This window comes from Ruditapes philippinarum, unplaced genomic scaffold, assembly GCF_026571515.1.
Source record: "Ruditapes philippinarum isolate M1 unplaced genomic scaffold, ASM2657151v2 ctg4353_1_1_1_1, whole genome shotgun sequence".
NCBI lineage: Eukaryota > Metazoa > Mollusca > Bivalvia > Venerida > Veneridae > Ruditapes > Ruditapes philippinarum.
In genome coordinates, this window is record NW_026858726.1 from 1 (window position 1) to 68,740 (window position 68,740).

Below are 68,740 nucleotides of genomic sequence, written 5' to 3' on the forward strand. Positions count from 1 at the left end.
AACCTTATTTAATATAAATTGCTTATATCTTTATGACTCAAGAAAGAAAAAAAGCTTGTATTTTTTTCCATAAACTAAATATTGTTATTTATTATATACTTCTAAATGAAATATTGAGAAATATTGATGAAATAAAATGCGTATTTTCATTTTCCGTACTTTCACTGTAAAAATTTATTTTTCACTGCAGTGAAACATATTTTCCGTATTTTCACTGGTGTCTTGCCGGACTACTTTCTTTTAAATTCTGCCAGTACACAAAATTTAAGGGAAAGTCTTTTAAATGTTATCGCAAAAAAGAGAAAAATGTATATAATAAACAGAAAATTCAAGTTTTTTCTATAAATACATGATTTATTTTCATCTTGTGGCATGAAAATTACCATATTTCACTCGTGGCTACCGCCACTCATGAAATATTTATTTTCATACCACTTGATGAAAATAAATCATGTATTTATAGAAAAAACTTGAATATCCTCTATATATTTTTTTAAAACAAAATTTATTGTCGAATGCCTAGTTAGGCCTTGAGCTGTCAATAAATTTTGAAAATTTGGTAAATATAGAAAACAGCAAATTAGTGTTAAAACACAAGTTAAATTGAAAACCACATTCCGTCTAAAAAGTTCTTATAAATAAAACCACAGATTGGTCAACATTTTTTAAAAGATAGTGAAGAAATATTTAATTCCAACCATTACCTTTGACGTGCGTTCATATACATCAACACCCTCGACATCACGTGCGAGACCAAAATCACAAATTTTGCACGTGAAATCAGTGTCTAACAAAACGTTACGAGCTGCCAAATCACGATGTATTATCTGTAATGTAAAGATACAGGGGATATTTATTTTGTTACTGTGTTTATATGAAATATATCTCACTAAGAACATAAAGATTTTTTTTGTAACAGTAAGATAAGTTTAGCATGGCGCAAAGTGACGCTTATTTCATACGATATTTTTCTTTGCCTTCTACTTCGTTATTTCGTTCGACAGATAGGCCGGGAACAAAAAACAACAACAACAAAAGAACCTATATTTCACTCAGTGTCAAAGTGTGTGGTATGATTTATATCTCATTGGCATGTAGAATAATATATCAGTTTTAAAGTAGAGAATAGGGAACCAAAAATCAATACCTAATATTTCTCTTCTTTTTAAATTGTATGATATGATAAATATATCACTGATGTAAGTGATATAAGGGTCTTTCAAATATTTTGAAATAAATTCTATTTGAAAGACCCTGGTGATATCTAATTATTTCATTGGAAAGCATGTGATAAAATAATGCAGTGAATTCAATCTATTTATAGCGACAAAAATGCATGCATTGTTCTAAAATAACTAACAGATGAAAGCATCACGATAATAGCATTTATTAACAATAATATGAGTGAATCATTTTATACTGGGGACTTTGAGAAAAAACACTTGTAAAAATACATATATTTTGCCACCGTGAAATACATGTAAATGGAAACACAATTAAATTTCAGATAAAACTTTCATAGTTATCAAATCCCAACAGACTCATTGTCACATTAGTTTTACATTAACTTTCAATTTATCTGTCTCCATTAGATAAAGAATCGTTACTATGTTTAAAACATATTTCAAAGGTTCCTTAAATAACTCAGTGGTTACACTTGTGGGATTAACGTAATCATTAAAATAAAATGTAATGATTTTACTCACGCCACATGAAGCCACGTGGGCCATGCCACGTGCAATCTGTAAAGCAAATATTGACAAATCTTTTGCACGTGGTTGCATAAAACTGGAATTAGCAGACGATGCGGTCATGGAGCTGCGAGAGATCAAACTAGCTGAGGTGGACACTGTATTTACAGAACTTCGGGATATAACACTGCTAGGACGACATTTTCGTAAGTAATTTAGTAAACTTCCCCGGTGCACATATTCCAAAATTATCAACAACGGATCTGAAGAAGAAATAAAGGGAAAATTAAAAGACAATTTTACATGGAAGCAATTTATATATCCCAAAATTATAATGAGGAATAAAGTACAAAAAAAATGAGATAATTACATCGGTACGTGAAATGATTTCAGACTGTTGAACGATTTATATGTTATACTGTGAAATGAAAAATATGTAAGAATTAAAACATACACAGACGTAGATAAAAACTTATCTCTTATATATTAACATATGATCTAGAATGATTAATCATTTGATAGTAACTTTTATGAAACTCGTTCAGGAAAATGATATTAGGATCAATAGTAAAGAACAGAAAAGTAATCTACGATAAAATATTACAAAAAAATTAAAGCACTTAAGCGACTACATCAAAATCTTTCTTTAATAGCTAACTCAAATGGTTCGTAGTGTCACAAACGTGGACGGGATGGACGGAATTTATCACCTGTTTTAGAGCAACAGCCCAACAATGCCACCAGATTCGGATGGCTTGGTAATTTTCTCATAATCTCAAGTTCTGAGTATAAATCTTGTTTCTCCGAGTCTGTAGCTGTCCCTACAAATACACGATATTTTACAGATATGAAATGACTTATGTACTCCATATTTAAGAATTGTTATTTAAAATCGAGCCATGAAGTTTATGATATGTTAAATTATCACTTAAGCTTACCGTTTATCGTTAATTTCTATCATATAAACAAAGAAACCCTTTTTTATTCGTTTAATATTTTACCCTTGTGTTCTAAAGTTATATAATGTCTGATTTTGATTTCATTGGCTTTTTAATTTACTTAATTCAAAACCAGAGTTGGTCCTTACCTATAAAAACGAGTTTTGGGACATGAAGAAACATGATCGAGTACACAGCATGGCTAACAGTTTAAAAAAGCAACAAAACTAGCAAAATGTCATCACCATAATTACTTACTTACTTAATATATAATAAGGAATACAACATTGCTATCACACTGTACTGGAGTATTAATTTCGTGAGGAAATCCTGTTTAAACTAATAAAGAATATAAAAGCTTTTTTTTTATTTACACATATGTATTTGTGTTCGATTATGTTACAAGTTCTTGCAACTTGTATTTATCACATTCGAGTTCGCTTCCTTGAACTACCCAATACTGGTATCAAATGATGAGACATAATAGTGGCCCGTATAATGCTCGAACCCTTCCACACTCCCTTGGTTGAGGGGCAGTTACTTTAACCACCAGGCAACCGTTACACTGAACCTATTAAAATTATAAACATTTACCTCTGCATGTCTTTACAGCTACTTTTTCCCAGTTACCGGTGCCGGAAATGTTCATTGCACGTGCTTGGATAACTTTACCGAATCTACCTTCCCCTAGATCTACACCTAATTGTAGCTTTTCTCTAGGGAACTCAAGGCGTTCTTTGAAAGACACATACGTATTCTGAAGAAAAACAAATGTCAGTGAATCTAAACATATCGATAATGTTGTAAACCAGAAAATATTTTTGGTTGCCCATATATATATTATACGCCTTTCGCAGTCTACAAAATCACCCTTGTGGAGACAAAACAAAAAGTTGGATCGTTGCTGGGCAGTTTCATTCTAGGCAGGTTAAATAAATGAAGTCATACGTTAAGGAGAATTGATACTGTTGTTGTAAAGAGGAATTTGGTCTCAAGAGGGGCTCTCTGAAGAGATTGTGCTGTACTTCTAGAAATATACATGTGGAAAATTATTATTATCTGAAAGATGACAATTAAGGTTACACCTTCAATGTTGAAATTCATTTTTTAATGTTAATTATCAATTATGCACGGCATCAATTTGATCCAATAACATGGATAATACATTGGCTATGCATTATTGTTTGTTTTCTTTTTCAAAAATAAATAAATAAATAAATAAATAAATAAATAAATAAATAAATAAATAAATAAATAAATAAATAAATAAATAAATTAAATGAATGAATAAATAAATGAATAAATGAGATCATGATGTCTGTTACCTCTTTCCTGAGAGACACTTTAGGTCTTGGTGGAGGCAGCTGGTACCCGGGGTTGTTAAATGTTGGATTATCTTTGATGAGATCAGCCTCCGAATGGTACTCATACCGGTAAATATAACTCGGGTCTGTATAATGTACAGCCATCTGTAGCTGTTAAAGAGCATGTGTTTAGTACATTTTGCAACCCTTACACCCCTATGTAAATTTTTATGATGAACTTGTCCAGTTTTGAATTCGGAACGGTCAATTTCTAGCGAAGGTGATTTCTTACAAAAGAAAGAAGACGAACATACAGGAATTGTGTAGCCTACAGTATTAAGCCTAGTCAGACAGCATGGATTGTAGCAAACAGCAGAGGGCAAATCTTTAAAATTCGTTGTTTGAATTTTGAAATAGATTGATTGATAACATATACGCTTTTACGATACCGCCCGTTTTGTTTTAATTATTATTAACTAAATGTGCACATAATACGACGCTAAAATCACTGATCGCTTTAAAACTGGTGAAATACCTTATTTTCCTTTGCCTTTTTCCGTCGTTTGTAACAAATAAAGCAGACGAGCGCAATCAAAACAACGCCGAGAGATCCCATTGTAGAGCCCACAATTGTGGCAACAGAATTATGGTTAACGACGACTTTATTATTTCCCTTGTTACCCATCGGTTTCCATTCTTCGTCTGGCCCATCTGATAATATAATAATTATATAATATATATTAATAATGATATGATATAATAAAACATATTTTTATTAATTAAAAATAACTATAAATGCAGTGTTAAGGTTCCCTTTTTACATTAATTAATTGATTATATGAAACATTCGGCAAAGTCCGTTACATTTCGACAATTTCCGTATTTATAAAAAGACCAAAAAGCGTCAGTATGACACAGAGCAGAACATATATATATATCACTCAAATTTAAAATGCAGGAAATGACGGATACCGCCGAATTTATACGATCTTTTGTCTATACTTTCATTTTGCTACTCACAAATTATCACCATGCAAACCTTTTAAGAATAAATTTTAAAAGAAAGAATTTATTCCTGAATTACATAATATAAAATGCAAAAATAAAAGAAATGTTTTAAAACAAATCACTCTATGGAAAAGGTTATTGGTAGATCTAAAAAATAATTATGATAGACAGATAGACCAAATAATATATACAAAAATTACGCATGCAAAATCGTATACTCTAAGTATACAAATAACTATTGGTTTTATCTATTTACAACATAGCACTTATCCCCATGACTTCCATATAATTATATTACCAAGTACATGTATACATAATGATTTTTGACGGGTTAAACGATATAGGCTGATTTTACCATATAAAACTAAAAGCGTTTGAAAATAGCCAACAACTTTTATTGTTTTGACATAACGACCATTTAACCTGTCAAAAATTATTTTTATCCCGATTTCAAAACACTGCAAAGCTCCTTTTCTTGATTAAATAAAATCATTCATAAACGTACATATACTGTATAGATAATATAAACGCCTCAATTATCCAATAAAAATCGCCGTTACAAAACGTGCAGTATAATTACAAAAGGTAACGTTTCCTTTAACCCATATTCTGCTTAATTTATTTTACTGACCTAACCTGCTTTCAATTAAGAAATGTTCATTATTAGATTAAAAGACTTAATCCATAACCTGCTGCAGAAACCGGAAGTGATACGCCTTTGCTGTCAGTATGGAGTCAGACCAACCGCGCAAAATTTAGAAGTCAACAATATAAAGTTTAGTAAGATTGAATAGAGATGCTAAAGGACCTGATCTGGCCCTATGCCGGAGGACTAGCTAAAACATGCAGCAATAAAAGGTTACAAATAAAACATATATTTCATGAGATGAGATACACAACCGCTAAATATCTTAAATAGAATTGTCCATATCTTAAACGGGACATAACCATTAATTATTTTAGAAGAATTTCAAAATTTACAATGTATATTGGCTAGAAAGCGATCAGTGCAGACCATGCTATGTCGGCGGGAATGATCCGTGCCGTGCCGGTAGATCTTGGTCGGCACTGGTTGCATGAATAGATTCTGTCGCCGCAAAGCAGACTAATGTTTAAAGGAGTTCCACCGAAGTCCAAAAGTCTGATAACATAAAATTTAAAATTCTTTCATAGATCAACCGGGGTACTTAAAACAGAAAATATTCAACAGATAAAGAAATAGACTTGCAGAGTCAGAAATATATCTTAATCGATTTCTAATCCCGATTAAATTTTATTGCGTTAGACCAATTTTCAATTTTAGGTCATTTTTACACAATAATGGAAAAACAGCGTGACCTAACTTCTACTTCTGTTTTCTATACGCAGCAACTATATATAATAAATGAAAAATGAAACCAATAAAATTACAAACATCTAAAAAAATACATTTCAAAATATCTACAAAATATGATCATTACAAGTACTAATTACACAGTATGAGAGAAATACAGTGTATAAAAAATATCGCTCAATGCGTGTGTAAATAAGAATTAAAAAATGTGCAATTTCTTCGCAGGTGTGTGCTTAAGAAAATAATTCGCAATGGATATAAACCACTCGTTTTTTACTGTGTATTACAGAAGAAAAAAAAACAACAACACAAGACGGTTTGCAAAATACCACCTAACAATCATTTTCTCTATATCAAATTTACCACCCAGCATTACTGCATAATTAGTAAATGCATTAATTAAAAAGATTTCAGACCACGTCAACACTTCAGAAAGCACCACATTTGGTATAATTATATATAAAGGACAAAAACACACGTTAGAGGAAAGCTTAAGCCTAGGAGATATGTAGAAAAGATAAGATTAGAGAAGAACTCAAAGCTTTAGAGTAACTAGATATACATGTATATGTTCATACCATACATATCTTCTTCAGAGGACCCTGTTTATGGTATCAAATTTTAAACCATACATATATACAGTTATGAATAGTTTATAGCACAACAGAAATAAGTTACAGATAAAATTAATCAAGCTCACAATATAAGAGAAATATGTTATAAAAAATGTTTAAACAGTATGCCCATTACATTAGATTGTAAAATACGTGCATTAATAATGTTCCAGGTATCAAGCTATACTTTGATGTCCGTAATTGATTAAAAATTTATTTGTTCGTATCTTGTAAAAAGAACTTTGAACAAAGGTTACTAAATTTAAAGAACAATGTTGCAGTGACTTCCGGTGAAGCGGATAATGTAAGCTAAACCTATTACAATTTCAGTTCGGAACGTATAATTTATTTCGTTGAATATCATAGACATATTTTTGTTAAAGCTATCTCAGAATATTTAAAAAAAATACATTATTATCAAGTTTTGATGTTTTAATACCAAATATAGCGTGATTGTATGTAGTTTTTATATTTAAACATTTGAGCCGCGTCACGACAAAACCAACATAATGGGTTTGCGACCAGCATGCATCCAGACCAGCCTGCGCATCCGCGCAGTCTGATCAGGATCCATGCTGTTCGCTTTGTTATAGGATCTTTAAGCGAACATCATGGATCCTGATCAGACGGCGCGGATGCGCAGGCTGGTCTGGATCCATGCTGGTCGCAAACCTATTATGTTGGTTTTGTTATGGCGCGGCTCATTTGTACTCCACCAATTATAGCTGAATACCATTTATACTCAACATCACTAATTCCGCGTCATCACTTATTTCACGGTAATGGCATATTTTCATATGACCAGCGTTATAATTGGTCAGAATTGACATATTTTATTCAAACACCTAAACAACAAAGGTTTTGTGCAAAATATTTTAAATCTATAGATTTTTACGTAAAACAGAACAACATTTTACAAACTTCTGCAAAAAGCAACAATAGTCCATTAAATTTGTGCATACGTCTGAAACAATCATCATTTTCTAAATGTTCTTGTTCGTTGAAAAAAATGAGGTATAATGTAAACATACTTTTAATATTTCAAATTATGCAAAATAACATGTAGAAATTTTAACTGAAACATGAAAAAACTGAAATAAACACCATTACCGCGATTGAAATGATAACATACTTTTTTTCAAAATGGCCGACATATGGTCTACGTCTGGCTCATTGACTAAATATATTGTTGTTTCCTTGAGTCATACAACAAAAAATACCTATATGTTACAGCTTATGACAATTTTTGTACCACACGTTTCATGTTTTGTTTTCTTTCTTGCTTCAAAGCGTTAAGTACCGTGAACTAAGAGGAGCACAGTATACCCACTTATCCTGCTGAAACCGGAAGTCTTTGTCATCAGTATAGAGCCGTGCAAGCTTGTGCATCTTTACAATCAGGCTAGCCCCTTTAAAGTATTTTGATATTGAAATTCCCTTAATTTTAGATGGACTGTTCCAAATGCAAAGTAGGACAAATCCATTTCATAATTTCAGCAAGATATGGGTTTTAATAAGTCAATATAGCTACTTGAAGATGCAATTATTTGATGTTGGTCCAGGATATAAGATAAATATATAGTACATGTTATATTTGCTAGTACACTTTTTATTGACAAGAAGCGTTTAAAAATAAATCGACATTACTTGAAAGAGTTAAAGATATGATAATATTTATTTTTAGATTCTTCTCCTATAATTTTGACCAATCCGGTATCACTTTATAAGTTTTATAACATTGACCAATCCAAAAAGAGCTTTATGCATAAGTTCTTTAATTTTGACCAATCGGGTACAGATTCTTAAGAATGCATTGACCAATCAAATAAGATTTTATTAAAATTGTTCCCTGCTAATGACCAAAGCACAAAGATTTAACAAATATTCACCAATCTAATAAAATATTTGTAAGGAATTGTGGCGCAATAAAAACGCAATTATGAAAAATAAAGAGAACTAGAATAAGAAATTACAAGTTTAAACATAGAGCCAAGGATATGCATTACAAATTGTAATCTAAAGCCCTGATATATCTAACTGCAACAATAAGAACCAATGAAACAAAAACGCGTTTAAAATATACGAAGAATATGAATAAATATTAAATAAATTAGATCCAATCCCATAATATCGATTTCATATATGACTGAAATATCGATTTTTGCATTGTTAGTTTTAATGCGTACATAAATAAAAGCATTAATGTAAATGAAATTCTATATCATCGCTACCCAACGTTTCGAATATAACGTCATTTCCATGACGTCACATCAACGTGTTGTTGAAACGGCAAAGCGTTGGAGAACATATTTGATATAAAACAGCACAAAGTTTATCTCTGCTGCGATTAGAATCTTTGTTTATATTATATATCATTGTCATATTGAGCTTATACAAACTTTAAGGTTTGCAAAACTTTACAATGACTTTGTTAAAAAAGTAATTGCATGTACTTAATTATCAAAATAATTCATTTACAAAGCTCCAAGAAAACCGTGATATCTTACCTGCATCTGTGGTGGAATCTGCGAATAAAATAAACATATTCCCGTGCCTATTGAATTGCTTATATACAATGTACTTCAGTTAATCATTTTGTCCAGAGAATAACGATTTGCGTGTCGGACTCGTTGAACTTTTTTTTCCAAGCAAATATCTTACTTATAAGAATAGATTGTAACAGTAGAAGCACCATCACACGAATTATACTTAAGTACAAAATAAATTTCCTTAATTGAGGAAAAGACAGATATGCTATTTTTCCGTTAATATTTCTACGTTGTTAATTTTGCTTTTGTTCCTGGTAATTATTTTTCATAGGATATAGCTACATAGTAGTTTAGATATAAAATCTTGCATGAATTTTTTTTTGTTCCGACCCAGAACTTTTGGGGGAACGACAGCTTTTAATTAACGTTCAGTGCTGGGAATTGACTGTAGGAGTTTGCCACGTTCAACAATCACAGGTGACGTTCTTAATTTCCGTTGATGATTTTTTTTCATTTAGTACCAAAAAGAAATTGATAAATTGGTATTTTGCCATTGTCTGCGAATTAAATATCATTGGATTTTCTAAATATAATAGGTAGCGACAAGAAAAAGAAAAATTTTGTATAAAAAAGCAAATAAACTGAGGGTCAAAGTTTGCAAGATATTTTTAACAAAGCATCTGCATAAATTCAAAGGAAATTCTAGTCTTTTTTTATATAAATAGATAAAAAAATGATAAATAAATGATAAATGACAGACAAAAAAATGCCAAAATTAATGATATTAGCAAAGAAAAAGTAAAATGGACATGCATAATTATGAAAAAATATTTTGCATACATCTTCATAAAAAAGAGAAATGAGCCGCGTCACGACAAAACTAACATAATGGGTTTGCGACGAGCATGGATCCAGACCAGCCTGCGCATCCGCGCAGTCTGATCAGGATCCATGCTGTTCGCTGTCAGTTTCTCAACTTGTAATAGAGTTAGTAAGCGAACAGCATGAATCCTGATCAGACTGCGCGGATGCGCAGGCTGGTCTGGGTCCATGCTCGTCGCGAACCCATTATGTTGGTTTTGTCATGACACGGCTCATTTATAGAAGCCACCGTTCTGACATTTGTCACAATTTTTGCTTTATTGGCATTGTAGAATCCGCCGCGAAATATAACCATTGGGAATAGAGCATGCAAGTTTCAAGTTCTTGTATTCTATGCATATCTTTGTCAAATAGTTTTTTACAATTCTTTCCAGCACATGCAATTTCGTGTACAGTTTAGATTTTACCACTCTGTTACTATTTATAGAACATTGAGGAACGTCATGCTTAAAAGAATAAGAAATAAAAATACCTCCGCGGTGATGTTTGCCTGTATGAAAAGTTAGTAAGTATGTTAAAAATATAACTCGTGTCTGTTAAAATGCGATGACAGATGAATGTATAGAAAAAGCAAAGTAACTTATACGATATTAAATACTTAAATTTTTGTTATTCACATTACCAGCAAATAATTGAATTGGCAACATTTTTGTCATTAAAACGTAAGTAATAATCAGTTGATAATATGATTAAATCAAAGCACAGAATGCGCTGAATTTCTTTGGGTCTCAGAATGTCAGAAAGGTGAAGGTTGTGAGATTATAAACCAATTTGTTTTTGTATAATGCCAGCAATGCTTTCCAGTGTTTTAACTGTAGTAAATTGGCAATAAGACTAATTGCAACACTGATATTCAATTCAATGTTTATTTGACTTAAACAATTTAAAAAACATCTCGATTCTTAAGCGAGCGTGCAAACCCCTCGGCCACGGTGAAGTTATAATTATGTAAACGGCCTGAAGAAGACTATACACGAGTCTGACGACCCAAACAAATAAAAACTATAAAGTATAAAAAATTAGGCTCTAAGGTGTAAAACATTTTTAAAGGGAAACATTTTTGCTTATCGATTATATATATATCTGTAAGACAGTTTGTTATAAAAAAGTTAACTGGAAAATGGATTAGCAAGGGTAAATGGGCAAATAACGTGTGCTTGACAAATAAAAAGGTGAAAATGCTATTTTCTCCATACTCTTTACCGGAGTTACTTGTTTTCTTCTTTGCCCCTGAATCGAATGAACATGTTATTTTTTGTATCTTCATAAGAATGAAACTGTTTTACAAACATATACAATTTTTTAAAAGTCACAAGTCTTACATTGTAAGATATTGAATTTCTAAACAAAGTTAGGTCGCCTTTTCTCACTGTTTTCATGCACGCATAGAAACTTTACAAGATCTGCAATTATTGCAGACAAGAATTTTAAAAAAATATCAAGATTTCAAAACTCAACAATGATAATTAAAAACAATACAATCGAATTGGTTCATTCAGCTCTAAATTTAAATTTTGGCCATACATCGCAACCAACCTTATATATTTTCATTTTCCTTTTTTACGCTTATACTTATCGTTTCTCACCATTTTCATGCATGTATCATAAAGAAATTTGAGCTGCGCCATGACAAAACCAACATACATGTAATGGGTTTGCGACCAGCATGGATCCAGACCGGCCTGCGCATCCGCGCAGTCTGATCAGGATCCATGCTGTTCGCTATCAGTTTCTCTACTTGTTATAGGGTTTGTAAGCGAACAGCATGGATCCTGATCAGACTGCGCGGATGCGCAGGCTGGTCTGGATCCATGCTGGTCGGAAACGCATTACGTTGGTTTTGTCATGGCGCGGCTCATATGTCACAATGTTTGCTTTATTTGCATTGAAGAATCCGCCGCGAAATATAACCATTGGCAATATGGCATGCAAGTTTCAAGTTCTTGTATCTTTGTCAAATATGATTTTTACAATTCTTTCCAGCACATGCAATTTCGTGTACAGTTTAGATATTACTATTTATAACCACTATGTTACCATTTATAGAACATTGAGGAAAGTCATGCTTATAAGAATAAGAAATAAAAATACCTCCGCGGTGATGTTTGCCTGTATGAAAAGTTAGTAAGTATGTTAAAAATATAAATAGCATAAAGAACGCGTGTCTGTTAAGATGCAAGGACAGATGAATATATAGAAAAAGCAAAGTAACTTATACGATAATAAATAATTAAATTTTTGTTATTCACATTACCAGCAAATATGACGAATGTTTCATATTCTTGACAAAAGCTACATAAAGAGTTTATTGCAAAGATGTACAAAATTAGCAACTAAGCACATAAGCGAAAGAAAAAGATGCCTGTAACTATTTATAGTAACAAAAAAAACTATTTACAGTAACAAATATCTATTTACAGTAACAAAAACTATTTATAGAAACTAAAAACACGTAACTGTGCATATGAATGAGCTCCACTTTATGTAAGCATTTGAGTGAATGCAATAAGCGTTATATCAGCAACAGAAAAGAGTGGTGCAGGTACATTTTAAAGCAGAAGCATAAATTATAGATTTTTCCGCATTCATATTCGATTATTCTACTGTGATTATTTCTCTGATTTTAAATTTGAGGACATTCTATTTTGTTCATATATACCAGCATATTAATTGATACTGAAAAAACATCTATATTAACTACAAGCAAGCGCTGTTTTTAAACAAAATATAAAGGTTTGTAGAAAGTAATTTGACACAGTGTGACATATTTGACAAATTGGCAAAAGACCAGTTTTAGAATTGACTTGTTCGATCATTATCATAGCAATTTCATTGTTTCCTTTCATGACTGAAATAAAATGCTATAAATTTATTTTTGTATCAGAGATGTTACATATCTGACCTTTCAACAGAAGACCGTTATTTGCGCAGCTGTTGAGATGTGTTTTGAAACGACGACAATTTTAAACTGATTTGTGAAGGAATTTCTGCTTGAAACTGTTTGTTCAACTGATGCCTCGAAAACATAGTAAATTACCTTTAAAAAACGCAATAAGCACAAATTTGCAGACAACATAAATGAAATATCTAAATAGCTGTTTTCATTAACCATTCTACACAAAAGTGCTCTTCAGGAATAATAATCACAAACTGCATGTGAGATTTACGCGAAAAGAAAACAATTTTATAAAATCATTAATTAATTAATTAATGTTACCGGGCGTTTCAGAGCCGCACTTTCCTCCTTGGCGGGGAGTTAATCCTATCGGGCAAACACAGTTGTTAGCCGAATCACACAGTTTATCCTTCGGGCAATCACACTGTCGGCTGTCTATAAACAATGTGTAAAGAACATACAAATTATATGATATACAAATTCAGTTGAAGTGAAAACCTTATGTGCAGCAAAAACTTCCCGAAAATTGTTATTCTTTAACCTTTAACCTGCCGAATTGTGTTATGAATTTGCCCTGCTTTGAATTAAAAGTTTAAGGAATTTCAATATGATCAACAGCTAACCGTATATTATAAGTTATAAAAGTTTTGACAGGTTATATGACTCTATATGAACAGTTATATTGCAAACAACAGTTTATATACGGATATATAACCTGTCAGGAATCTTTATAACGAATATCTAATACGGGAAGCTTCCTGTTTTTAGAAAAAAGAGATATCTCCATAAATTAAAAGCAGCCGTGTATATAAAACTAAAAAAAGGGAAGTTTGCTGTATTATAAATTCGTTATGAATATTCCTGACAGGTTATATGACCTATATAAACGAGATTACCCTCACCTGGCAGCTCGGTCTATATTTCCAAACAGCCGTTTATAAAGGACCATTTAACCTGTCAAAATCTTTATAACTAATAATATCAACTATACAGTTATCCAATGAAAAACGATGTTACAAATTTGCACTTTGCCTGATGGGTACCGATTGGCCTGACCCTATACAGGTGGCAAAGGCTTATAATTTCCGGTTCCAGCAGGTTCATGGTTAAAGAGTGTGTGCATGCGATATTATACAGCAAGCAAATGCAAATGAAACGTCAAGATATCCAAGCCATCATTATTGTGAACACATTTAAGCCAATGAAATTAAGCGAAACATTATGTAATAAGCGTCGGAGTAATAAAAGTCACTATCCTATGAACGCTTATTGCATGTCGAGGTACAATGATGGCTTGAACAGCTTAAAACGTTTTGTTAAATAAATTCAATGATGTTTAAAACATGCATAAAAATGGCCAGGCTTATTTGGTGTTTGCGCTTATTTTGTTTAAGAAAAGAGAGGTGATTGTCAAAACATCTCAAAGCTAAACAAAATATGTAGATCTATTTTTCGGCCGAAGGTCGTCTAAATTAAGTTTGACTTCCTGTAATTTAGACAGGGGTGAACTGAATATGTAAACTTTTCAATGTTCATTTGAAAACTGGGAAACTCATTGGCCATTCTAATACATGTATAAATAAAATTTTCTGAAATGGTATACGCGTCTAATTTTTAATTAATCTAAAGGAGTTTTTTCTTTAGTTTCTCAGATTTTTAAGTTCTTTTACTGTTTGGTTAGGTTTCTCAGATATTTAATTTTTGTTTAAGCATATTTCCTCCTGCGAAATTATTTTACACTGTTTATAAAATTTCAGTATTAAGTTACAAATTTTGCCCAAAACAACAATACCACCAATTAAGTTGACGTTTTCCTATAAACTCATGCGCATGAAAATATCGAAAATCACCAAATGAGGAATATTTCGATTAAGTTTATAATTTTAATGTATTTTTGCATATTAATGAAATATTTATAAAACCGCCTATAAAAGTTTGTCAATTTAAACTGTTTTTTAAAAGTATTTTTAGATTGCACAGTTAGGTTACTTATGATTTTTTCCGGATTAAAAGTGTCTTTCGGTATTTCCGTCGGTATCGCCAATCCGTGTATTTAGCTCAGACTTATAACCTTCCCATTATTATTTCGATTTGTTTAAACTTCAATTGCTCAGGTCTTTCTCTTCAAATTTAAAATAACATTCAGAATCAACATATTGCAAAATGATAAACCGGTATGAAGAAAGCTTTTACCTGGAGTCCGTAACACGGTAAGCCGAACGATTACGGGTGCAACATACACGATATTTTTCAGTTTGATTTTTATGGATCTCTGATCATCATTCTCGTTGACATTCATTAGTTTGAAACGTACGTAAGTTGTTAAGGCATCTTTGTCATCAATGTCAATCGACACCCTTAAAAACAACAACAAAAACAATTGAAACAAGAGCCATGTTAGCATGGCAATCCCCCGCCGAATGTGTTTGCTCATTGTGAGAATGTATATGAAGTAAAGCAGAATAATTCAATCTAAAAAGGTTCTTTTGTAATGAAAACTGATGGCTGAAGAGATTACAGATTTGAAACCTATGTGAATACTAATGGCTGAAAAAAAACAAAGGTCAATAACTGAAAAATAATGCAGGGTAGGTTATCATTCTTGTGTGCTGCACTCCTCCTCAATGAGATCTATCCACCTATTAAGTTTCAAGTTGATACCTCTAACACTTTTTGAGATAAGCTCCGGAACAAAAAGTATGAACAAGAGGGCCATGATGGCCCTGAGGTCGCTCACCTGTATATAGGCCTCCCCCCCCCCTGGCAGGGCCAATTTTAGTCCAAGGGCTTTTATTTGAACAAACTTGGTAGACACTCATAAGAAGATGTTTCATGCTAAACATCTAAGCTCTGAGCTCATTGGGCTTTTTCAAAGAAGATTTTTTTTAAAGTTTTTACTATACACATATAGTTAAAAACAATGACACCACTAGGGCGATGCCAGTTTTTACCCCAGGACTTTTATTTGAACAAACTTTGTAGACACTAACTAGAAGTTGTTTCATGCTTAATATGTTAACTCTAGCTATTTCGGTTTTTTCACAGAAGAGTTTTAAGTTTTTGCTATACACATATAAGGAAAATCAATGACCCCCGGGGCGGGGCCAATTTTGACCCCAGGGCTTTCATTTGAACAAACTTTGTAGACACTCACTAGAAGATGTTTCATGCTTAATATCTAAACTGTAGCTATTTGGGTTTTTTCAAAGAAGATTTTTTAAGTTTTTGCTATATACATGTAAGGAAAATCAATGACCCCCTGGGGCGGGGCCAATTTTGACCCCAGGGCTTTTATTTGAACAAACTTGGTAGACACCCATTAGAACATGTTTCATGCTTAATATCTTAGCTCTAGCTTTTTGAGTTCTTTAAAAGAAGATATTTTAAGTTTTTACTATGTGCATATAGGGAAAATCAATGACCCCCTGGGGCGGGGCCAATTTGACCCCAGGGCTTTTATTTGAACAAACTTGATAGACACTCACTAGAAGATGTTTCATGCCAAATATCTAAGCTCTAGCTCTTAGGGTTTGTTTAGAGAAGATATTTAAAGTTTTTTCTTTCGGTTGCCATGGCAACCAGAGTTCTGCATGGAATTAAATTCTTTGAACAATTTTTAAAGGTGACCACCAAAGAAACATTCCTGTGAAGTTTGGATGAAATTGGCTTAGTGGTTTATGAGGAGATGTCATTTAAAGTAAAAGTTTACGGACGGACGGACGACGGACGGACGGACGCCGGACGAAAAGCGATCACAAAAGCTCACCCTGTCACTTTGTGACAGGTGAGCTAAAAATAACAAAGGGCAACAAACATTATAAAGGATAGAGTTATCATTCTTGTGCACAGCATTCCTCCTCAATAAGATCTATCCACCTATAAAAATTCGTGTTGACATCTCAAAGACTTTTTGAGTTATGCTCCGATCAGGAGAAAAATTAAGTATGAAAAATAACAAAGGGCAATAACTCAAAAATTATGAAGGGTAGAGTTATCATTCTTGTGCATTGCACACCTCCTGAGTGAGATCTATTCACCCATGAAATTTCATGTTGGTATCTCAAAGACTTTTTGAGTTATGCTCTGGACAATAATTAAGTTTGAAAAATATCAAAGGGCAATAACTGAAAAATTATACAGGGTAGAGTTATCATTCTTGTGCATTGTACTCCTCCTTAATATGGTCTATCCACCTATGAAGTTTCAAGCTGATACCTCTAACACTTTTTGAGATAAGCTCTGAACAAAAACTATCAAAAAATACCAAAAGGCAATAACTCAAATGTTAAAACAGGTAGAGTTATCATTCTTATGCACAACATTCCTACTCAATAAGATCTATCCACCTATGAAGTTTCATATTGACATCTCAAAGACTTTTTGAGTTATACCCCACTAAGTTGAAAAATAAAGTATGAAAAATAACAAAGGGCAATAACTCAAAAGTACTGAAGGGTAGAGTTGTCATTCTTGTGTACTGCACATCTCCTGAGTGAGATCTATCCACCCATGAAGTTTCATGGTGATATCTCAAAGGCTTTTTGAGTTATGCTCTGGACAAAAATTAAGTTTGAAAAGTAACAAAGGGCAATAACTGAAAAATTATGTAAAGTAGAGTTATCATTTTTAAGCACTGCACTCCTCCTCAATATGATCTATCCACCTATGAAGTTTTAAGTTGATACCTCAAATACTTTTTGAGATATGCTCCGGACAAAAATGTCGGACGGAAGGACGGGTGGAAAGACAGGCGGACGGAGACTATTTCTTTCGGCGGGGGATAATAATGAAATTTTAAGTTGTGTATAAGGCTTAGTACGTTAATAAGAAGAAAATACCGTTCAAAAATTGTCAATTTAATTTGCATTTTCATAACTACGCATATATAAGCCTCAATTTCTATCTAATTAAAAGTTTGGTATTGTTCACACTGCAAAGATATGTCGAATAATGCAAGAAATTTGATCTTTATTTCGTGTCTGTTAATGATAGGGTTTAAAGCTGGTGAAATGCAGAAATAAATAACATTTAAGCAAAGATTGACACTGTTTAGTGAAAGATACAACGATAACTGAAATGTTGCATTTTGCACGTTTAAAAAAACGTGTTCTAAAATTTATCAATATCATTTATCTGCGAGATAAAACTAGATCAAACCTTTGTGTGAAGCTATCAATGACCTTCATGTTCTCTATGAATTGAATGTAATCTTTTCTCTGCTTGTCACTGCTGTAAACATAGCACGTGATCACGGCATCACTGCCAACCACAGCTCGAACCTCCGACTTTTCACAGTACAGCTCATAGCCTAAATAAATTAATATAACGATTTAATTTCAAACTTAAAGAAAATTTCATTAAAAAATAGGTTGAGCCATAACTAATAAAGTTCATGGCTGCCATATCGTTGCCCACAACAACAACAACAACAACAACAACAACAACAAAAACAACAACAAAATCAAACAAATAAACAAAACAACAACAACCCCCTCATAAAAATACACCCAAATGTTTTATGTCGGTATTTCATTGTTTTTGTCATATAATATAATATTCTTTTAAGATTACGCAATTGTATTTATTTAAGCTCGGTTGTGATTATAGCTTTGCTTGTCGGCTCCCTGGAATAACCCAGTACTGATCCCATATTAGGAAGTATGTATGTAACCCCTTTAGGCTTATAAGGGCTTGAACCCACGACCCAATGGTTGCACAAGACGCATTTTACTTAACCAGCAAGCAAAACGCTCTCCTACAATTTCATATTTAATCGTGGGTACAAACTGTTCGTCAACACTTCAAAAAGTCATTTTTGTAGACTATTTGAATTCCATTATCGCCGTTTTCACAAAAGAAAAATCATGTATAAAATAATCAGCATGCCAAATGTTCATTTGTTAGAGTTCATTCTGATTTTTTTTTATATTTCAGTTGCTAATTACCTTTAACGATAAGTTCTTCATCCCCGTGAACAATTCTTTCTTTGTCCGTATAGCAGGAATAAGTTCCAGACTGTTTTACTCTAACATTTCGTAAATGAATTTCTAAAAACGACCCTGTATCATTAGTAAATTGATATTCTCTCACAAAGCCCATAGTTCTGTTGTAAGTGGCCGGGTCTAGTATATCTTGTGTGACGTCACTTTTAAACACCCAATTAAGCTGAAATAGAGATGAAATAATAACTATGTTTCACACATTTTATTTGAGCAGATGTAAAATTGAATTGTTACCGTATCATTTATAGACATTCCTCTGTACATTATAAGTTTTTTTAAAGACGTTTTCGGTCGTATTTATTGCGCAACTTTTCGGCACAGGAAGAGAGATAATAACTCTTTACAAAAAATTACTATTGATGACCAAAACTCTAGAGCTACATCGAATTTTCACGTTTATGCACCGATCATTCACTTTTTGTGTGTCACTTGTGCATAAATATCAATTGAATTGAATTCCATTGATACAATATTCAGCAAATGGCTGCTATTCATACAAATCACATCAAATGACATAAAATCATTACATAATATTTACATTAATTTGGAATAATTTTAATTTTCTCGTTAAGAATAAGAAAATTTAATGATACTTGTGTGTTATATTGCTCAATATCTTTAACAGACTCGTCCATCTTTCACTCTGGACTAAATCATTCATCATTTTTAAGAAAATCGTAAAATATAAACTGATTAAAGAACAGACAGTGCAGACCATGGTCAGGCGGCATGGATGTGCCGGCTGCTCGTGGTCTGCGCTGGTCCGCGCATGCGCATAATCTGTTGCCGCCAGCTGGCGAAAGGTTTATTTACCTGTCGGTGAACGGCTATAAGGCTGCACACAAATTTAACTTCGTCACCAACTTGAACTTTATTTCTATCAGCTAGATAGAGGTCTGGCGCTGAAGAAGTCACAAAAATCATATGCAACAATCATAAAACATGTTCATTATAGGGAAAGGAAGTGTTTACAGGATTTATCATCAGTTTTAAAAGTATAAAAAGTGAAGGTTGAACACTTTTTTCCTATGCGTTTAATTTAAATTTCTGCATTTTAAAGATATGCACGATAAAAACGTGCATTATTTAATCAAACTATCAATCTTGAAAGCTTATGTAACTGTGACAAGATCTGATTTGCAAAAATATCCGGTTTAATGTATAAATTTGTTCTTCAAACAAATCGTCACACATGATTTTATATTTTTGTGGAGACATTAATTAATATTTATTTCATATCTAAATCATGGAATGCATTTGAATTATAATAATTTCTTATTTCAAAATAGCGATCTATACCGTATGCACCATCAATGGAAAACGTGACTTGTTTGTGTGTTTGAATCCTGGGTGCACAAATATTTACCTCATTTTAAATGTATTCAAGCGGAAGAATGCAATGTGCTTGTGAGGCATGCAAGTGAACATATTATCGTGAAAACAGAAATAATACTTAGCAAGGATGATGATGATGATGATGGTGATGATGATGATGATGATGATAAGTTTTATAGATGAAGTAAATTATATTCATAAAATTATTGTTCAATTAGAAATACTATTTATCTTATGGGGCTAATCATACTAATGTTTAAAAATTGACGATCATTATCATGATTAAAATGCAGATGATGAAGAAGATGATGAAGAAGAAGTTAAGGAAGGTGAAGAAGAAGAAGAAGATGATGATGATGATGAAGATGATGATGATGATAATGACGAAGATGATGAAGATGATGATGATGTGATGGTGATGATGATGATGATGATGAAGAAGAAGTTAAGGAAGAAGAAGAAGAAGATGATGATGATGATAATGATGATGATGAAGATGATGATAATGATGATGATGATGATGATGATGATGTAAATGTCCTACTACTAAGAATTAGATGTAACAAACGTACCTAGACCAAGGTATAGTTCATAGACGTCACTATAGTTAAAAGCACTATTGTAGTAGATAGAACATGTATAGTTCCCCTGATCATGCGCAGACAGACTTCGTATGCCTAAGGATGAATCGTGAAAATAGTATGGAGGACTTCTGTCTGTTGCCGACAAATACTTATATTTGCCGTTCTTATGCCAGAAAACCTGAAACTGGGCAAACCATAATTCACCGTAACAAAGGATTCCCGGTTTAAAGGGATAAGCAAATAAATGTTTAGGATTAATATTTTACAAATTCAATTAACCTTATTAGTAAAATACATTTACGGATATTTTAATAAATATCCAAAAAGTAAATAATTTAAATATTTTATATACATGTACTTATATATAAGGATTTTTTTAATCATGCATGTGCAAATATTTCTAATAAACAAAAGGGCGGTAACAAAAATAAAAGACAAACTGCATATATCAGCATATTATTCATAATAACTTATCCTAATCTGAAGTTTGACGGAAAGTGCCGAGAAAATGCGATTGAATAAAAGATTTTGAATGCAAGGGAGATAACCCTATATAAAAATACCATTTAAATAAAATAATGGGAGATAATCACAAAAAAAATATTATAAATAAAATACAGGGGAGACAATTTCCGAAAAAATATTTTCATTAAAAATAGGGGACATAACACAACAATTAACTTTTAAGATTATCATCAGAATATAATTATATTACCTCTCCTAAGTCCATGTCAAAGTAGGATTCACATTCCATTTCAAAGTTTTCATTAAGTTTTGGGCTGCCGGAAGGTTCTATATAAATCATACGAGACGCATGCGCAACTGACAGTAATGTTGAGACGAGAGCAATACCTGAAAATTCATATATTTGAAATATTTATGTTTTTAATTGAAAAACTATTGGTTTTCATTAAATGTACATTTAAGAAGCATTTAAGCGCTTCTAACACAAACGGTTTAAAATTCTAGCAGGAAATAGTTTAATAATTGATATTTCTGGGGTAACACGCCAAAATAATCTGGTTCAATGGAAATTGTTTTTTTAATCGAGAGTAATTCCTGTAATAAGGTAAGACTACCGTGTATAGGACAGTTAACTTAAAGAACAACGAACTTCCTCTTTCTAATCGTGTATTATGTCGCTTTTAAAACGTCTAGTTCTAGTTTGTATCTCAGAATACAAAACTTTTTCACAAGGCTGGCTAAAAATTAATAGATTTTAAGGATATATATAGAGTTCAATTCGTATTCATGTTTGATGTTATAAGTCTATAATAATGTACATATTGAAGAACGTTGATAGATACTCTATACATTATTCGGAACATCTCTCCGATATCCCTAGGATATGCTTTGCAAAAACGATGACAACAACTAAAGGGTTTACATAAAATTGTCTCTCCTTGAATATTTAAACTTTTAAAAAAATATAACATTTTGGCGGGAAGAATAACGTGAACCGCCCTTGCTCGCGGAGTTACCCTTAAATTAAGATTCACGTTGTTTTGTTAGTCCTGGTCGAGATTTTTACCATTAAGTGAAATCACTGTGTACATATATCTACAAATCAATATATGAGTCAGTCTCACGTGGTTAAACAATATAACTTGTACTTTTAAAGCTGCTTGTCTCCAGGTGTGTAAACAAATATTTAGAAAATGTGTACTTGAGTACAATTTATAACTGTATATCTTTCAACAATTCACGTGACATTATTGCGTGTATTAGGGACATATGACTCATTTTCGAATGGAGAGAGGACTCTAATACATTTTATGTGTTCTTTAGGATAGCAAGCGCTCTTAATCTGGCTATAATTTATTTCAATATTTAAAACAATTTTAGTATTTTAAACAGTTTTTTTGCAACAATAAAAACATGAATCTTATCACACGTTGCTTTATGATCACATGAAATTTGCTGACCGGTGGTTTCATTGGAGAGCAAATAAGGCATTATTCGACAGTGATCAGTAGAATGTTTGTTGAAATTTTGATAAAAATATCGAAGAACCTAATTCAAAGAATTGATAAAGCTAATGTACTTATCGCATTTACGGAATCATCGCTGACTTCTAAAAATGTAGCTGAATATTTTGTAAGGGAATGTATCTTTTTATATTTTGATATACTTCATATGCGTTCATTACTACGAGTAGTTACAGAGACGTTTTTGTTCTAACTTCCTCCAAATATGAGCGAAGAATATGAATATGATGCTATTTTTCATTTCTTTATATGCATAATTAACAAGCTATGACAATAGCGCCATATTGATGACAAAATACTAATAATGTTTACAGTATCTGGAAAGAGATTGAACGGAAAGGGTGTGTTACAATTTGTACTACTGGTTGCTTGTTATTAAACTAGCCACATACAATTAATGTGTCATAAACATATCTACCACATCTGTTATAACTATATATAACAGTATCATATCTGACAACTACACCTTTTTTAACGTTTTGTACACTGTGACAAAATAAATGTGCCTACTTACTACCTTGCATACAACAATAAATTGTGTCTATTTAGTGTAAGTTTATGCAAACAGAAATGCATAGACCTATATAGGCTTAAGGGTATAAATGAAAGCCGCATATTTATGTAATACAAATGTATTGAATATACGTACTGTTAAACAATTAATGCACTTAACTTGTCTGTACTTGCATAGATATTTTCTAATGTTATTGCATTAAGTTTGCAAGTTATAATGCTTTCTTTACTGTTAAATGTTTTAAGAATTTTGCATGCATACTAATAAACAATTAACGATTGAAATACATTCCAGACACGCAATTACAGTTTAAGGGGCTTTACATCAACTTAAAAGTTATAACGCATTCTTCATCGTTCAATTTTATAAACATACTAATAGATAATACCCATTAATACCTGTCTGGCACGTGATTAAGGTTTTAGAACTTCTGCAAAATTCTGTGTCATTAGCTAGGACATAAATTTCAGCTTAAACGTTAAGTTTAACAGTAAATATTAATACATAAAAGCTGCGTAAAAGTGAAAATATTTTACTTTCTTAACACGAACACATAAACATTAAAACATATTTGATAATGAAGAGATCATCTCAAGAAGTATGCACAATTATATTAAAAACAAATATTGTTTATAAACAAGACTACATACCCGAAACGGCCGCCATTTTGTATATTGCAGAAACTTCTTTTTTACTATCCCTAAACAGCGATTATTTTCGATTTAAAATTCACATATTGTTTGTTTTAAGTTTGTCCCACTGCCGTAAACATATAGAGAAAAAAATCAGTTAAGGCAATTAAAATGATTTTTATGTCAAAACACAAACATGTACTCCAAAAATCGAATATTAAACCTCGTCCGATAATGTCTTCAAAATAACATTATTGGATATCTTAAAATACCCGTATTAGCAAAATTCTATAAATACATTTTTGCCGAGCCTTAAGTCACGATTTTTAAAACATTACATTGAATAAAGCCTACTGTGTGCATTGTATAAGCAGATTTGTACACTATCATAAATAACAACAATTTAGTGAAAAACAGGCGGGAAATGATATACACTTCACCATAAACTACTTATAAAGATATATCTTTTTTTGTATAGATCTACCTAGTGGGAAAGTAAGGTTTAGTGGTATGCATCTGTTTCGCTCCAGTGAACAGAGATAGAGACACTGTAACCGTGTTGTCCTCACGACGGTGTAATACACAGGTCAACATGCAGAGTTCGATTTTCTGATCAAATATTCGATATCATATACGCTAACGGCATTAAATGTTTTATTTCCATTTAAAACATCAACAACAATAAATCAAAGCACTGAATGTACTGATGGGAAGGCTATGACAGAATGTTTCAGACTTATAGTTTCTTTTCTTTTTGCTTAAAATGTGCTGTTATTTCAAAGAGAAGATATGCACATTGCGCCATTCATCCTTACTGTTGTGTTCAACCATTCATATATATATGGTTTATATGGTTGACTATTCATTTTGTTAATATTCCAGAACATTTCATTGAGGTCTACATTCGGACTGTTAATCATGCAAATTTTGAAAAACCTAAACTGCCATTTATAAATGACATACCAGCAAGTATGACGACTGTTCATTATAAGATCATAATACCATTTTACAACTGACGGTTCCTTATCAAAATATTATAGGACTGTTCATCATAAATACTTTGTCATTTTAATATCATTGAATGATAATAACAACTGCAAGTTATGCAACATTTTTATTGAACATAGAAAATATACTTTTTTACATGTACCATAATTAAGATCAATAAGACACCACTGTCTTGTGATTAGTATTAATATTCATGCTCTACGGACAAAAAGTTTTTGTTGAAACTTCTCCAAATCCCTCCAGAGGCATGCACGTCGCGGAGAAGCTAGGCACACGGCAGGTCAAGGTCAAGTCATCTTAAGTACCAGAGGTAATTGGTTGACCTGTCGAAACTTACTCTGGAGGTTTGGCGGTAATAAATGCCGTTTCTGTTGTCGTCAGTCAGGAAGTTGATGCCTTGACAGTATTGTCGTCTCCTTTACCACTAACGAACGAAGAATGGGCTACCAGGAAGATTCTGCTTGAAAAAGACGTCCCCGATGCTATAATCTCGGACATATGGTTATTCCGGCGCCGAGTATAAATGAACTTAAAACACACACACACACACACTTTTGTTGAAAACAAAACAAAAAAAACAACAACACATTTTCTGTAGTATTTTTTCAAGTGTTGTAAAATGAATACGAAATTCGTCTTATGCAGCCAATTATTTTTAGAACACAAACATATAAGTTCTTTTTATTTATTATTATTTTTTTTAAAGCTTCTTATTCTTTAATATTTTCATGTATCTCATAATCTGTATTGAAAATTTTATTACACATGGACTATCAAATTATGATTCGTTGCCCTAGAATGGAATAAACTTTCTAATTACACAATGCGGGGTCATTCATTTGATTGAAGACTGATCTTTGCGTCTTTCTCTGAAATACTATTTCCCTTGTTAAAACATATTTGACCACATATTTCTGTCATTTAACTCTTCACTTTACTTCCGATTTTTGTTTACCGAAACACATGTTTCTATTTGTGTTTTCTATTCGAATCTATAATCAGTTTAATGGGATCACCGACGGGTAAACGACTACTAGGTATTTTTGTCATGTTTTTTACCCCAAATATTTGAATGTTTCTATTAGGATTAAAATGAGCGTAGATAACTTAACAACTGGTTGTATAAATCCCTGACCTGTCAGGCGCGTAACTGCATATACGCGAGTACGCAGCTGAATCCACATTATTTTGACCAAAAAAAATATCATTAACGAGTTTGCGGCCAGTAAAGGCCGCAAGTTAGACTTGCTGTGAAATGTAGACTAGTTGAAATAAACGAAAGTAAAGCTATTCATCTCCATTTTTATGCTAAAATAAATGGATTTTCGTTGGTCAAGAAAGCTCTCCGGAGGCCCCAAAACGCATCAAATTGCACCATTTATTTCAAAATTTTCAGGGGGGCATGCCCCCTGACCCCCCTAGATTATTTTGAATCCACATTCTTTATAGGCTAGCTACGCGCCTGCCTGTCTAATTCTAATTATGAGATCACTGGATATATTAAGACTTTCACTACAAAATATTCTTAAACAAAAGAGCACATGTTTTAATTTATTCCTATACAAATAAAAGATCAGAGTAGGGATCTGTCAATTGCCAGACATATTTTTAAAAGATACTTTTATGTTAAAAGTTTGATTAATGAATTATGTAATATGAAAATATAAGTATTGCTTTTTTTATTTTGCTAATATAAAATGTAATCTTGCGGTGAAATTTTGTTGAAGAGTCCTTACGGATTTTGTAGTTAAATAGTTTTTTTCGGCGATACATGGTTTAAGAATATAATGTTTTCAACCTATATGTTCATCACCATCAGTGAATTTTTATTTGTTTGGGTCGTCAGACCAAACAAATAATGGTAGCGAAATTTCAGAGTCTAATGTTGTTAATTGCAAATGCCGAAAGTAGTCCACTTTTTTGAAGCGGTTACTTCCCTTTTGTATGTACACTAAAGCCGAAAAATTCAGGGGAGATCACTGCGTAAAGATGGTCAAAGACAGGCGCATCAATTTTCAAGCAAAGTAATTCCCGAATGGTCGAAGATTTCTAATATTGTTTTATTGTATTTTCTGATCGAAAATAACTAAATACAAAGCGGACATTCAATCTCTGACACAGAAGTTTACGACAAACCTAACAACAAGTAGTTCTCAAAACAGCTTAAAACTAGCGATTTAAAAGAAAGAAATATTTTATTTTGTTACAAGTATCCAACAAATTACAACGCATTTAAAGTTAAACAATAGCGTTGGCTTATAGAATTGTCAATAATTGCACAATCACAAATTACGCGGATGAATATGATTTTATCAATGAAAATACTATTTATTACCGAATACTACACACACCGAGTAGTGGAATATATAGATTCTACATGTCGGACTGTTTCGGCGAGAGGATTTTCGCTAAAATATTTACTTCAATTTTAAACAACAGGTTTACCCTGAACAAAATACCTCGAAATTAATAAGGATTACAAACCCGAAATGCAATGGAAGTTCTAAATTTAGAATGACTAGATATTATTCAGACTTTCCATGTATAACTTCTCCGTGGTACAGTGGTAACGCGCTCGCTTATTGGGTGAGAGGTCTCGATTTCGAATCCCAATCGAGGAAACTTTTTTTTTTGTTAAATTCTTTTTTAAGTGTTTTTGTTAAGGAAGTAGCCATGATATGCAAGGATAAAGTGTGGCTGTCGAAAAAAATGAACATAAATGATTTTTTGATGCAACTCTAGTTATGCAGAATTCCGTATGTATCAAACTCTGGTGCCTTGCAAAATGAATTATAATACATAAAAAAAAACCTATACAGGAAAATGCATACAGATATACAGTACGATTTAGATTGCAAAGATCAGAAAATACCACAGAACTTGCAGCCCTTTGATTCTTTATAAATATAAATGCTTATAGTAAGCTCCAGGATTATTTACATCTGTGTTAAACAACAGTTAAAGTCGTTACAAGCCCAAATTTAGAATAATATGGTTTTCTTCAGCCCGTTCACATATAAATTCACCGTGGCTGAAGGGTTTTCGGGCTCGCTTAGGAAGCGATAGGTCTGGAGTTCAAATCCCAGTAAAGGTAACTCATTTTTTTTTCAAATTGTTGAGGTCAAATAAACATTGGATTGAATATCAGTGTTGCAATTAGTCTTATAGCCAATTTACTACAATTAAAACGCTGGAAAGCATTGGTGGCACTATACATATAATCTCACAACCTGCACCTTTCTTACATTCTGAGACCCAAACAAATTCAGCGCCTTCTGTGCTTTGATTAGTTAAATGTATGCAAAATATTTACTAACAGCTATATGATATAGCGGTTTATGAGCGTTTTCCGCGTACAGCCTCCTAGGGTGTACTAATAAGTTAGTTTTCCTTAGTTATCACGCAAGCATGATCCATGTCTCTGATGTAAGCGACAGTTTACCATTATTTGTCTTTAAAAAATATTAAGGACTATTAATGGTTTATAACAACAAAAGAACATGCATGATATTGAGACTACGGTTTGCAACGTTCTACTTAATGACCCGTCATAAACAGTTGGTCGCTGCGTAGTAATTTGAAAATTGTTATCAAAGATAATAAAGAATATTTGCCACCTTATTAAAGCATTTACCTATAAATTTTCATTTATGCTTTTTGTTTAAAAAAATATTGATAAAGTTATTATATAGAAGGGATTTCATACCAGAACTATTTATTACCAACGTACGTATGCGTAAACCTGATTACCGCGGCAGTATGACGTCACGGAGTAGTGATTTTGAAAAAATAACAAACAAAAATCAAGAATTTTTTCAGAGAATTATTATCTGATATGAAATAAAAGAATGAAAATATTTTCATATTGTAAATGTCTTTGATGAGTGATCAGTCAGCTTAGAAAAAATCAAGGTTCTATTTTTTGACCTGATTACCGCGGCAGTAAGATTTGACCGATGGTAATTACATTGGGGAGGCATAGCCTCCCCAAAAATGACCGATGTTAATCTCACGAGCTTTACTATAAACAGTGTGGAAAAAACAAGTATATTTACGTTTTATAGCGCTTAAAGTTATATCAACATTCGTGAATGGAAATTGTTTAGATGGCATTAATTAGAAGTGTTACATATATTGTAACGCTTTTTTATGAGTTATCAATATATGTATTTATTTTGTTACTAAACTTAACATTGACGAATATAATAATAATTTATTGTAATGTATTGTCAAAGAATGAACCACATTAACTTGAAATGACGTCTTAAATACTTGTTGATTTTTTAATTGTTCAGAGAGAAGGCGATATTGAAAGTTAAAGGGACTCGACTGAGGTTTTTAAACATGACTGGACTTGAAATAGTTTTCAAGGATGTGAATACCATTTTAATGTCGGGCTAAATAAGAAACATATGTGCAAATTTTCAGATCACTCCATCACTCCCTTTTGTCAGAATAATATTTTTAATGGGGCAAAATGGCCCGAAATTGAAGCGTTGTGAATCGGGCTAAGAATCACACGAAAAACGATTTTCAACCTTTCTTGCAGTTTATTTCAATTTTAGTGCCTTACTTCATCTATAAAAAAATTTCAAATTTTATGTTTTAGGCTTTTTTTTGACGTCAGTGAAGCTAAGTTTTTGTTATTTTGTACGATGCTATACCGTTATTTAATATATATACACGTGACATCACATGGTGGTATAACTTTCATCCTTAAAATGAATATCATCCGGTCAATAATTTTTTTGTAGTATTCCCCATGGGCGAGTAATCTTCACAGACTTAAGAAAACATAATGTTCTAGTTCTCTCCCCTGACCGCACTGTTTTACTATATTAAAATGTTGGTGAAATGAATGTCACTCAGGGTTTAAATTGGGTATCATTCCAGTTCTCGGGTTGCTAATATGCACTATTATCCTAAAAGACATGTGTTATTTTTATAGTGTAACCTTCATCATAAAATACGGAATTCCATATACGACAGCTACAGTGAGTTGGCCAATAACGGATCACTAGTGACACTTTTAGTGTTTATGAACGAATGATTTTTAAATTCTTAAATAAATGTATGTAGATTTGAAGTATTTTTATTCCTCTTTTACTGTATACTTCTTGTGAATTTGTATTTTGAATGCATCATGGTGCATTTACCTTTTTCAAATATCTAGTAAACATGCCAATAACGGGTCAAATAAGCCATTAGCGGATCACGTGACATACGAATGGGGGATTGTCTCAAAACACGAATTTTCTGTCAAATTTGTCCTGAAGAAAGAAAATATTGCACAAATATATGTCACCCCTGAATATCAGAGTGTAAAGGGTACCACTAAGTAAAGAATTCAAGAGACAACTTGAATGATTGTGGTTAACATAGTAATGTTCTGATTGTAATAGTGAACTAGATAACTGCTCTCAATGATTTGTGTAGGCAACAACCACAAGACAAATGGTTGACATTAAATTTTTTCAGGATTACAGGGGTCAAAGCAGCTCATGAAAGCACCTTCTATGTAAAACTTGATTCAAGTTACTGTAACCTTAATGTGTTGTTGTTGTTGTTGTTGTTGTTGTTGTGAAACAAAAGCTAAAAGTACAATACCTAGAAATTTTCATGTTCTTCTATGTCCGTGGTCAGTATGATTAGGATATTTTAAAAGAATAACAAACAAAATTTTCAACATATACTGCTTTACTCCTCCTTAGAAAAATCTGCAATAAAAAATGAACAAAATCATAACAAAATACAAGTACTTCTGACTATCATTCATAAAAGGCAATGTAATAATAATTCTGATTGTGCAGACAAATGGATATGAACTTCTATGTCACAATTAATTGTTATTAAACAGTAGCAACAGCTTCAAAAATATGTAATTTAAGTAAAAAAGATTTCTTTATTGTTATATGCAACAGACATGTGACTGAAAAATTGTATTTTTGTTGGGTTTGACGTTACACCAACACAATTTTAGGTCAAAGGCTGGACTTCTGTGTACATTTTTTTTCTTTTCCTTTAGCCTTTGAAAGCATCGAAATCTGAAACAATAAAACAAATAAATATTGAGCTAGCATGTATTCATTAAGTATAATTTTACTATTTAATACTTTGACCCATTCTGCAAATGTCTTTGTTAGCATATGAAACAAGAGCTGTCACAGGAGACAGCTCCACTCGACTAATCAATTACTGGATGCAATATTTAAAGGAAGACAAGACTATGGACAAAATATCATATAAATATATTTCTGTATCAACATCAAGAATCCACGTATTTTTATAAGTTCAATATTTTAAATTACAGAAATATTCATTTCAGAGTAACAAATTTATCACATGTGATGTTGGTGATAATAAGTAACGTAGATGCCTTGAGAAATGAAGAAAATGGAGAAGTAATAACATAATTTAGTTTTATTAAATTTTTAACAAAATTTTAAGTTAAAGCCTAGTCTTAAAATATACTAAATACATTTGAAGTCACATAATCTGTAGGAATAATTCTGTAAAAAGTCTTTCACAAATCATGTTGGCGATGATATTAAGGAACACACGGGTATATTTGAAGTTTGAAGTGGATACATTAAGAAATAAAGAAGTTGCAGTAAAAAAATAATATTTATAATGAAAAATCTTAATCCAAGGGGAGATAATTATGGAAATAGTTTTGTCAGGGTTATCAATCTTGTCACATAAGATGTGGTTGATGATAAGGAACATTATGATTTGAAGTTTGAAGTTGATGCTTTAAGAAAAACAATGTATATGTAAAAAATATTTTACTGTAAACTTACTGCACAAAAATCTTAAACTGAAATCAGGACACAGACGCTGGGTGTGAGGACAAGTCTCAATATATAAATAGCTGAATATGAAAAAATATGTTCTTTGTATCTGATGTATTTAATAACTATAATTTATGATGTTATATGTAGTCTGGAAAAAACTGGATACCTACGTACATGTAGCCTGGAACAGTATTTAACTGTTGCAGCTGTTTATACTGCATAAAATACGTTTTTTGGCATGGAGTGCATAATTCAGTTGTAATATTAACATAAATCATTTTAACTTTATATTATTTATTTATTTATTTAGTCTACAAACTAAAATTAAAAAAAAAATTCTATTACAGGTTGTATAACTTTGAGGCGGACCCTTCCTATAAAATTGCATGATCCGCTTTTGGACAACTCGGTGCAATTCATTTGAATAGCGCTATCAAAATAATTCCTCAAGTATTTTTTAAACGTTTATTGATGCAGGTAGTTAACATATTGGGCATCAAATATCTACCAGCTTTGATCCAATATCTTTCGAGTTTTTATGATAAAATAGGCAACAATTTTAAATTTGTGTTGTCAACGGCGCTAAATTTCACGAGAAACGGAAAAACTTGGTTAAGCATCTGAGTGAATCAGATATGAATTACACGGATGTTTACATTTTTTTCCCGCTGTCAAGTAGCTAACATCCTAATGCACATGCCTGTTAGGTAAAAACATTTTTAAGCTCAAAACTGTTAGAAGAATATTTCGTTAAATTACTGACTGATCCGTTATTGGCTATGATCCGCTATTGGCTAACTCACCGTACCCCGTTTAAATGCCTGAAAAATGCCATCCTTCTTCCAATGTGTTGATATTTTACAATGGGGGACCTTTTGAAACAATATAGGTCAAAGAATTACTCTGTATCATAGATGAAAGCTTGGCCAATAAAACAATGCAATTCGTTACATTTATATATGTATAATACTCGGGTTACTAAGAAGAAAAATAAATAGATATCTTTCCAGGCATCGGGAACTTTTCACAATCATGGACCTGTGAACAACGGTCCAATATTAGTTAGCGTTTTGAAAATAATGTTAAAAAGTAAAGTTTTGTTCAAAAATATTCTAATAAACAGATATGTCTCATATATATTTAGGCGTTGATTTTCAGATAAAACTATAGAAGTAAAGTCTTGGAAATTTTAAGTGTAGTTGTATAGTCTGATAAACGTACTGGTAGAGTTTACACTCTTCATGGCCCAAATCATGTATGACATCGTTTACTTTTATCTAAAACATCGTTTACTTTTATCTAAAAAGTTAATACATTGTTTTAGTGATTGTAGACCGTACATTAATTCTACAGAGCTTTAGACTAGACTCAGGAAAATGTTACTATGACATATTTTAAAATATTCTTCGACATGAGCATGATGAGTCAATAATTGTATTATAATAAGACGATGCATAATCAAATCATTGAAAGATCTTTGAGATACGTGGGCATTAATGACTGCCTCCGTGGTCGAGGGGTTAAAGTCAATGACTTCTAATCCAGTTACCTTCTAGCGTGGGTTCGATCCCCGGAAGATGCTTTGGTAGTTTAGCACGGAGGAAGGTAGTCTAGTACTGGTGTAACTCTCCAGGAACGATGGTTAGGAAACTACCCGCCTATATGACTGAAATACAGTTTTACTGTTTGGAAAAGGCGTAAAATGAAACAAACAAACAAACGTGGGCATTATTTATACAAAATAATGTTAGTATAATTATGATGGACCGCGGCATCCGTTATTTGAGTCCATGTAATGCCTTCAACATAGAATGTCTTAGATTTGCACAAATGCTATATGTTACAGTCTGATTTAGAACTAGTGAATGTATTAAATAACCACAGGAAATGAAAACAGACTAACCTATCTATATATGTATATACAATCAAAATTTAGTGGTGTTTCATGTAGAATTCTCGCATTCTTCTATGTACGTATATTGATTTACATACAGAACTGTATATGTATGGCAATGTAAGGGATAGAAACGCAGATTGTTAATGCAGAAATGGTATCATTGCTTTTGATTTAAGTCTTGTGCAAAATGACAAACTATTGTGAAGAAGTATTCAATACATGCTTTATAATAGTGTCAACTTGTTAGTCGTTTATGTATTTATGACATATGCAGAGTACATTTTGTTAATTTTTGATGATTAAAATAAAACGCTTACGTATTTCCTGTCCTTTCAGAATACATAAAGGATATTTGTTTAGTTCAGTGTAAGATCGGAATATATTTCACCGAGTGAGCACCAAAATGTATATTTCACGAGTGGCGCAGCCACGAGTGAAATATGAACTTTTGGTGTTCACAAGGTGAAATATATTTCGATCTTACACTAAACTAAACAAATTTTCTTTTTATTATATGCAAAGAAACGTTTTAAAAAGACATTAAACCTAATTCTGAATTAAAAGCGCGCCAAATAATAATGCAACGTGACGTCATTTACGACGTCACGTCATGAAGTTGGTAACCAGTTCTGTGCACGCTGGTATTTCACTGAAACAACGTAAGAGGCTTAAATTCAAAACAGTGAAATTATCAAAGTGGTAATTTCACTGTTTCAAACAGTGAAATTACCAGTTTTATATCACTGATATATTTCTATAAACCACCTAAAAGCATGTAATAAATTACATGTATATGTTGCAAAATTGCAAATGTTTAATAATAAATTCATTGCATTTTATGTTAAATAAAATAAAACATTCATATTCGCTTGCTGTGTCCATTTGTTAAATTGAAGAATTCTAGCCTATTTTTAGAAAAGATTGTAAGATGTACTTAACATTATTAATAAAAAAACAAACTTCTAACATGTATAACAGGTAGCCATTTCCCGGGGACTCTGTTTAATAAGACCACGGCTTATTTTATTTTACTGTTACATAAGATGACGACGGACGTATCGGTAAAATTACTCGTGTCAAACTCATAAAAAATATACTTAACTTGTATCATAGTTTGGGGACCTTTCTGTTGAAGATGTGTCAGAGTTAAATCTTATACATATACATGCACAGTGCGTTAACTGGAGTGCGGGTATTAGTTACCCGCACTCCAGAGCATGCCCATTGGTTGGCTCATTTTTGCAGGGGTCTACTTATTGTGACGGCAGAGAAAGGGAAAGCGACACGGCAGAGAAAGGGAAAGCGACACGGCAGAGAAAGGGAAAGCGACAGAAATATCATATTCAGATGCTCGTTCATTGGTTGCTTTTTCTGGGGTTTCATATTGTGACAGCAGGGAACACGTTTTCTATGTTTGACTATGATACAAAAGAGAAAGAACATCAAAACACTCGGCAATCTGATTTATAAATCAGATCAGCCTCGTGTTTCGATGCTCTTTCTATTACTAAGTGCAATGTAATATGTACTTCATTCAAATCAATTTCAGTTTATATTTATTTAATACAATGTCTCTCGTTTAGTCTTTAATTTTAGATATTTCTATTTTGTCAGTTTGTTCTTATTGGTCTGTAATGTGTCTTGTCCGTTTAAAGTGAATTCATGCAATTATTGAATACTTAGATACTGTGCGTTCAGGATAATTATTTAGTGACGCGGTGGTCAAGTCCACTATAACGGTGTAAAACAGTTTTTTTATTGTGTTTATCATTTTAAGTCAAGCAGGCTTGCCATATAAATTAAAATATCGACAAATTTACCAACATTACTGTCGGCGTAACGCAGTAGGTAAAGTTGTCTGCTAAATTTCTAGTTACGTATCAATGCAAGACAGCTAGATTCGGTCCCAAAAAATCAGAATAATTATCAATCGAGAAAGAATATCTTCTTTTTTTCTTGTACAGATTGTATGTGCTGCGTTATTGTCTATTAACTTCTCACTTCACTTTTGTTTTTAAATGTTGCCATATTTAGCAAGTTGATGCATACATGTACATACATTGTTTCAACTATAGTTAAGTTGGCACGAACACTTGTGCACTGCAAAAGTACTATGACTACTATATATTACACACTACACGGGATAAAATCATTATTTCCGGAATATATAAATTATTCGATATTATAACAAAACTGCCTTTTTATTCCAATTCAATTGCATCTGATGTAAAAGTAAAAAAAATAGGGAAAGTAAAAAGAAAAAAAGTAAGACAACTTTTGAGGCTCGAACGCATGATAAAAGATTAAATTGTATGGCATCCTATTTACTTTACCAACTTGTCAAATTGTTTTTTGGCTTGCAGCCACGGCTGCAAGCCATTTGTTTTGAATAACTTGTTCCGGTAAGGTGGTTTCCTGTTTCCTATTGTTAGTGCATGATTGAACGGGAAACCAGCTGCAATCGTGCCGATCGCAACTTTTCGGCCTTTTCCGTCACTCTTCGGATTAATGATAATAGCCGATGTAGTTCCGATTGCAATCGTGACAATTCGGGCGATTCCGTCATACTGCGGAATCAGACGAAGTAATATTACGGAAATCTTAAGCTATTTTAATTACTTCGGTAATCCCAGTTTGTTTATATAAATAGGATTTCTATTTTTACTTGATTTATCGGTTTAAACCGTAATAAATTATAAACGAAATTGTTTCGTTTCAATTGTTTTTCAAGACGCAAAAGTTAGTTTCTTTTATAATTGTTTTTTGTCTGTATTAGTTTTATACAATAGAGAATGGTGACTGTAGTAGTATTCTTCAAAGGGTGGTCCTGCTTACCAAATCACGCATGGTCGAGTTATATTTAGATCTACTGAACGCAATTCAACTTCTTGGTGAGGTAATCTAAAAATAGCCCATGCATATCATTAACCTTGCCACGTGCTGATCTACAGATAGCGCATCGTATTTGTGATCGTGTAACATAGTTGATACATGCTTATTAATTGGTACCACGTAACGAAGTATTTTTGTGTATTTACTTGTCTATAAAGCAAACGAATGATTTCTCTGCGAAAAAGGGGAAATGAAATGTGCACACTTGTTTCCCTTCAGTATGAACGTTAGTATTTTTACGATATTAGTTTTATACAATAGAGAATAGATTTCAAATCGTTTTGACAAAAAAAACCAACTAAATAAACCCTTTATGATGTACAAATACCGTAATTCAAAAAAAATTGTGATAATAAATTGAAACCAAAAAAAAACCAAAACAATTTTAAAGGGTTGGGATGAAGGCAAAACTGTGCAAGCCTTTCCTTTTAAAAGGAAACTTTATCTTACCTTGAATCATATTCGCTTTTAAATACATCTATTTAGAGAAAGGTTGTAAACTTTTGTGTACACAAGAAATGCAACGTCACTCTCACATTATCATAGCGGCACAGTACCGTGTTTTACTGGCTTTGTTGTCTTAAGTGTTTTGATCCGTTACGTCTTTGTAACATTCTTTAACATTCTTATCTGTCCTAGTACGTATTAGTTATTGTCTGTTCCGTTTTGTTTTCTATGATAGCTTTTTCTTGTCTGGTTAAGTATTTTCTTGTTCTCTGTTCGTAAAGTGTATTGTTTTGTTTCCGTTCCACGTTTTGTATAGTCTGTGCTATTTAGTGTCTGTAGACTGCTCTATTATATACTGCTCTCCTATATTCTGTAAAGTCTTTTGATCCATTACGTCTTTCCGTTGTATGTTCCGTTCAGTGTTTTACTGTCTGTGTTTGTTAACATATTTTCTTAGTTCTTCTGTTATCGTTCATTGTTCCGTTTCAGTTCGCCTGTATCGTTGATATCCTTGTGCCTTGCCCCGTTAAGTGTGTGTTGTCTGTTCCGTTTCGTGTCTTGTAGTCTGTTCTATTCGTTTGTTCCGTTTCGTGTCTTGCTTGTCGTCTGTTCCATTCGTCCGTCCGTTTCGTGTCTTATCGTCTGTTCCATTCGTCTGTTCCGTTTCGTGTCTTGTCGTCTGTTCCGATCGTCTGTTCCGTTTCGTGTCTTGTAGTCTGTTCCATTCGTCTGTTCCGTTTCGTGTTTTGTCGTCTGTTCCAATCGTCTGTTCCGTTTCGTGTCTGGTCGTCTGTTCCATTCGTCCGTTTCGTGTCTTCTCGTCTGTTCCAATCGTCTGTTCCGTTTCGTGTCTTCTCGTCTGTTCCATTCAGTTCTGGTTTTACCAGTCCCGTAGTCGTTTCATTCTTTCATTGGAGTAGCGGGGGATCGAACTCACGACCCCTTGATTGAAAGGCAGCCAGTGTTACCACTGCACCATAGCGCCCGCTCTGAATAATAACTGTTTTTGAAAGTCCTTTATACATTATTACTTCAATGGCTGACAAAATATATAATTACATTTTAACACCTCTACAAAGGTAGTCATACCACGTGACTTTATTATATAGTCGTCAAAGAGAATATCACTAGATTTAAGTAATATCTTTATAAATAACCTTGCTGTTACTTTAAGATACCCTAGAACTTTAGTGGATGGGTATCCGGAATTTTTAGGTATGTCAGATGGTGTGGAAATCTTCTTGTAGAAATTTCCTATAACCGAGACTGAATTCCGAAAATTTCAAGAGCTGATAGGGTATCGCAAGCACACGTACCAATTTCCCGATTTCAGACATTTAAAGCAAATAAACGGGATATTTTACACAATGAAACGTTTTAAGTTCCATGAGAAACTTGTCATTAATTAAATAAAATGATTTGATCGTTTACACTGCATAGATCAAAGCGCTAAAAGCACTGAATGCAACGATCATAACACAAATTAAAGATATAAACGAATTCGACATGTCATTGTGACATATTTAATAAGTGTCTTATATAGCAATGCAGTTGTGTAATTTAAAGGCTCCCTGAAGGTGCTATATTTTATGCCGAATGTTACAACAGAATTAACCTTTTCATACACAAATTTGCATTTTATTCCCAGTCTGCTTAACATGAATGTTTTACACTGTACAACACTGTACAACAGTATGATCTATTACTTTCCATTTTCCTTTATTTAAATACATTGCTCGTTGACATGCTGCTAGCTTTAAAATATGGCGCACGCTAGTAAAATTTACCTTATTACCTTATCAACTTAAAAACATCTTACCTTATCATCTTAAAAATATATTACCTTATAAACACCACAGAGTGTAATAGAAATAACTGTTTCGGGGTTCCTGGCAGAACAACTTGAAACTTTGAAGCTGGTGAGGAATTATTAAAGACTACTGGTATGCAGCTCAAAGGAGTAATGAGTATTATATAGGGTAATATCCGCCGAAAGTATATGTATCTTGATTACATGTTCATATCTGAAACGTTAGTTTAAACATAGTTTATTACAAACAAACAATGAATTTACAATATATAGATATACGAATGAAAAAGGATTAGAGCCGAAAGCTATAGCTTATAAATGTTTTTTTGTGTTTGTTTTTGTTTGTTTTGGGTTTTACGTCACATCGACACAGTATAGGTCATATCGCGACGTTCCAGCTTTACTGGTGGAGGAAGACCTCAGGTGCCCTTCTGTGCATTGTTTCAGGCACGAACGGGCACCTGAGTCGAAATGTCTTCTCCTATATATTTGTACTACTATGCAGTTAAATTATGACAGTTTTGTAATATTTTTGGAAACAATAAAGTTATTCTTTAACATAGATCTATATGGAATGAAAAAAATTAAAGATTAAGCTAGTGAAACCTTTAAATTTTAACTGGGCGCAAATGTCTTCTTGTGTAGTTATAGGCTGGGGCATGTGTTGTTAATATAGTAACTGGTCAAAAATTATTTTGTTTCATGTGTCATTTCATTTTTTTATTCCCTCCTCCTACTTTTTTTTCTGGAAACATTTGAGATACAAAAAAGTAATAATAAAACAGTGGCCTAATTCCAAGTATTGCTTAATCTTCCTCTCTCTAATACTCAATTTAAAATTGATGAAATATGAAACTTTTTAGATCGTGCACTATTTGGAATATTGTAAACAACATAGCCATGTTGCAACATTCAACATACATACAATTCTTTCCACATATATAACCATCATTTGTGTTCAATTAATTTTGCATGTAACCAATAAATTTTGCATGTAACAATAATATAGATTTATCAATTTGTTTCTTTCTCTAAATCTGTATAATGTTTTTATGTCAGAAAATGTTAAAGGGATGTTCGAAAGGAGCTCGCGATCCGTAAGACCCAAAATTTACACGGGGGTAAATCATAATAAAATTATTTTATTATTTAAAAAACTTTTCTGTTTAGAAAGAGTTAAAAAAGGAAAACAAAATTACTTATTTTCTTGTTATTAAATCCCTATCATAATAAAATACTTTCCCTTTGTCTTAAATCGACATAAGAAAAAGTGCAAAAATGAAAATATTAGTTTCCATATTTCTTTCTGAAATATGGATACTATTCAAAATGGAAGAAAATGAATCTTATACCGGCTGTCGTTACAGACCGGAATATCTAGCTCTCGGGCAACTGTTTAGCGGAATCTCGGCAGAGACTCGGGCCGAGGTTTCAGCCGTAAGCAGTTTTCCTCGAGCTAAATATTCCGATCTGTACTGGTAGCCGGTGTAAGATCCTTATAATATCAACCATTATTTAAAGTAAAAATTCATTTCTAAAATAATACTTTTCATGTTTCGGAGAAAGAAATTAATACAAAGCAGGAAAAACTTTAAAATATTGTTGTATTTTGCTAATGTTTTCATGTTTGAACATTTTACTTATTCTTACTAATAAATGCAATACTTTGCCTTATCAATGTCTGCTGAAGATTGAACATTGAGTTGGACAATAAGCCTGATGTTATTATATAACAACATTGTAAAACAGAAATAACTTATCATAACTTTAATGTAGTGATTTATTTGTCAGACTACTAGAATAAAATTGGTTTCATAATCAACCTTCAAAGCACATATCTTTGCAGCCTCAACCGATCGATCGATCGATCGATCGATCAATCAATCGATCGATCGATCGATCAATCAATCAATCAATCAATCAATCAATCAATCAATCAATCAATCAATCAATCAATCGTTTTTCTCTTCTAATGCTGAGATCGTGAGTGTTTGTGTCAAAACGGAACAATTCTCTCTAACGCATTATATTGATTTAAAGCTGCATGCCTCCAGATGAGTTCAACAAATTAGTATTCAGTATTTATCACCATGTTTTTACTGCGTGACTGACGCACTGAGTTTTTTTGTGTGTGTGCATATTTTGACATTTATTTGGTTATTTACATAGACTGAACCTACCATTTGCATTATGTCAACTACTTTCCTTGCTCACTTGAAAAAATAAAACTTTTTAATACATTTTTAAAAAAATTCTAATTTGTTACAGAAACATTCCTGTTTTGGTATGCAATTAATTAATTTACGGAACTTGAACGGGTGTAAGTGTATGCTACGATCATGTGATTAAAACTTTCTCAGTTGGAACAACTTTCTGAGCCAATCAAAGAGGCGAATGAAATGCAAGCCAGTGTAGTCTAATCAGCGCACAGCTTTCATATTCTCGAAAGTGAATATTTCCTACTGTTATGAAACCAAATTTCATACGTGATTTTCACGATTTCAAGATAGTATGGAAGTACAACATTGAACACAGCCATGTTATACAGGTTAATATATACCAAAAATGGTGAATCTAATATGCCGCAGAAAGTCCGCCCGAAAAAGAAGTATTGCTTTCTTCGAAGGACGGTTTGATTGGCTGGCTAAAAAAAGCTCTACCGGATGAACAGAGATGATGACGCTCAGATCTTCATGCGAAACATAACACAAGTTATTATACAAGTAAAATGGTTTCCTGCGGAGAACCTTTTTTGATGATATAAAGATATTTCATTTAACTATCTTCAACATTGTTTGGGTGGGTGGATAAATAAACGTTTGTATCAGGAATATAGTTGACAATAATCGATCAATATAGAAGAAGGTCTTTGGAAACTGGTGACCGTTAATGACTGGAGAAGGTCGAACATAAAACAATTATTTCTTTTTAAGAAAATGATTAAATAGGCCTACAATTTTATGAATAATTCCGAGCAAAAAAAAAGCAAACACACAAGTTTTCGCAGAAAACATCTCTAATTATTATGGCAGATGCCACTACGAATATTTTAATTTTGTAGATTTTCAGTATAAACAATTTATTGTTTGTAAAATTTTGAGATACATATTAAAGAAACATTGATAATTTTCAAACACATCATTCAAGTTTTTCCACCTTTAACGGTATTATAATTATAGAAAATTAAAAATATCACGTAATAGTTTTTTGTTCTTAATTAGGTGTAATTCTGACTTATTCTCTAGAGGATTATCCGTAACGTACCGGCAAACGGTATTTAGCCAGGTTTTCGAAAAGGTCAATTAACCAATCATGTACGGTTTATAGATCACATGCTCCTCCATGTACCGAAAACAGGTCACGTGCTCCTCCATGCCTCAAAAGTTAAACGCGTACCAATACCCTGCGGTCTCCAGACCGCAGGGAATAATCTAAATATAGCTGCAATCTCATTGGTCCAAACAGTAGTCAACATAACTCATATTCAATGGGTGTAGTATCATATTCACTTGCTATATTGGATTTTCCCAGTCTAAAAATAGATTGAGACTCGTTTATCGTAGACTGTTAATTACGCGTGAGTTTTAAAAAAATAATGGTTGCATTTTGTTCTTAATGGTATATTTCTCGATTTAAATATCTTTGCTTTACTATTATAGTTAAAAGTTACAGCGCAATATTCACCAGCAGAAAGTCATATTGACCGAGGCTATCGCCTCGGTTAATATGTCATCTGCCGGTGAATATAACATCATATTCAATGGCACACTAGTCAATAATTGTATAATATACAGAACCCTGAAAGAAAACATTATGTTTTCTAGTAAAAATATGTGTTTTGAAATGTTATTTGTGTAAGAAGGTATATTGAATCATGATTAATGTATTAAGCTAATGAAAACTATATTGTTGACCGATTTATCAATTAAGGACATTTACAATGAATAAACTGGAGTGGTTTATTCTCAAAATTATGTCCTTACACTTTGTGGTTTTGATAAAATGAAGAGGTCCACTATCACTAAATTGACACGATAAGATTGTAAAGTTAACTTTTTTCCAAAAATGGCAAACTCGCACGAACACGTAAAACACTCAAGTAATACGAAAGACCGTTGGTGACATTTCAACTTTTCGAACCCTCGAGTTCATCTTCACGAATTCACAATTTTAACTTCATGAATTCACGATTCTAACATACAGAATTCACGTTTTCATGATTTCAAGTTCGTGATAATGAAATCTTGAATTCAGCGAAATTGAAATAGAGAAGCTCAAAATATTGAATTGATGAAGTTAAAATCGTGATTTCGTGAAGTTAAAATCGGAAATTCGTGAATTCGTGAAGTTAAAATTTGGAAATTGGGAATTCGTGAAATTGAAATCGGGAATTTTGGATTCGTGAAGTTGAAATCGTGAAGTTCAGAACGGGAATTCCGTGAAGTGGAAATGGTGAATTCATGAAGTTGAAATCGTGAATTCATGAAGTTGAAATCGTAAATTCCTGAAGTTGAAATCGTAAATTCATGGAGTGGAAATTTTGAATTCCGTATGTTGAAAACCTAAATTCACGAAGGTAAAATTGTGAATTCACGAGGATGAAATAGGTCATCCATAAAGTTGAAATGCCCCCACAGGTCTTTCGTACAGAATTGATGATAGCAGTTATTAGAAATGACGATAACGAGATTATGTTGAAAACGCTGAGATACGACTTGTTATGACAGTCTCCTGTTTGTTTTCGTTTCCTTTATTTCTATTTTCAACAAAAAGCAGAGACAGATTTACAATAAAATAAACATTTTTTAGGTGTCGTCGCTTTTGCCTTCGGTCTGTTACGGATCTTTTGTGCATTTTCTGTGCGAATAGTCAAATACACACGAAACAAAGCACGAATATAGCGACTAAGTTGTATTTTTGCATTTTCGACGTATTTCGACTGGCCATTTAAAGAATGATATAAGTTATACAAAGACTAAAGCGCTATTGAAAGTCTATAAAAGAAGTTGAGAGTCGGAGAGTCCTAAGACAAACGTTCTACTACGTTGCACTCAAACTAGTTTGAACAAACCTTAACTAATTAATAAATTATTTTTAAAGGCATGTACAGTCACTTTGATGACAATAATTCTCAAAATAAAAGGAAATAATTAGAGAAATTTTTTTTTGTAAAACTGCAACCCCAGATAGCTGAAACACAGATCACGTTCATGAACAAGCCCAATCCGGACCTGAAACCGCAGCACACCCACTGATTTCCTGATAAAAGATGACAGTGCCTTGTACGATACTGAGTCAAGTAGTGAGCTGCAGATTACGACACGTCAGGAGGCGGACTGTCCACTATGTGTATACTGCGGGACAAAAGAAGCTTTAATCGTTTAAATGCGCACGACGGCACGTACGCGCAGGCATGAACGCACAACCACGCTCAAAAATGGAAATCTATAAAAAAATCTGTTTTTTTCTCTCAGGGCAAAAAATGCAATGTATTTTCAAAGTCTTACACACTTACTCGGCAATTCAAAATAAAGTTATGAATGAATCCATTTACTTTCACAGTGTCCATAGCCAAAACGTAAACTGCTATGCTGAAATTTGAGTGTGATTTACAATTGAACCAGCTACACAAATCAGATTTTCTCTAAAGAACTTACAAGAGCGACAAAAGCAACATCAGTTGGTGAAATATGCGGGGGGGGGGGGGGGGGTATGTGCATCATAACCTACCCGCGCGGCAAATGATGCCAAAGATCTGCCGGCACGTCCGTGTTCGGATCACAGGCTGCAATATTTGCTATTCAGAGTGAACATTTTCCTAAAAATGATGACTGGTTTTGCCAAAAATGAAAATGGGCAAGTCCATCTAAGATATTTAGCATTGTTAGGTATTATTGTAAAAGAAGTACAAAATTGGAACACTCATCGATTGGCTTCCATTTAATATATTGATCTTCATCATCATCATCATCATCATCATCATCATCATTATTATCATCATCATCATCATCATCATTATTATCAACATAATCATCAATATCATCAACAAAATCATTATCATCATCACCATCATTAGTATTAACATCATCATCAACAACAACATCAACAACATAAACAACAGTAGAAACAACAGAAACAACAACATTGAAACGTTGCAATAAGTCTGCCAAAGTTTTGTTTTAACTTTCTTGTCAGAAAAAGAAACAACACAAATTAAATGACACGTATTTAATCATGTGCAGTATATGTAATACTATAAAAATGGTGTTTTTTTGGCGACATACGTCATTTAGCTTTTGAAATATTGACTGTGCAGTTTTGTGAAGAGTTAATTCGAAATTCTAAATATGTACTGCATAATAGCACTCATTTTAAGCGGTATTTCTACGCTATTGGACATTGTTGGCCTAGCAATACCTTACTGGTATCATGGAAATGTCAATGGAGTAAGCGTATATTTTGGACTTTGGACACCTGCGGGGCGGGAATGTGTGCCAGCTATGCAGAAGGTAATTTCATTTCATGAAAACACGCATAAGATAAGAAGCGATTTGCCTATTAAATCAAGATATCTTTGAAACAAATGTAAAAATTGGAATAACCAGACTATAAGATGATTAATTCCTTGCATCGTGTGTATTAACAAACTGAAAAAAAAGGTTGCATGAAAAAAGTACTGCTGTACATTTTAACCAATTGTTTATCAAATATATACATATTAACTCTTTCGAAAGAAATACAATTAAATAAATTATTTCTTCAGATGGTATTCGGTAACATGAAACATCCGTCACACGATATCATTCTTTTTACGTATAATATCCATGTGTGATAGACATTTTATATTATAACCTTTTCAAGAATCGACAATAAGATCATGGAAACAATATAATTTTACTGTTGATAAATTTGATAAAATATTTCATAATATATTGCTTTATACTCTTTAAGTAAATTAAAATTGATGCGGGAAAGTTGGCAAGGGTGCTGTTAGATACGCTTTTATTGTCTATATTCTAAAACGTACAAAAGTGTTTACAGACAGAAAAAAATAGATAATATTTTTGTACTATTTTTTTCAAATTCCAAAATATTATGTTTTTCAATTTTAGTGCCAACAGCTATCAGTGCTACACGTGCGCTTGAGATTTTGGGCATGCTGTTACTTATGGCAACCTTTGTATCAGCTGTGTTAAAGCAATTCGTGATGAAAGATAAATTATTTTTAACCAAAATCGGAGCAGCCTGTGCAATATTAGGAGTTATGGTTCATTGTATGCTCAATTAGTAGGTAGGTTCATTGTATGCTCAATTAGGAGGTAGGTTCATTGTATGCCCAATTAGGAGGTAGGTTCATTGTATGCCCAATTAGGAGGTAGGTTCATTGTATGTCCAATTAGGAGGTAGGTTCATTGTATGCCCAATTAGGAGGTAGGTTCATTGTATGCTCAATTAGGAGGTAGGTTCATTGTATGCTCAATTAGGAGGTAGGTTCATTGTTTGTCCAATTAGGAGGAAGGTTCAATAGGAGGAGGTCATTGTATGCTCAATTATGAGGTAGGTTCATTGTATGCTCAATTTGGAGGTAGGTTCATTGTATGCTCAACTTTACAAGTTTGTAAAGATAGTAAAGGAAGAAAAAAAACTTTTTTATGTTGACAAGCAACAGTTGATATTAGGTTTGTCAAACCGCTTGTAATATTTAGGTTGGAAAACAACATGTAAAGCAACATGATACTTTCATTTCGTTATACATGTATGTTAATCATCACTAATAACATGATATTATGTATGTTAACTTATACAACATGACATATTCATTTTGAGCAACAAGATATATTGATTCTTACAGACAAATGGGTCTTTTGCAAAACAAGCCCCCAAAAGATATAGTTAAAGATAAAACAAGTTATTTTTTTTTTTGCTTTTTAAAACAAAGTAAAAACTGGAAAAAATGGGTGCCGTTTTTTTCTCAAAAAAAATTTTTCAAAAAACCCTTTTTTTTTTTTTTTTTAGGGTTTTTTAATTTTTATCATCGGGAAAACTTTTTGGGGTTTTCCCCAAAAAAATGAAACTAAAGGCTGGGGGCCGCCTTGGCAAAAAATTGAAAACTTTAATGCCGGGGGGTTTCCCTCTAATTCGTTTCCCGGGTTTCCCGGCTCTTCCCTGCAGGGGTTTTTAAAAGTTTTCTTGTCCCAAGGGGAAAAAGAAAAAATAAAGGAAAATTTGGTTTACGAAAAATTTTTAAATTAAATTTGTGGTTTAAAAAAATATTTCCCAAAAACCCCCAAAATTTTGGGAATTTTACATTATATTACTTTCAAATTTAAAAAAGCTTAACCCCGGAATAATTTTTGAAAAGGGTTTAAAGAAAAAAAGCCCAAAAATTTTTTAAATTTTTCTTTTTGTTTTGACAAAAAATAAATTTTGTAAACTATAACTTTCCCTGATTTATTTTTTGTTAAAAATAAAAATTGTATGGGCAATATATGCGAAATTTTTAAGTGGGAAATTTATAAGGTTTTGCGTGCAAAAATTTTTTAAAAAAAATTACCCAAAAAAATTTTCGGGTTGTAATATTAAAAAGGGCTACCTAACGTTTTAAATTTTTTGTTTTTAAAAGAAGTTGGGTTTTAAAAATAAAACAAAATTTATAGATGGGCCCCAATTTTTATTTTCTTCTATTTTATAAATAAATCCCCTTAGTTAAAATTACAATAGGGCCCCCCTACACTATCGATATTTTTTTTCTTTTTATATAATAATTTCAAATTTGCCATTTAGAAAAAAACTTTTTTTTTTAACCCTTTTTTTTTGGTTATTTTTATTTTTTGTTTTTTTTTTGAAAATTGATTGGGTTTTTCCTTTTTTAAAAAACCAAAAATTTAAATTTTTTTTTTAATTTTAATTTTTGGGGTTTGAAAAAACTTTTTAAATTTTTAAGGGGGGGCCTGTTTTTTTAGGGCTTAAAAATTTATGTTAATTTTAAGGTTTTTGGAAAATTTTCCCCAATTGGTTTTTTTTGAAAAAAAAAAATAAAAAAAACATAAAAATTTTTGGTTTTTTTTGGAAATTAAAAGGTTTTTTTTATTTGGGGGAAATTAATTTAAAATTTTTCACAAAAAATTTTTTTCGCCCGGTTCCCCCAAGAATTTGGGGGCGGGTGGTTTTTTAAACCCCTTGGGGCCCAAATTTTGGTTTTCGGGTTAAATTTTGGATTCCCAAAAACCCCTAAAATTTCCCCTTTTCCCAAAAAAAAATTTAATGTTTTTGGAATTATTAAAAAAAAATTAAAACCGGGGCACCTTTTTCCCCCCAAATTTTCTTTGCAATTTTTGGGAAACCTTGGGGATTTTTGTTTTTTTTTCCGAAAAAGGTTTTTTGGAAAAAAAAATTTTTTTTTCCCCCCAAAGGGAAAGTTTAGAAATTCAAGGGAAAAAAAAATGGGTAGCAACAATTTTAAGAAATTTGGTTATTTTTAAATAAATTTTGAAAAAAAAATTTAAAAAAACAAATTTTAAAAGTTTTACCCCACAAAAACCCAATTTTTTTGGTTTTTGGGCCCGTTTTCAGGGGGTAAACTTTGGCAGAAAACTTGAAAAGTCGTTTTTTTACCAATTAATTTTAATTTTTTAAGGGGCCTTTGGGGGAACCCCCAAACTTTTTGGTGTTTTCCAAACCAAAATTAATTTTTTTTTTAATGTTTCCCCTTAAAAAACGAAATTTCCCTTTTTTCCCTTTTAAAGGAAAAAAAAAAAAAATGGGAAACATTTAATTTTTTTTTAACCCCTTTTTTTGAAAAAAAAAAACCGATGAAGTTTACCAAAAAAAAAAAAAAAAAAAAAAAAAATAAAAAAAGGTTTGGGAAGGGATTTTTGGGAAATTAGGATTCTTTCCCTTGCATGTGCCCAAATTTTCTTAAATTTTTTCGTTAAAATTTTTAAAAATTTGAAAAAAAATTACCTTTTGGGACATTCTTTTAAAAGTATTTAGGATTTTTTGATTTTTTGAGATGCTTTATTTAAGTTGTTTTTAAAATTTAAAAACTTTAAGGGGTTTGTATTTTTTGAACTTAAATTCAACCACAATTAAAAAACCCATTGTTTTTTTAAAAATTTATCCAAACAAATTAACGATTGGTTTTTGATAACATAATAAAACGCATGTTTTTTAAAAAAAAATAAAGGGTTTAATTGCGGCGTGAAAATTTTTTGTTTTTGTCCCAAAGGGAAAAAATGGGAAATTTCAAACTGTTTTTTTTTGGGTTTGGGGTTTAAAATTGGAAACCCAAAAACAATAAGATCAAATTTTTGACTTTCCGGTTTTACTGGGGGAGAAAAAACCCAAACAGGCCCCTAACTTTCCCTTATTTTAGGCTCAAAACGGGCCCAACCCCGGAAACCCCACAAAAAAATCCCCCAAAACGGCTCCCCCTTCGAATTCCCGGGGGGGCAAGTAGTTTGGGGTTACCACCCCCCATTAAAAGCTTTCTTCTCGGGAAGGAAAACAAAGGTTTCAAAACCCGTTTTTCATAAAATTTTTTAGAAAACACTTAAATTTTATAAAACACCAAAATGAAAAAAAGAAAAAAACTTTTGGATACATAATAAAACTGTTTCAATAAAATCAAACACTTTTTATTCATGACATGCCATTTTAACAAATATATAAAGATTCATATTCAACAAAATAAAGCATAATGCCAGCAACATAGACGAATGTAAAAAACTATCCACAACCAAGAAAACCTTGTCGTCTTATAACGTTTTTGATAACTAGGCAATAAAATCAAGATCATCTTGACTTTTACTCGTATATACATGTACATGTGTGTTATATGAAATCATCAATTTCCAATGAAGTGTTCAACATATGGTGATAATCTATTTATTCTACGAGTGTTTTAGTTGCATTGCCATGGAGCAAAGTCCGTCAAGTTGGCTACTGGAACAGGTGTTTGAACCCATCTGAGAGCTTTCGCGAGAGGTAAAACCCATACTTCATTCTGCAAGACAGAAAATAAATTTATATAATATTCAAAAATGCAAGATGGGTATAACTCGGCTTGTTATATATCATGTACATTAAACATAATATTTTTAATAGAGCATAGGAAGAACAATACATAGGAATAGTGGTATTCATTATATTAATAAATATAGTTATTTGAACTATTACGGTTCACACTAGCCGGTGCTGGGGAGGGGGGCATAGAAGCAACGCCAGCAAAATTTTGATGACACTTAAATATTCTTGTTTCACTATTTTTAAACGATTTGTCATTTGCCTTTTTAAATTCAAATGCCGCTACGCATTATTTCAATCTAAATAACGTCTAGGCGGAAGATTTCCTAAAAAGGGTATCCAGTGATGGATACATATTTGATATATACATGTATTTGTTTGCTGGTTTTCTGATTTTGTGCTAATTTAAACACATTTCTCATTCCCATTCAACCGGCTCTTCTGAATAACTAATAATTAATTACCATTTTTTCCGCATTTGACCAACTACTTTTTTCATTAACGGTGAGAGACACAAATGACCATAAGAAAATTTTTCAAGGAGAATGCTTGCTTTACTCCAATCTGATACACTATCCATTGTGGTAAGCGGGCCGACTTATAAAAACAATAATCAAATATGATTTTCTATGAATGCATTATTACCCCAAAAGCAGCCCTGATGTATTGAAGTAATTCAGTAGTTCCGTCCCTCTTGTCCTGGTTAGCAGCCCAGGCTGGGTTCACAATCATCAAAAATGGTGCCTGTTTCCGTTGTAATGATCAGCAAATCTGAAAAGGGAGATAATTCATGAGATAAAAACAGAATTAGTTTTCTTGTATTGATACTATCAGTCCACTCAGATTCAATGGGATTGCGTTGACGCCACTTAAGCAAAGAATCCATATCTATTTTATTCTATAAAAATTTCAAATGTGTTTAAGAAATTTTGTCGGAATGTTTTCTTTAACGCTTATCACGCTTGATATCCAAATGGACTTGTCCATTTTTCAATCGTGACAAAACCAGTCATCATTTGCGCGGGGGGGGGGGGGGGGGGGGGGTGTCAAAATAAGTAACCAAATGAGTACATAAGTACTGAATGAATAGCAAACAGTGCAGACCATGATCAGACGGTTGTACCAGTTTGGTATGAACTGGTTGCATTTGTAGATTTTGTAGCCGCCAACAGCCGCCAAATGTTGTGTTTTTTGTCGTTAAAAGATATCGTTTTGAATGTTTGCATAATAGAATGTTGTCAGTTTTTATTTGACAAATGTTGCCTTGAACTCCTTAACATATCCTTACTTTACATTGTTCATCCTGATAATAATTTCAGAGATGATAGAAGTAAAAAGTAAACCATTTATGCTAATATCTGAATCCATACATGTTACGAATGTTAATGTAACATAATCTTGTTGTCTAAGCAGAATCTTTGCTACTTACGCATTAAAGAAGAGATCAAAGGCGTCTCGTTTTGTGGTGATATTACGACAGGCAGAAGGTACTGGACAAGGCAGTTTGTCTCCTCCTAGATCATGCAGATCTGCGACTGGAACCTCCCACTTTCCTGAAGAGCATAAAACAAATCCAAAGGTCGGTATTTGTATTAATTAGAATTAGTATATCGATGAACTTTATATGAGGCAGTAATAGGTTAACCATTACCCTATGTAGCTGAAAGTATATTTGTATTCAGCGCTTGTCACCAGTATAGTGTGGCAGAAGGGTTTGCCTTTACGGTTTGAGGCATCAGAATTGCAGCCACCGTTTAACCCTGCGTATGAGGCGTCTAAATGGGTCCAAATTACTGGACCCTATGGATCTCTTAGAGCCAGTAGGTGAGATGGTTTTGACCCCTTGTGTTCTTAAGGTTTGTAACACACGAGGTTAGCCATGTTTCGACGTCATATTATCTTAATTGTTTTGGAACGCCTTAAATCAACACAAAACAACAAAAGTCACCAGTATAGACCCGGACCTGCCGGCACCGCTGTACAGCCTGAGCAGACTTTATATTGTTGTCTTTCAGCTTTTGATTAATCAAATTGAAATCCCGTGTTAACTTAATTGTTCAAGAAATCAAATCAGGGTAAATTCATTCCACAAATTCAAAATTCAAATTCAAAATAATAATGATAAAAAAGAATTTGTTGTATAAAATGACCTTTACTAAAATCTATACAGTATGTATTATTCATTTTGTTAAAAACTGTATAATCGTTGCCCAATACTAAATGAATAATTCGGACATGTTTTGTTATCACATATTTTAAGTTACTATACCTGGGAAAGGTTTGTCGGGGGATTTCCCATTGTCACATGTGGCGGTTGGCAAGAAGTCGAATGTGTATGGCCAAATAAATGTGTTGGCGTCAGAGTACCCGACGTTTGAACATGAAGAGTCATATAACATTTGGTTTGTCCCAATACCTGAAATGGAAAAATAAGAAAATGAAACAATTTAAAGACAAAGAACATATTTGGAATTGAAAGTTTTGTATACAAGTGGTCTTTGAAGCCAATTACATTTGGTGCTTCTTAAATTACATAATTATGGTAAAATAAAAACTCGAGGTTAAAGTAGAGAGAATATGTGATCTGAAAGGAGGCGGAAAAGTTTTCCTTTCGTACCCTGTAAATGTTAATAATTCTATGACAGGCGAGTATTCACATTAATGATATTAAACGTTACAAGAGAATTTATTAGTCATTTAAAAGCAAATTTATAGCCAACGAATTCATCTCCATTGTATTTAATGCTGCAATTCCTTACACACCAAAATGGAAATTTGCATGTTTAGTGGTGGCTTTTGTTAGATGCACATTTTGAAACTGAAGTGTCCTCATATTTTTCACAGAAATTACATATGTTTTAAAAGTGGGAAAAAAAAACTTAATCTATGGAAAAAAACTATAATTTTAAAAGAATTTCCAGAGGGTAAGATGCTCCTAAATTGTTCTTCTTTACATAAACTCTAAAAAAGCGATACGTTAGAAATGCTTGAAATGCTTTTTAACTTAAATTTACATCACTTGCGCTTCATTATTTATATAGATTAAAAGAGTCAAAAGAAGCTGACTATATTCTTTAGTTTATTTCTAGAAATTTCACTTCACACCACCGTTTTACATATATTACTCTCTTTCTATCGTACAAATGTAAGTTAATGTAAAAAAAACAAAAAAAAAACAAAAAACAATACATTCCCGATGATATAAAGCAAAGCTAGAGTACAACACACGGACTGTAGTCATATTTAAAGTGAAATTGTCCACATCAAATCGATGTATTCATATATAGGAACCCCTTTGAAATACATTCGTTTTCCATTTCTAAACATTTTTTTTATTTAGTACATGTATCCGAAATAATCTATTTCTCCACGGCTGACTGTCTTTATCAAAATGAGAAACATATTACCTATCAACTCGTCACTTCCACCTATAGCTAGTTCTGGCGCTCTTACTCCGAGAACTTCTTTAAGGTCCACTCCGATACCGTCAAGTTGTCCACGTACCTCTGTATAAAAAAGTGTTAAGTTTATTTGTTTGTGTATGTGTGTGTGGGGCGGTTTGGGTTTTTTTCTCACGCTTATAAATGTATTGCTTTTGCAAAAAAGGTATGAAACCTAATGCTATTGCGTTCGATATTTTAGAGACAGTTTCAAGTTGAATATCTAAGAAAGAAACATTATTATGTTTCAATATCTAATAATCTGTGTGACAAGGAAAGTATTGTTTACATATAGGAAGAAAATAAACTTCATATCTGTGATAACGTATGAAAGAATTAACTGTCGTGAGAACGCAGGAACAACACATTATTTCAAACTCTTTTTTTATACTGTACAGGCACATTTATATTTGTTAACAAAAAGACTGGATTGGAAAACAAGTAAAAATACTTAAATCGATTACATCACATTGATGTTCAAGTATAAATATTTAACAAAATAATTTTTCATTCTCAAAACGGTTGTTAAACCAAAATTGTTGTTAAATAGCAAGCAGAAAAAAGTTCGGTTTAATATGTACTATATAGTACTTGGTAGTAGTTATTTGAAATGTGATTAGAAAGTAACTACATTGTAAATATGCAATAAAAAGTTCCCGTTATTTAGCTTACTTTTGATATTATCTATCCATTCTGTTGAACTCCCTGGTGTTTTCCCATCAACGGAATGTACCCCTATTTCATGGCCTTCCGTTCGGAGTAGTTTTACAAGATTATAGTCAGAGCCAGAATCTTGTAAGAAGAATGTGCCTCTAGCGGGACAATTGTTGGGATTGTTAACATCTGTAAAAATTGGTCTGTAATAGTCAATGTTCTCAGAGTTGATAGCTCCTTCAAACGAAACCATCACAATTTGTGGGATATCAGGTTTCTGAAAATAGAGTTGAATTTATAGTACAATTAGGTTGTGCTCAAGCAATTTATATATCGCTGTCACTAGGACCACCTCGGAAGACGTCAGTAAGTTTTTTTACAAAGATGTCGGAGAAAGTCGATAGTTTTACGATTTACATATCTGTACATGGGTAAAGTAAAAACGTAACAATGTAACGCCTAATAACAGCGCTGTCGCATAAACGTGGTCTATTTCGTTTATGCGGGGATTTGCAACTCGACTGCACTTTGAATGTGACACTTTCATGCTATTGAACGATATGAACAGTATAGCGGTGCTGCCGTAAGACAAATTGAAAATACCCTAAGGGTGAGTAGACAATACAAATGCAAAAATACAAGAACTGTCCGACGAGAAACGGGAAGGCTGAATTTGACATAACTGATACTATTAATACCATAGAACAATAGGAAAATAATGATGAACGATCTTCAAGGAACGCAAACATTGCATCTTTGACTGAATAAAAGCCAAGATATATCTGAAATTGGTCTCTATTCAACACGTAAAATTTCAACACGATGATATACATGTATGTTGGTTGACAAAACGACTAAATTATGAAAGGAAAATGGCTGTGTACTTTCGACACTATTAAAAGAAACGAAGATATTTTGTGCACCTAAACTCCTTAGTAATTTAATTTCACTATTTTCCATTTCATGGCGGTACACCCCTGTGTTTTACATACTGTTTGCATTTTCCTAGTGTGTTTCTAACTTTAACATTATTTTGAATATATTTATTTATATCATTAATTATCACCATAAATATATTTGTATCTTATCACTGAAATGCTTGTTTTTTTAACATGACTGTGTATGTGTAGATGCTTTACCATTTTATGTACCGGTAAAAGTCATGCGATGACTTTCCAGCTACACTGGTGGGGAAGATCCGAGGCGGTTCCAGAAATTCATACCCCGGTGCCACTCCTTGCATTATTTTTAGTAACGAGCAGGCGTCTGAGTAGAACTACCAACCTTCTGATAGCTAGTTGGATAGCTTCATGACATGAAGATATTCATAGTCCCATTTGCACATTTCGAATTTACAACGGTAAAGGGGTACATGATTTGTCAGGCACCTGCACGTAATATATATGCGTTGTACTGAAAACAAAAAACATACCTCGAGACCACCAGGTGCCGCAGGGTCATTGTAACACCGGCAATTTGGTAGCATACAGGCACTAGGATCGCAGGCTTGCCAACTCAGACCAACAAGAGCCGACAGTAACAAACAAACACGCAACATCTTGTTTCAAATCTGAAATTATAAAACAAAAGTAATTATTTATAACAGTATTCGTTCAAATGATTTTAAACTTTCGCTCAATAATATCAGACACTTGTTTAGTATTCTATTTATCAATTAGTTAATTTTGATATGCGTTTGTGTTTTATAAATTAATTTCAAAATTCAAATTAAACAAAAAACTGCCAAGAACCTTTTAAGTTCATGCCGCGCGCAATAATAGTCATATCTGTTAAAAAAGTCTCAAATACTTTTAGACAAATGTAACAATGACTTAAATATTTAATAAATCTTTAATATTCAAAGTTTATCATTTCATTATTTTTAAACTAGTAAAAGGTAAAATATTCCATTCTCTTCATTTTATTTCAATATGTATTGATAAGGTATCTGATAAAGCTGAGGATGACTGATAAAGCTTAATTTTTCAGGCAGGCACTTTATCAACAGAAATCAATTTAATGACATGATAAAGGTAAATACCGGTATAGTGTGTCGTTTTAGTAAATTCTAATCATAGAGATCGCTTTAAGACTTTGTCTTATTCAAAATATGTACGCAATTATAACATTGTTCAATTATTAATTATTTTTATTTTTTAGTGAAAGAACGATCCCTGAAGTTGAAACGAAACGAAATGAATTGTTAAGTTTTTGTTTACTTAAGGTTATCAAGCAGACTACGTTATCTGCTTTTGAAATACGTTGATACATGTTATAACTTTGATACAGCCATACGTGGCCAATGATTCATTTCAATTAATGTTACCGAAATTATCTATATTCGATTTGAAAACATATCAAAAATAGCAACAAAAATCCTATGGAAAAGAAAACAACAAATAAGTAATATAAACACACAAACAGCATCAACAAATATAATACAATAACAAAAAAACTAAATCAATAAAACAACACAAAATTAATAAATAATATATTTGCCAAATTGCCATTAAGATCTTCAAACAACCAAATCACGTACTTTGCATATAACATAAATCTAATAAATACCATTTTTACATTTTACATTATTTTCAGCAAAATACTTGTTAATAACAGTGTAATTTCTTTGCAAATGTACATATTTCTAGTTATAAATTAGAGTTAATGTAAATAAAAAGACATATAAACTTAAATTTCATTTACAAACTTATTTAGAAAAACAAAATTAATAGTGGTTAACTAGTAATAGTTAACTAGTAATAGTGGACTAGTAATCTCATGATCGCTAGCCGCATGGGTTCAAACCCCGTCAGGGACAAGTCGTTGATTCCTTGAGCAAGAAACTTTACACTCATTGCTCAGTACTGGTTGGTTCAAGGAACGGATTCGAAAGTGTGTCTATAAGCTTACAGCTTCCCACACAATCGAACTAAAATAATGTCTGTATAAACCAAAATTATTAGTTACTTAACACTTAACTTTATTTGTAGTCTTTTTCAATGTAATTCTAAAAGTAAAAGTAACACGTTAATTTAATGAATTTTTTAAACAGTTTTTCACTGTTTTAAAAAATCCAAAACTTGTTGCCTACCTTAGAGTCTGTATCCAACATCCAACTAACCACTCGTCCAGTATTTGAAATGATATGAATATTTATACGACCAGATAATAATTGATAAAAAGGCAACCCAATGATAACGGATGTTACATTTAGATATATTTAACAATACAATGATCGTGAATTCAATTGTTTTATTGTTAGCCAGTTGTACTGACATTTTGTAAGTTCTATACATATTTGTGACATATTAATATTGTACAAATTACGTCATTCTCATTTTGACAGTTTTCGAAGTAAAACAGAAATAAAAGAAATATAGAGTGAAGTAGATTTGAATTAAGAATAGATAAAAAAAATAGTAATTCATTTTACTTTAAATTTTACCGGTGGTTTTTCCAAGCGTTTAGATTTTAATAACAGAAAAAATGTTAGTGTTGAACTATTTTGAACTCGTTTTACATCAAGTAAAGTAAAAGATTAAAAACTTATACAGTTTGGCCATGATACGTTCTTGTTTCATACCATACAATAATGAAGAAATTGAAATACAATAGCATCATGGTGAATCGTTGACGACTTAAAGGCCATTTAACCCCCAAAATGCTATAATGTTTTATTTCACTAAAGCTTTTTTTATTTTTGACATTTTGTTACAGTTTTAAAAAACTCATTGGCTATATAATATTTCTTTTGCTCTTTGGCAATTCGTATAATTATAGTGATTAAGTATCTTGTATGCAAGTCAAAATCGTACTTTTACATTTTGCTGTTTTATGGTATTTTACTGAGACGTTCGATCTACTTTATTCCGTTGCACAACATCTAACATGCTTTTAATCTATTTTCTGATTTCTGAGGTATAATGTGCCTTTTACAATTGTTCACCAACAGAAACGTGCACAATTCAAAATAAAATTGAGCATATATTTGAGAAATATATAATAATTATATATGAACAAGCTAGTTATCTTCAAGTGAAGTGTTTATCTTTTAGAACGTTATCACCCCACCCTGACATAACAATGGCAATGACGGATATAACTGATGTTTGTGTACACATCGCTTCATTTCGATTTGTTACATAACAGCATGTGACATGTATCGTCTGATAAAACCTGTGACTTCTAGGTCAGCATGACTTATGAACAATAGTGTTCCCACAATCAAACATAACCTTTTAAAATACAATACACCAGTCTTGTTTAGAACTAGAACATGGCGCACTAGACCCCTGTATAAAAAGCATATACGGTCCAGTTTTTTTTTCCTTTGCAGTTCTCTCTATGCCTTTTCGAAAGTGGAAACAAGTTGTTTTAGATGTTGAGCACAATGGGCGCACATGCATATATATTGTCTTTGTTTTCAGAAAATTAAACGCTTGTATAAGAATATTTACAGTGACTGACGCAATGTTCAGCTAGCCACGATAAAATGAGCGCTACGCAATTAAAAAAAGTTAAAGTAATGTTAAAGCAGAGTGTTTGAAGGTTCTTGTTAATACAAACATAAGACAAAAAACCCTAGCCCAAGCAAAACAACCGTAAGATTTCCGCGTGGCATAGTCGCTGTCTGGACTGGCGACTTCTTTTTTTAGTTTATAAAGTGTTTAAAGATTCGTAAAAACACAATATTCTTGAGCCAACAGCTGAAATACTATTTATCTGATTCCGTTGCGAAATCGTATTTGGAGGGTCTACTTTACAGAAACATAAGGCTCATAGCCCTAGCCCAAGCGCAATGTCTGTGAAATCAACGAGTGATATAATCGTTTTCATGACTGGAAATTTGTTCTGTCCTTATATAAAGTGTATTAATGTAAGTAAAAAAAACAAAATATTCTCGAGCCAACTGCTGAAACACCATTTGAGCCGCGCCATGACAAAACCAACATAGTGTGTTTGCGACCAATATGGATCCAGACCAGCCTGCGCATCGGCGCAGTCTGATCAGGATCCATGCTGTTCGCTATCAGTTTCTTTACTTGTAATAGAGTTGGTAAGCAAACAGCATGGATCCTGATCAGACTGCGCTGATGCGCAGGCTGGTCTGGATCCATGCTGGTCGCAAACGCACTATGTTGCTTTTGTCGTGACGCGGCTCATTTATCTGATTCTAACGCGGATTCGATTTTGTACAATTTTGTAAGGTCTACTTTACAGAAATATGAGGATCAACTCCCTAGCCCAAGCAAAATGTCCGTGATAACTCCGCGTGGCATGGTGGTTTTCGGGACTTGCAATTTGGTCTTTCTGTATGTAAAGTGTATAAAAAACAAAACATGCCCAAGAGCAACCGAAAATTTGCAAAACCACTTATATATTGGAGGCAAAACCCTCCTGAAATTATGGTTTTCATTATTTTTATCGATCACAACTTGATAGGAATGATAAGTAGTGTTAGACAAAAACGCGCTTTGGAGCACGTTTTACAGGAATTGACGTCATGCACAGTTAGCCATTGTAAAATTAACGCTATATTTTAACAGAGGAATGATCATGTTAATTGTGATAGTTTAGAGAATCTTCGCCACAGCACTATAGGCTACGGCTAAACAATTTGGCTAACGAAAGGAAAATGATAGCAAGAGGATTGGATCGGCGACTAGTTCTGTTTGTATATAATGTCTAAAAAATTTCGTTTAAACCCTATATTGTAGAGCCAACCGTTTAAACACCATTTATCTGATTCCGCTGCAGATTCGATTTTGTATAACTTTGGAGGGTCAACTTTGCACACAATGAGGACCAAAACCTTAACCCAAACAAATTGTCTTGGATATTTCGCATGGCATGTCATTTTTTTTGACCGGCGTTTTGTTCATTCTCTATATAAAGTTCATTAAATTTCGGAACAATCACCATATTCTACAACCAACCGTTTCAAAACTTTTTGCCTGATTCTGTTGCAGATTCATTTTTTCCCCCAATTGTGAGGGTCTTATTAGTACAAAATGAGGACCAAAACTATGGAAAATATTCGTTGCCAAAAATCCAGCCTTGTTGGTTTGCTTACGGACAAAACACAATTGTATTTCTTTGTATGTAAACAAATGTTGCATTTTTTCTTGGATTGAGTTTGCCGATTAACATTGTAAACATGTATTTCAACAAAATATATTTTGTTAAACGACAAAACATTAACTGTTTTTCTGATAGTAGCAATACTAAGTGTTCATCATAACATGCGGAATACTCATTGTTTGTGCATACGACGACAAAACAGAAGTTACGTTCTTAGCTTTACATTGTCAATACAATCATAATTCGGATCAGCACAATGCAGCTGTACACGTTTTTCAATAGGAGATAAAATAAGCTCCGCCCATTTCCCCCGCCCACTACAACATCGTAAATAAACGCATTTTCCGCTCATTTTCGGTATTTACCGACAGCGACAAGAAGGAAACAAGAACACGCACCGGTTCCACACCTTTAAGGTGTTTAGTTAATTACCAAACATAATTCACTTGCATGATTGCAATTCTATGCCTTTATTCAATCAACATCAGTGGACTTTAAATGATTATAGGCCTATAAGTTTTAAAACGTCGTAGATGCCACATTTCCTAGAAAAAGGAACTAATTTTTTTTCATTTTTACCATACTGTATAGACATATTTTTCCATTTTTACCTTTTTTCAATAATGATAATTAAATGAGTCCAAAGGTATGAATGTTGATTAGCAGTATATGTATACCTTATTTATTTTATCTCTAAGAAAGCCATCACTTACAAAACTAATATTCTGTGTAGTATTCCATGTACATAAAAATAGTTCCAACAAGTCTAGGTAACAGCTATTGACAGCATGTATACACAGATTTTAGAGCTGTCATTGATTCAGTACAATGCATTAAAGAAGAACTTAACCTACATCAGCTTACATATATTTAATTATAAAAGACTAAATCACATCCTATGACTCAAAATACCTCTCGGTGGAGGTAAACAGAGATGCTAGGATACACTGAATATTTAATTCAACATTAAATTGGGACAAATTCACAAGCTGTTGTTTATACAACGGAATTATCGATACTAAACTTTAAAAAGTTCTGTAGTTAAACACTTGATAAAAAATTTGAGGTTCTCTACAACCCAATATAGTCCTTTGAAGAAAGGAGGCGCAGGCTTACTGCTCAGCTCTCTTTATTAGTGTTGCCAAAATTGACGTCCATGTATCGCATTCTAGTACTGTTTGCAGAATGTAAAAGGCATGCGTACGTATTTTCATCAATTTAAATTGTTGTAACGTTTGAAGGCACACGAACCCTGTCGATGAAAAGCTACCCCAATGCCAGAAGTGGTTTGTGTCATTATATATGGGAAACATTCCCATATGTTAATTCACCAACTTTAGTTTTAGCATATTATTATGCTCATTATATCTTAACCAATTTTGCATTACTTGAATATCCTGTGCTAGAATATGTTTTGACAAAGTCAGAGGGTATTCAAAGTGAACGGTAATGCAAATGATGTATGTGACATTTATTACAGTTTTATATATTTTTGAACCAGCAAGAGTTACCTCTCTTTATATTCTGCTTTCGTTAAAATTGGCTCCGCCTATTAATTTTCGTCTATTTCCGTGTTAATCGCGTTAGAATGTAAAAGGAAAGTGTGACGTTGTCAACCTGAGAAGGTTAACTGATGCACTTACAATGCACATCATTAAACGTGTTGTGTACGTTCTATCATTTACATTTCTACATGTTGCAACTTTGAAGTTTTACATTTCTAAATACAGTTTGCAATTTATCTAAGTTGCATGTTAACAGTTTGCATTTTATCAAATCGAGATAATAAAAACGCTTAATACCAGTGCAGTATGTAACTCTCGGATCGACAATTAGATTTTTACTAATCTCTATAGTAGAAATTAAGTATGCATTGTCAAGTTTCAAAGGCTGGAATTTTGGCAACAAATAGCCTACAGACAAAACCCTAACCCTTACAATATGTCCGGAAGATTTTCGTATGGCATGGTCATTTTTAGGAGGAGCGTTTGGTTCATTGTCTATATAAAGTGGTTAAAATTTCGTAAAAGCACCATATTCTAGAGCCAACCTTTTAAACACAAGTTCTCTGACTTTCTTGTAGATTCCTTTTTGTACAACTTTGGAGGGTTTCTTTGCACAAAATGAGGACCAAAAACCCTAATCCAAACTATATGGTCAGGAGATTTTCCGCTTGGCATGGCCATTAATTTGACTGGCGATTTGTTCTTTGTCTATATAAATTTTCGTAAAAACACCATATTCTAGAGCGAAGATTTTGATTTCGATGCAGATTCGTTTTTATACAACATTTAAGGAATCTTCTTTGTACAAAATAAAAATAAAAGCCCTAACCCAAACTATATGTCTATGAGATTTCAGCAAGGCATGACCATGTTTTGGAGCTGCGATTTGTTCTATGTCTATATAGATACTGAAAAACACAATATTCATAAGTGAATCGTTCTTTGATTTTGTTGCAGATTCGTTTTTGTACAACTTTAGAGGGGCTTCTTTGCACAAAATAAAGACCAAAGCCTTAACCCAAATTATATGTCCAGGAGATTTCCGCGTGGCATGGCAATTTTTTGGACCGGCGATTTGTTCTCTGTCTCTATAAATGTACTGAAAAAACACCATATTCAAGAGCCAACCCTTTCAACACCATTTGTTTGATTTTGTTGCAGATTCGTTTTTGTACAACTTTGGAGGGTCTTCTTTGCACAAAATGAAGACCAAAGCCCTAGCCCAAACTATATGTCCAGGAGATTTCCGCGTGGCATGGCCATTTTTTGGACCGGCGATTTGTTCTTTGTCTATATAAATGTACTGAAAAAACACCATATTCAAGAGCCAACCCTTTCAACACCATTTGTTTGATTTTGTTGCAGATTCGTTTTTGTACAACTTTGGAGGGTCTTCTTTGTACAAAATGAGAACCAAAGCCCTAGCCCAAACTATATGTCCAGGAGATTTCCGCGTGGCATGGCCATTTTTTGGACCGGCGATTTGTTCTTTGTCTATATAAATGTACTGAAAAAACACCATATTCAAGAGCCAACCGTTTCAACACCATTTGTTTGATTTTGTTGCAGATTCGTTTTTGTACAACTTTGGAGGGTCTTCTTTGCACAAAATGAAGACCAAAGCCCTTACCCATATATATGTCTAGGAGTTTTACCGCGTGGCATGGCCATTTATTAAACTGGTGATTTGATGTTTCCGATATAACTGTAGATCACCTGAAAATTTGCAAAGCAACATATATAATGGAGACAAAACTCTCCTGAAATTGTTTTTTATAATTATATTGATCGATCACAAATTGATAGCAATGATATCGAGTCGTGTTAGACAAAACGCGCTTTGGAGCAAGTTCTTACAATTATTGACGTCGTGCAAAGTTAGCCATTGTGAAATTAACACTATGTACTTAAAGATGTGGAATGAACAATTAAATTTTGATGATTTAGAGGATCTCCTCCATAGCATGAGCCTTAACAACGAAAGGAAAATGATAGCAAGAGACCAGCATTAAATGGTCGCTTTTCGGACCAGCGATTAGTTCTGTAATTATATAATATCTAAGAAATAACTTAGAAAACAGCATATTCTAGAGCCAACCATATAAACACTATTCGTCTGATTCCGTTGCAAATTTGATTCTGCATTACTTTGGAGGGTCAACTTTACACGAAATGAGGACCAAAACATTAACACAAACATAATGACCAGGATATTTCTTCATGGCATGATCTTTTTTGGACCGTCTTATTATGATCTTTATCTTTATAAAGTACATAACATTTTATAAAAAAAAACAACATATTCGAAACACTATTTGTCTGATGCTGTTGCAGATTCCTTTTGTACAACTTTGGAGTGCCTTCTTTGCACAAAACGAGGAACAAAGCCCTCACCCAAACAATATGTACGAGAGATTCCCGAGTGGCATGGCCAGTTATTTTGACCGGCGATTTATTCTTTGTCTAAATAAATTTTCGTAACAAACACCATATTCTAGAGCCGATATTTTCAACAACATTTGTCTGTTTTCGTTGTAAAACATTTGAGTAACTTCTTTACAAAAAATGAGGAACAAAGCCCTAATCCAAATAATATCTCCGTGACTTTTCCGCGTAGAATGACCATTTTATGTACCGGCGATTTGATCTTTGTCTATATAAAGAAACACAATTTTCTAGAGATAACCGTATAAACGCCATTTGTCTGATTCTGTTGCAGATTCGTTTCTTTTCAATGTTTGAGGGTCTTTGGACAAAATGAAGACCAAAGCCCTAACCCAAACAATATCTCAAGGAGAATTCCGCGTGGCATGGCCATTGTTTTGAAACGGCGATCTTCCGTTATTATTTCCTATGTAAAGTGCATAAAATTTCGGAAAATACACCATATTTTACATATTTGTCTGATTATGTTGCAGATTTGATTTTGTACGTTTTTGGAGGCACAAATTGAGGACTAACGCCCTAACCTAAACTAAATGTCCATTTGTCTGATTTCGTTGCAAAGTCGTTTTTGTAGGGTCTTCTTTACACAAAACGAAAGCAAAACCCTACCCTAAACAATACATCCGGGCAATTTCCGCATGGCATGGTCATTTTTGAGATCGGCGTTTTGATCTTTGATCTATATAAAGTGCATAAAATTTCTTAAGAAAACACCATATTCTAGAGCCAACAGTTAAAACAACATTTGTCTGATTCGATGCAGATTAGTTTATGTAAAATTTTGGAGGGTATTCTTTGCACGATGTGGGAACCAAAGCCCTAACCCAAATTATATGTCAGCGAGATTTCAGCGTGGCATGGCCATTTTTATGACCGGTGATTTATTCTTGTCTACATATATTTTCGTAAAGAAACACCATATTCTAGAGCCAATTCTTTCAACATCATTTGTCTGATTCGTTGCAGATTCATTTTTGACCAGCTTTGGAGGTTATTCTTTACTAAAGCCTTAACCCAAACAATAATGTCCGGGAATATTCCGCGTAGCCTACCAATTTTCTGGACTGTTCTTTGCCTATCGAAAGTGATAAAAGTTCGTAAAAAAGAAAAAATATTACATATATTCGTATGTAATATAGGTACGATTGCATACTAACTCCTGTGAAGACTTTTTATGCATGAAAGGTGTTATATAAAATTAACAAACATGTCATCAGATATTTTATATTTTTAAACGTTTTCATGGAATGTAATAAATGCATCATAATATTAATGTTTCATGCCTTCTGATTAGGAAAGTGATTTCAAGAAAAGAACAATGCATGACCAATTAACTGCTTTAAAACATTTACACATAATTACACATCTTCCACTGAACAGCCTTTATCTTGCGATCCCACAGAAATAGAAATATTAACAATAAAAACCCGTTTTTTCCCGCGTATTTCTGAACTCGTAAATCTGGTCACCAGTTTATTAAAAACATACCTAACATGGACAGGATCTTTTTTCTTTCTTTTTCATCTGACAGAGCATAAAAAATCATTCAAATATATTAAAGGTATAGAATTTCATTGAAAATCATAGTCACAGATTTGAGATATTATTAATTATTTACAAAAAAACAACAAAAAAACACATCATTATTTATTATTGATTGATCGAATAAAACCCAAAAGATACGGTTTTATGGCATTTTAAACGTTGCAATATTCAATAAATTGAATTTATGGTCTATATCCAATATTTATATTGTATAACTCTAATTTTATATGTTATACCATAATATTTATTCTATCCTACTAAAAATATTTGTGTGCGATAATTTTCTATATATGTTCTATATTTGAAAATATATATTGTATAATTTAAAATATTTATTGGATACAGAATTGAAAAATATTTATTCGATAATTTGAATCATGGGATATAACACTAAGCATATTAAGCCCCGCCTATAAAGTAAGCACGAATGTCTGTTAAAGCGTTATCATCCTGATAGACTATAGTGTAGTGGAAATGTTCAGTGTCCCTGTGAATGTCACTTGTAAATAGTGCATATGCTTAATCCTCCTTATTAATATATATGTATATCTAAAAATGGAAAAAGATTTTAAAGTCTTCAGGACATACGAGGGGTGATCCAAGACATACGAGGGGTGATCCAGGACATACGAGAAGTGATCAAAAATAAACCGGACTGGAGCTGTCAATTTTAACTATCACTTACTGTTATATATCACAATTAATCGAAAAACTATACCATCTCTAATTTGATAATGCAAATAGCTTGAAAGTAACAGCGAATTATAAACCATGGCAACGCACACCCGGCGCAGTGCATACATTTGTGCTGACAATAGGCGCTTTATGAAGCGTATATTTTACAATAAGACACAATTAGATTTCAAAATACGCGCCATATTTGACGTTGTCAGAAAAAATGCCTTCATTTAAACCACATTTATCTCTGCAATCACAATTCATATGTAACATGTAAAAGAAAAACTCGCGTTAAAATTATGCCGTCGTCACAAAATTCGATCAATAAGAAATTGTGTCAATAGTAAGTCGAGAAACTGACTAAATCATAGAAAGGGATAATGAAAAAAGGGAAAAGGGTAAGGTAGCCACAGCACACTTTTTGATTGAAATAAATGATTAAGAAAGGGTTATTGAGAAATTGAAAAAAGAAAAATAAGGGAGAGGCAGAAAGAAGAAATTTTCAATGACGTTGGTGAAGTCAATCGCCGAGAGAGACGTTGAAAAGTGGCAGCCGATTGACTGCGGCCATTATAAACGATATTCTACAGTAGCTACGTGACTGTGCAATCAACTCTAACTATGGAATTTAAAATGATAAATATTAATGCAATTATTATCACACTAGCCATAGCTTTTGAAAAAGCGGTTGGTTCATCGCAGTGGCGATGGAGATTTCGTCGCAGAAGCGGTGGATAAAACATGGCCGTTTGCTGCTGTCGGTAAGTTTATGGCTGAATTTTACTTTATGTATTAATGTTTTACCGGAAACACCTAGTGAGACTGGAGCCCACATAATTTTCCAACTTATTACACGCACACGGTGCAATTCATTGCCATTTTTCCTAACACTTATGTACAGTTTGACGTGGGGACGCCACTTTTGCCTATTTTAGGTTAAAACACGTACAATTGTGTGCAGAAAACGGTCCCTTAATGCACCAGCATTACATCATATGTATAATACTTGCACCAAAACAACCATAATTAGGAAATTTTGAAAATTGTTATTGCATTTTTATAAAAAAGAATTGACAAAAAATTGATTACAACGCAGACGGCGGTGGATTCGGTTGCAACGCAGTGCGGTGGTCCCGATACCATTAATGTCTATTGTGAGGTTAACTTGACATGACGCATTTTTCAATTGAGAACAACCCTTTTCTTACGTTGGCATCAGAGAAACGCTTTCGTTTAGTGTTTAAAACAATATGATTAAATGTTATAAGAATGTTACACTGGCTGCCGGTACAGACCGGAATGTCTAGCTTGAGGTTAACTGTTTACTGCCGCTTAACAGTTACCCGAGAGCAAGATATTCCCGGCTGTACCGAAAGCCGGTGTTTGGTTCTTTTTCTGGCATATTAAATATCAATAATTTTCAGAACAGAAATCAGGAAATCTGATATTCTCATAACGCACTTATTTTTTATAGTAGCGTATGAAATTACCATTTCATTCATAATGGTAAAATGACGTCTTCCTGAGAACGCAATTCATTCATAAATGGCGCGCGGCAATGACGTTATTTAAAGCGCGCGACTTGTGTTAGACAGGTTTTCCTAGCATCGGTGTAAACGGTAGATAATTCTGTCTGATATGCAAGAAACAAACTTTAGGCATTTTCATGTGCAAAGAAGACCCTCTAAATTTGTACAAAATCGAATTTGCATTGGAATGGTCAAATGATTTTTGAACGGTAGGCTCGTAAAATTGACGTTTTTTTTCGAAATTCATAAAGACAAAGAACAAATCGCCGGTGCAAAAAATGACCAAGACACGCGGAAATCTCCTGGAAATGTTCCTTGGGTTAGGGCTTTAAGGCTTTTCATGTCTAAAGAAGACCCTCTCAAATTGTACAAAATGGAATTTGCATTGGAATTGGTCAAATGGTTTGTGAACGGTAGGCTCGTAAAATTGATGTTTTTTCCGAAATTTATATAGAGAAAGAACAAATCGCCTGTGCAAAAAATGACCAAGCCAAGCGGAAATGTTTTTTGGATTAGGACTTTAAACCTTTTCATGTGCAAAGAAGACCCCCTCAAGTTGGACAAAATCAAATTTGCAACGGAATTGATCAAATGGTTTTTGAATGGTAGGCTCGTGAATATGATGTTTCTTCCCGAAATTTACATAGAGAAAGAACAAATCGCCGGTGCAAAAAATGACCAAGCCATGCGGAAATCTCCTGGACATATTACTTGAGTTAGGGCTTTAAGCCTTTTCATGTGCAAATAAGACCCTCTCTAGTTTGTACAAAAGCTGTAAAA

At 32.8% G+C, this 68,740-nt stretch overlaps 2 protein-coding genes and 1 pseudogene across 2 annotated transcripts; 1 reads left to right on the top strand and 2 right to left on the bottom strand.

Annotated features, from left to right (window-relative positions):
- Window positions 1-704: 704 nt before the first annotated feature.
- On the bottom strand, window positions 705-24,632 carry LOC132754061 (platelet-derived growth factor receptor alpha-like; the record flags this gene model as incomplete). Its single annotated transcript, XM_060744648.1, is given in 16 exon segments — window positions 705-827; window positions 1,707-1,954; window positions 2,402-2,512; window positions 3,224-3,386; window positions 3,955-4,104; window positions 4,469-4,644; window positions 6,853-6,876; window positions 9,396-9,413; window positions 13,477-13,590; window positions 15,349-15,512; window positions 18,313-18,463; window positions 19,101-19,320; window positions 19,971-20,059; window positions 21,065-21,254; window positions 21,792-21,928; window positions 24,229-24,632. Coding segments are annotated over 16 exon segments (2,094 nt in total), but the record flags the coding sequence as incomplete, so codon positions are not given.
- A 20,698-nt stretch (window positions 24,633-45,330) lies between these two features.
- LOC132754063 (uncharacterized) lies at window positions 45,331-46,527 on the top strand. The gene is made up of 3 exons (XM_060744649.1): window positions 45,331-45,567; window positions 45,822-45,831; window positions 46,171-46,527. The coding sequence occupies exons 1-3, from the start codon at window positions 45,406-45,408 to the stop codon at window positions 46,344-46,346; spliced, it is 348 nt and encodes a 115-aa protein (XP_060600632.1). The 5' UTR covers window positions 45,331-45,405; the 3' UTR covers window positions 46,347-46,527.
- A 3,434-nt stretch (window positions 46,528-49,961) lies between these two features.
- On the bottom strand, window positions 49,962-57,411 carry LOC132754062 (chitin deacetylase 7-like; annotated as a pseudogene).
- Between the last annotated feature and the right edge of the window lie 11,329 nt (window positions 57,412-68,740).

Bases quoted from the DNA above. Each gene is read 5' to 3' on its own strand.
- LOC132754063 (XM_060744649.1), top strand. From the start codon at position 45,406: ATGTACTGCATAATAGCACTCATTTTAAGCGGTATTTCTACGCTATTG.